This window comes from Hippopotamus amphibius, chromosome 16 (genome assembly GCF_030028045.1).
Source record: "Hippopotamus amphibius kiboko isolate mHipAmp2 chromosome 16, mHipAmp2.hap2, whole genome shotgun sequence".
NCBI classification, from domain to species: domain Eukaryota; kingdom Metazoa; phylum Chordata; class Mammalia; order Artiodactyla; family Hippopotamidae; genus Hippopotamus; species Hippopotamus amphibius.
Genome location: NC_080201.1, coordinates 46,693,242 through 46,760,968, shown reverse-complemented (window position 1 = coordinate 46,760,968; position 67,727 = coordinate 46,693,242). Strand labels below are relative to the sequence as shown.

The 67,727-nt window shown below is 53.3% G+C and overlaps 5 protein-coding genes and 1 pseudogene across 15 annotated transcripts; 2 read left to right on the top strand and 4 right to left on the bottom strand.

Moving 5' to 3' along the window:
- Positions 1 to 7,093: 7,093 nt before the first annotated feature.
- On the bottom strand, positions 7,094 to 18,751 carry FXYD5 (FXYD domain containing ion transport regulator 5). Of its 4 annotated transcripts, none has more exons than XM_057712570.1 (11): positions 18,662 to 18,738; positions 17,997 to 18,118; positions 17,846 to 17,906; positions 15,964 to 16,044; positions 15,187 to 15,240; positions 13,749 to 13,865; positions 11,044 to 11,112; positions 9,764 to 9,793; positions 9,611 to 9,685; positions 7,362 to 7,407; positions 7,094 to 7,268 (listed from the first exon to the last, which is right to left on the bottom strand). In XM_057712570.1, the coding sequence occupies exons 3-11, from the start codon at positions 17,904 to 17,906 to the stop codon at positions 7,226 to 7,228; spliced, it is 576 nt and encodes a 191-aa protein (XP_057568553.1). In that variant the 5' UTR covers positions 17,997 to 18,118; positions 18,662 to 18,738; the 3' UTR covers positions 7,094 to 7,225. The 4 variants fall into 4 exon arrangements, with proteins under 4 accessions (XP_057568553.1, XP_057568555.1, XP_057568554.1 ...); XM_057712572.1 differs by having other exon boundaries at positions 7,094 to 7,265; XM_057712571.1 differs by lacking the exon at positions 18,662 to 18,738 and adding an exon at positions 18,594 to 18,612.
- Positions 18,752 to 19,168: 417 nt separating this feature from the next.
- On the bottom strand, positions 19,169 to 27,651 carry FXYD7 (FXYD domain containing ion transport regulator 7). Of its 5 annotated transcripts, XM_057712584.1 has the most exons (8): positions 27,495 to 27,651; positions 23,501 to 23,567; positions 23,221 to 23,351; positions 21,539 to 21,613; positions 21,373 to 21,415; positions 21,172 to 21,212; positions 19,478 to 19,538; positions 19,169 to 19,385 (listed from the first exon to the last, which is right to left on the bottom strand). In XM_057712584.1, the coding sequence occupies exons 1-7, from the start codon at positions 27,523 to 27,525 to the stop codon at positions 19,516 to 19,518; spliced, it is 411 nt and encodes a 136-aa protein (XP_057568567.1). In that variant the 5' UTR covers positions 27,526 to 27,651; the 3' UTR covers positions 19,169 to 19,385; positions 19,478 to 19,515. The 5 variants fall into 5 exon arrangements, with proteins under 5 accessions (XP_057568567.1, XP_057568566.1, XP_057568568.1 ...); XM_057712583.1 differs by having other exon boundaries at positions 19,169 to 19,538; XM_057712585.1 differs by having other exon boundaries at positions 19,169 to 19,538; positions 21,382 to 21,415.
- Positions 27,652 to 27,815: 164 nt separating this feature from the next.
- On the bottom strand, positions 27,816 to 33,635 carry FXYD1 (FXYD domain containing ion transport regulator 1). 4 transcript variants are annotated; one of them, XM_057712603.1, is made up of 8 exons: positions 33,477 to 33,635; positions 30,915 to 30,979; positions 30,441 to 30,473; positions 29,782 to 29,856; positions 29,290 to 29,326; positions 28,324 to 28,373; positions 28,063 to 28,114; positions 27,816 to 27,953 (listed from the first exon to the last, which is right to left on the bottom strand). In XM_057712603.1, exons 2-7 carry the CDS (start codon positions 30,973 to 30,975, stop codon positions 28,092 to 28,094), a joined length of 279 nt encoding a protein of 92 aa, XP_057568586.1. In that variant the 5' UTR covers positions 30,976 to 30,979; positions 33,477 to 33,635; the 3' UTR covers positions 27,816 to 27,953; positions 28,063 to 28,091. The 4 variants fall into 4 exon arrangements, with proteins under 4 accessions (XP_057568586.1, XP_057568585.1, XP_057568584.1 ...); XM_057712602.1 differs by having other exon boundaries at positions 33,510 to 33,635; XM_057712601.1 differs by lacking the exon at positions 33,477 to 33,635 and adding an exon at positions 32,148 to 32,272.
- Positions 31,717 to 32,377, top strand: LOC130838069 (basic proline-rich protein-like; annotated as a pseudogene).
- A 2,300-nt stretch (positions 33,636 to 35,935) lies between the features above and the next one.
- Positions 35,936 to 44,547, top strand: LGI4 (leucine rich repeat LGI family member 4). The gene is made up of 9 exons (XM_057712611.1): positions 35,936 to 36,612; positions 37,053 to 37,124; positions 37,375 to 37,446; positions 39,244 to 39,315; positions 39,427 to 39,498; positions 39,735 to 39,904; positions 42,016 to 42,180; positions 42,263 to 42,768; positions 43,584 to 44,547. Exons 1-9 carry the CDS (start codon positions 36,437 to 36,439, stop codon positions 43,896 to 43,898), a joined length of 1,620 nt encoding a protein of 539 aa, XP_057568594.1. The 5' UTR covers positions 35,936 to 36,436; the 3' UTR covers positions 43,899 to 44,547.
- A 926-nt stretch (positions 44,548 to 45,473) lies between these two features.
- On the bottom strand, positions 45,474 to 50,979 carry FXYD3 (FXYD domain containing ion transport regulator 3). The gene is given in 8 exon segments (XM_057712592.1): positions 45,474 to 45,676; positions 45,828 to 45,865; positions 46,186 to 46,286; positions 46,289 to 46,377; positions 46,922 to 46,945; positions 47,053 to 47,085; positions 48,197 to 48,389; positions 50,853 to 50,979. Coding segments are annotated over 7 exon segments (345 nt in total). The 5' UTR covers positions 48,237 to 48,389; positions 50,853 to 50,979; the 3' UTR covers positions 45,474 to 45,656.
- Positions 50,980 to 67,727: the final 16,748 nt, after the last annotated feature.

Genomic DNA, 67,727 nt, shown 5'->3' with positions numbered 1-67,727 from the left:
CGTGCCAGAAGGGGTTTGGGCAGCGGATAACAGCCTTTGGGGAGCCCTGGAGCACTAGCGGAGAGGTTTCTGGGTGCCTTTTCCAAGTCTGAGATCCAGTCTTGCTGTCCCCTAGAGGTCTCAGCAGACCTCAGTCTTAAAAATTACCTTCTCTTCTTGTATTTGAGTAAAAATTGCTGGAGCTCCCATCCCTTGACTTGGGAGAAGCTCAGCATCCTCCTCACCATATCCACAAATTCCTCCAGGCTATCGTTTTCCCTGATGGTATTCAGGGTGCTGTAGACTCAGCTAAAAGACTACATTTCCCAGTTTCTTTTTGCAGATAGAAGTGACCAATCAGAAGTAAGCAGAAGTCTTTGGGAGGGGATCCTGAAAAGTTTCTTTAAAGGAGCTGACTCATCAGCGGTGAGTGGGCAGAGAAGTGAGAACCAGTGTGAGCCACAAAATGGCTGCTACTCTAATCTCCATCCAGCAACCCTCCCACTAGAACATCTCTCGTGGCCCACCCTGAACAGAAGCACACGGGGAAGGGGAGGACTCTGGGAAATGTAGGTTAACCTCGCCAAGTGGTTAGCCCCACCTTTTCTTTTCCTCTTGCTTTTTTTCCCCTGGAATGTGGCATGATGGCTGAGGCTCCTGCAGCTATTTTGTGACCTTGAGGATTAGAGCCACATTCTAAGGATGGCAGAGCAGTAAGTCAGTAGGAGCCTGATCCCTCATGACAACAAGGAACCCCTTCCCCAGCCTCGGACTACATGCTTCAGAGTTCTGTTACGCGCGAGAGAAATAAATCACCTTGTTTACATCACTGTTGTTTCTGGCTTATGTCTCTTGCAGTTGAATATGGTTTCTGCTTCCAGAATTCTTGTTATGTGAGATAATAAACTTCCTTTGCGACAAGCTGTATTACTGTTCACCAATATCCAGTTCCCTCCTTATAAGAAGGTTGTAGTTTCCTGCTCTCTTGAACTCAACTATAGCCACGTGATTTACTTTGGCCGATGAAATCTGAGCAGAAATGATCAGTGTCCCTTCCTGGCAGAGGCTACAAGAGCCAGTATGTGTTTCATCTTATCCTCTTTTCTTTCTGTCAGTGATAAGCAGGAATATTTCTACAGTAGCTTCTCCATCAGCTCAGGTCACATCAAAGCTCTTGGCTGACCCATGATGGACATGCATTGGGAGTGAGAAACAAATCTCTGTTGTTGTGAGCCACTGAGATTTTGAGATTGTTTATTACTGTCAAATTTAAGCAAAAATGGGCTGGCTTAATACAGAGAATTAGGGGCTGACAAGCTCTTTGACAAGGCTGGTGAAAAAAGAAAAGAAAAGAGAAAAGAGAAAGAGAAAAGAAAAGAAGAAAAAAGAAAAGGCTAGTAGAGTGGGCTCCAGGATAAGACTTTGCAAATGATTCCCAGAACATGACTTTAAGGAAAAACTCACTCCTCCTCCCATGCATTTCTCCTTCACCTTCACACTACTGCTATACTCACAACACTTCTGATCCCAGATGTGGGTTTTTCCCCCCACCAAGCAATTCTCTGTGACACCAGCTAGATGTCCTACAATTCAATTCAATTCAATTCAATTCAATTCAATTCAATTCAATTCAATTCAATTCAATTCTGATACTAACCAGAATTAGTGCAGACACCACAGGTTAAGGGCTGAGTCCCATGAGACTGCCCCCCACTTCAGATGCCAATCACTAGCAGGTCCCCAGGTTACCCACAACTTGTGTCCAACTTGGTTACCAACTGGAGGGTCCCATGACTTCCCCCAAAACTTGGATTTGATTGTTTCCCAGAACAGCTCACAGAACTCAGGGAAATACTTACCAGTTGAACATCTAATAAAGGATGGGATAAATGATACAGATGAACAGCCAGATGAAGAAGTTCATAAGCAAGATTTGGAAAGGGCCTGAGCACAGAAGCCTCTTTCCTCGTGGAGTTGGGATGCATCACCCTCCTGGTATGTAGATGTGTTCACCAACCTGGAAGTTCTCTGAACCCCATACTTTTGGGATTTTTATAGTGGTTTCTTCATCGTGTAGGCATGACCAACCATTAACTCAATTTCCAGCCCCTCTCTCCTTCCCAGAAGATAGGGAGTGGGGCTGAAAGTTCCAAGCTTTTAATCATGGCATGGTCTTTCTGGTGACCAGCTCCCATCCAGGGGCGCACCAGGCACTGCTTCATTACAACAAAAGACACTCCTATCACCCATGAAATTTCAAGGGATTTAGGAGCTCCACATGAGGAACTGGGATCAAAGACCAAATATTAGAATAAAAGATGCTCCTAATGTAATTTCCTATCACTTAGGAAATTACAAGGGTTTTAGGAGCTGTGTGCCAGGAACTGGGGGCAAAACCAAATATATGTATATAAACACACACACACTCTTATTTCATAGTGACTGAACTGACCTGCCTTGGGAGCTTCTCCCTCCACCCCAATCAGGAGGATCCACTGTATATGGCATCTTCAGAATCTTGTAGCTCTATCTCTGATCCAGGACCCAGAAGTCATCACAGCCCAGGACATAACTGCCCTTTCGTTTTCCATTTCATTGTGTTTTGTGTTGAGGTATAACTCACATGTAGTAAAGTATATAAATCTCAAGTGTACAGTTCAGCCAGTTCTGACCAACACATACATTCAATGAACCTGCATCACTGCCAGGGTAGAGAACATTTCAATCCCCCAAGAAAGTTCCCTCATGTCCCTTCTCCATCAACCTCCTGCTCTCATAGTAAAGGCAACATAACAGTGGTAGAGGCAACTGTTATTCTGACTTCTATCACCATCTGTTAGTTTTGCTTATTTCAGAACTTCATATAAGTGGAATTATACAGTGTGTGCTCTTTTGTATCTGACTCCTTTCACTCGGGATAATGCTTTTGAGATTCATTCATGTTGTCATGTGTACCAGTAATTCTTCTTATTGCTAAGTGGTATTCCATCACACAAGTATGCCACAGTTTGTAGCCACTCATCTATGCTGATGGACATTTAGATTGTTTCCAGTTCTTTGCTGTTACAGATATTGCTGCTATAAACACTTGTGTAGTACAAGTCTTTTCTGGACATCTGGTGTCCTTTCTCTTGGATAGATATTTAAGAATTGAATTGCTAGATCACATGTTAAATGTACATTCACCTTTTTAAAGAGCTGATAGTTTCCTAAAGCACCTGTACTGATTTACACTCTGATTTACAGCAACATAAGAAAATTCCACTTGCTCCACATCCTCTGCAGCACTTGGTATTGTTCGTCTTTCTAATTTTAGCCATTCTCTGTGTGGTCTTATCTTATTCTGGTTTTCATTTGCCTTTTGCTGCTAGCTGATGATGTTGAGCATCTTTTCACATGTTTATTTTTTTATGGCTATGTTTTAAAATTTATTTATTTATTTATTTATTAACTGTGTTGTGTCTTCGTTGCTGCACGCGGGCTTTCTCTAGTTGCGGTGAGCAGGGGCTACTCTTCATTGCAGTGCACTGGCTTCTCATTGAAGTGGCTTCTCTTGTTGTGGAACACAGGCTCTAGGCATGTGGGCTTCAGTAGTTGGGGCACATGGGCTCAATAGCTGTGGCTCATGGCTCTAGAGCGCGGGCTCAATAGTTGTAGCACACAGGTTTATGCTCCGTGGCATGTGGGATCTTCCTGGAGCAGGGATCGAACCCGTGTCCCCTGCATTGGTAGGCGGATTCTTAACCACTGCACCACCTAGGAAGCCCCTTCACGTGTTTATTGACCATTTAGGTATCCCTTTTGTGTGTGTGCATAACTGCTTCTTAATACCCACAAGGCTAGTGACTCATCACCTTCACAACCCTGCTCTCTAGCAGAAAACAGCCAATCAGGCAGAAAGATGGTCTCTCTGGCTTTCCAAAGTAAATACGAGGGCCTATAATTAGCAGAGCTGAATCTGCATCCAAAACTCAAGGGCATCTTCAAAACAGTATTAATTTTTTCATGTCTATCCCATAGGAAGATGGAATGAGGGGGGCATGGCTGCCCAGCACCAGTTCCCCAATTACACATGAAGTGGGTCAGCACTGCCCTAGTTCTGTCCTGGAGGCTGTCAGGCCTGCTCCTGAGCTGGTGATTCCTCAAGTTCAGGCTGTGCTCCAGTGGTGGCATGGGAAACGGTTTTAGGTCCTAAACAATATTAACTTACATTGAATTGCATCATGAGAGTAAATTGCTTTTTAAAGTAAAGTAAACTAAAAGTAAATATCTTTTAATCCATCAAATGATATGATGGAGGAAGACTGTTTATTAAAGAGATGGCTGGTTCTTGTGCTCAGTTCCCAGAAGGTAGTATCTAAGCCCCTGGAATGTCCTGCCTGTAAAGAGTGCCTTTCTTTACCTGGGGGCCTTGGGCCAGCTTACGTAGTTTCTAACAATGGGATTGATGGTAGGGAACTTTGGCCACAGGTATCAGCCTAACCTCCAGAGGGGCTGGAAAGTAAGGTGACCACGTGGTCAGTCAGGTCTTTGCGGCTGAGCTCCAGTAAAAACTTTGGGCACTAAAGCTTGTGGGAGCTGCCTGGGTTGGCAGTACTCTGTGTATACAGCACACATTGTTGCCAGAAGTTAGCACTGTCCAGTGAGAAAGAGAAAAAAAAATGTCGTATGTTAACACATATATATGGAACATAGAAAAACCGGTTTGCAAGGCAGAAATAGAGACACAGATGTAGAGAACAAACATATGGACACCAAGTGGGGAAAGTGGGAAGGGGTTGGGGGGAATGAATTGGGAGATTGGGGTTGCCATGTATACATTACTAATAAGAAAAAAAATATCAAATTGTACACTTTAAATATATGCAGTTTATTGTATGTCAATTCTATCTCAATAAAAATTCTTAAAGAAAAAAAAAAAAGAAGTTAGCACTGTCCACAGCTCTGCTGGGAGAGGACAACTGGGGGTTTCATGTCTGGAACTCTCCTGGACTCTTCCCTATGTGTCTCTTTCCTTGGCTAATTCTAATCTGGTTCCTTTCGCTGTAATAAACCATAGCTGTGAGGATGATGGCTTTCAGTGAGTTCTGTGAGTCCTTTTAGTGAATTCTCAAGCCCAAGGGTGTTCTTGGGCACACTCAATCTTGCAGTTGGCATCAGAAGTGAGGGCGGTCTTGGGCCTCCCAAACTCTGCAATGTTTTGGGCAGTAAGGTAACAATCACACCCCTGATTGCTAATGGTCTCCTCCAACAGAGCAGACTATGGTCTCCAGCTCAGAGCCCTCAGCCAGCAACTCGGTAACCAGCCAGAACGCACGATATCTTTCTCCTTGTTTGTATTCATTGGATTCATCTTTATGTCTATCTTCTATCTATATCAAGCAATGCTAGGTTTCCATATATGATTGTGCCTTTTAAAATAAAAGTAAGTTAAAAAGGGAGCAGATTTTCTTTTAAAGTGAACATTAGTACAGTCAGGATGAAAATGTGGCAAAAATTGTGAAGACAGTATGTGCTGATTGAAGTTTGGGAAATACTGTCCTAGAGACATCTTCCACGTATTTGTGTGGCTATCACCCAGCCAGGGGGCAAACGTGGCTGCCAGCATTTCCGGTTCTAAGAAGGAACCTTAATTCCTTCCCTATGACAACCTATACGCTCCCTCTCCCCAGTGCTTTTCAATATTTTTAAAAGTGACCTGCAGTATGAAATCCATTTTACATCATTATCATTATGTATATCATTAGGTGGAGCCACATGAAATTGTTATGTTTCCAGGTCAAAAAACTTTGCATAGTGACAATTTCATATGATTCAATTTAACAGATACAGCATATTACACGTGAATATGTACATATTTGTAATATATGATACATGTGAATGATATTCCCTCCTGATTGGTTAGGCATCTGTTCTGATTAGTAGATGGTGGGTGCCAATCAAAAAATATTTTTAGTATCTCCCCATATGTATATTTTATATACATACACATATATCATGTTTGATATATATCACACATATAGTATACATGTTATACATAATATATGTATATACATAATATATGTCACATATAGACACAATATATCACATGTAATATATGTGTTTGTTTTCACTGAATTTATCTTTACGGCGATCTTCTATTTATATGAAGCAGTACTGGATTTCCATATACGTTATGCCTTTGAAAATATAATTAAGTTAAAAAGGGAATTCTTCCCTTAAAAAATGAATAATAATACAGGTGGGATGAAACGTGGCAAAAATCGAGAAGAGAATATATATACAAAGTCACATTATTTTCTTTTCTATTTTGTTACTTCTTTTTCTCTCTCTCTCTTTTTTGAAATGCTACTCACAGCCCACTGAACTGATTCTGTAATCCCAGGAACAGGCTGTGACCTGAAGTTTGTGAAACATTGTTGTGCAACTGCCTTGAACAGGAGCTTGTCTCTTTGCTTTGGCATGATGACCCTTGACCCTGGGCAGAGGTCCCCGCATGTCAGAAGGTCTGCTCCCGCCTAATCTGGCTGAGTCCCTCCCTACGGGCTGCAGAACCCAAGGGCCTTCAGCAAGTGCCCACCAGAGCCTGTGCCCCTTCTTGACCATGCACTGGGCCCCAAGACCCTGGAATTCCCCACCCAAACTACTCTGAGCCCATTCCAGGGCCTGTATGGCTTTCTTTGTGGGCACCCCCCCAAAGCAAGAGGCGGCTGGGCGTGTGGACGGAGCTTGGATGGGCAGGGTAGGGTGTGACGTGCAGCACTAGTGCTGGAGGCACCCAGAGTGGGAGAAAAGCAGGTCACCATGGGCCTGGGCCCTGCATTTGTGTTTGCTCAGTTACCAGTGCTGCCTCTCAATGTCAGGGGTGAGCTGGCTCTGGACACCAGGCTCTGCACACGGACCAGGCTAGGGGGTCTCAGTCTGCCATGGGCGGGATCCAGCACTGACCGCCTCACTGGCCAGATTCCCCCGTGCCCCCCCTCCCACCCCCACCTCTGCAATCCTTCCCATCTAACCCCAGGCTGGCTTCATTCACCACATCCCCCAGCTTGGCTTTGGAATCTGTGACTCCCTCACCCCAGTCCCTGCCGTCATGAAGGATCAGAGATGGTGGGGCAAGACCACAGTGCTTTATTTCTTGCCTGAACAGAATGGATAAACGGGGAACCAGGCAGCCCTCAGGGCGGGCAAGGCTGGGAGAGTAGGGGCTCAGGTCATCAGTCCCGGCTCTGGCTCCATCCATGTCCTACCTCTCAGGAGAGGCTTTGTCGACGACGCTGTAGGTCCTGCTAGGGGAGGCAGGAGGCCGGGCATGGTGAGCCAGTGGGGACTCAGTCTCGGGGTGCGCATCTGGTCATCACCCCCAACTCTGATGGACTCACCTGTTGTGACTCCGGCATAATCGGGGCAACTGTCTACACTTGCCGCCTGTGAGTGAAGGAAATGGTTCAGACGTGAGCTGGAACAGTGCTGACTATTGTGGTGATCTGGGTGCTGGAGGACGAGGCCCATTCACCCCGTCCCTCGGGAGGCTCCAAGGCAACTCTGAGCAAGCCACGAGAAGCTGACAGGGGAAGAGCTGATGCAAGCGTCCCCGGCGGGGGAGCTCCCCCTGCACCCCCCCCACACAGAGGAGCCCTAGCTTCTGTGTCATTTATGAGTTCAGCAAACGTTTATTGTGCACCTACTCCATGCCAGGCAGTGATCGAGGCACAGGGAACACAGCTGGGAGCAAGAATGGATAAAATCCCTGCCCTAGTACAGCAGACTTCCTAGTGGGGGAGAACTGACAATGAAAAAAAGAACTAAGGCAAGTGTACGGACAGTGATGAGTCAGTGATGCTCTCTATGAAGAAAAATAAAATCAGGAAGGAGGCCGGGAGGCCCAGGAGCTGGGGGCATCCTCATGGCGATGACTAGAGGGACCTCACTGAGGGGGTGATATTTGAGCAAAGACCTGAAGGAGGTGAGGGGGGAGCCATGTGGACATCTGGAGGAAGGGTGCTCCAGGCATAGGGAACTGTCAGTGCAAAGGTCCTGAGGTAGGAGTAGGCAGGTGGGATTAGGAAGGCCAGGGGGCTGGGCCAAACCTAATGAGGGGCACCTTAGAAAACAAAGGGGAGTTCAGAAAACAGCCCTCTCCCATCTCCTGGCTGCCACCCTTGCCCACCCTTCCCTGTCCTTCCAGACTCACCTCCTACTCCTCTCCCGCTCACACTGCCCCAGCCACCCTGGCCTCTTTCCGTGGTTATTGCAACATATTCAGCTCATTCCTGCCTCCCAGGCTTTGCACTTGCTGCTGCCTCTACCTGCTTTTTTTTTTAAATCATCTTTCTTATCATAGAATCCATTCTGATTTTACCTCTTTAGAGGGAGTGCCTCTCCCCGTCCTTCTCAATCTCCTAGGAAGTCTCTTTTTCAGTATCCACTCTGCTCACTAATGCACTGACCTGTTTACTGTCATCCCCTCACAGGTTGTGAGTTCCCCAAGGGTGGGGAACAGGGCCCCCAGCAACACAGCACAGGCTGGGCACAGAGTAGGTACGCCCAAATGTCACAGGAACAACTTATGGCCACAGAGACAACATTCAAGCTCTACCCTCACATAGACCCGGGTTCAGTCCTTCTCTGACTTTTGTGTGCTGTGTGACCTTGGACAAACTTCTCAACTCTCTGAGCATCTCTTTTAAACTTTTCGGTGTTCTGCCTGATAGGCAAAAAAGCTCATTTTCCTGATGACGAAGTTGGACAAGAAAAGTCATAAAACTTGGCATGGGTTATACAGCTTAACTGAAAGTGTGCAAGCTGGCGGCCCCCGTGTTTTATTTAATTTGAAGCATTTTTTAAACTTTTTTAAAAATTAGTTTCTCTGCTTGTTATCCTCCCTTTGCCCCCCTTCCGCACTTGACCCTGGGCCCTGGGAGGCTGACCTGAGAGACCACAGCCCCCTGGGCCCTAGTGGGAGAGAGGAGGGCAGGAGGAGAGGGACGTTGAGGTATCTGACCCCCTCAACCCCTGCCCTGCTCCCTCCTGGTGGGCTTACCAGGAGGCAGTGGCTGGAAACTTCTCCCTGGACCCACAGCTCTGGCTTGGGGCCCCCTCCTCCACTTCCATCTCTCACCAGACCCTGGTGCAGCCATTACTGCCCCTCACCCCTGAGGACCAGGGCCATCACAGCTCCCCGCTGCTGCTAGTCCTGGAGAGCCGCACCATTGCATTCCCCGCCACCACCGTGTGAACAAGCCCAGGTGAGCCTACTGGAGGAGAAGACCACCAGGCGAAGAACTGAGGTGCCCATAGAAACAGAGCTCCCTGCTGACCCACGACTGACCTCAGACACATGAATAAATCCAGCTGCAACCAGAAGAACCACCCAGCTGAGCCCAGTCTACGTTTCCAAATTGCAGAGTTGAGAGCTCAGAAAATGGTTATCATGTTAAGTCACTGAATTCTGGGGCGGCTTATATTGATATGCCTCCTTTAAAACAACCTTGCTCAGGGGCCTTCAAGAACCTACCGCCCCAACAACCTTGCTCAGGGGCCTTCAAGAACCTACCGCCCCGTCAGAGTGCAAGCCAAGGCCTCCTCCCTCCCAGGCCTGATGCCCCTCCCGCCCAACCCCCGTTCTCACTGGTGAGGATGACGATGCCTGTGATGAAAAGCACTGCTGCCACCAACAGCCCCCGCTTCCGGAGGGTGTCCTCGTCTGCAGACAGAGAAACGGAGGAGAGCGGTGAGAGGGGCCTGCACCCTCCTCCCCCGCAGCCGCCCATGGGTAACTTACCATAGGAGAAGGGGTCGTCCTCGCTTGAACCTGGAGGGGACAGAAGGGAGCAAAGGTTCGTGGAGTGAATCAGTGAGTGAGAGTCAGAGTCAGAGAGGAGACACCTGGGTCTCAGATTTGGTGCACTTAGAGCAAAACCTGAAGTTCTCACTCGGCACACAATCTGGTTCCCATCACCTCTAACCTCTTCTCCTCACTTGCCACCCTTACTCACTGTGCTCCACACAACCCCTCCCCACCAAAGGTGACCATGCAGACCTTTTCTCACCCCAGGGCCTTTGCACTGGCTGCTCCCCGTCCCTGAAGCTCCCTTCCCCAGACATCCACATGGCTCCCCTTCAGCTCCTTCTCAGTGAGGTCTCCCTGGCCCTTTACAGAAAATACTCTCCACTCACTCTATCACCCTAAATGTGCTTTTTTTCTTCTTTTTTCTTCGTTTTTCTTGATAGCAACTTAAAACCACCTGATATATAGTTATTATGGTTCTTATTTATTGTCTCTCTCTCCCCATGAAAACATCTGCTTCATGAGGGAAGAGATTTTCGTCTGTCTCATTCACTGCCATACCCCTGGCACCTACAGCAGTGCCCGGCACACAATAAGTGCTCAATGAATATTGTTTGAATGAATGAATGAACTCTCTATGTGACCCATGGGCGTATCATTTCCATCTGTTCCCTGGGGTTGGCTGGACAGGAAGTGGAAGATAAGACGAGGAGGGGAAGAATCAAGGGGCCCCTACAAACAGAGCTCCCTGCTGACCCCAAACCGATCTCCAATGCACAAGTAAGTCCACCTGAGACCAGAGACGCACTCAGCCAAGCTCAGACTAAACTTCCAAATTGCGAACTTGAGAGCTACATAGATGATTGTCTTTTTTTTTTTTTTTTTTGGCTGCTCAAGGTCTTAGTTACGGCATGCGGGCTCTTTCAGTTGCGACATGCGGGATCTAGTTCCCCTACCAGGGAACTGGGGGCCCTGCATTGGGAGCATGGAGTCTTAACCACTGGAGCACTAGGGAAGTCCCAAAATGATTGTCATTTTAAGCCATTGGGTTTTGGGATCTTTGGCACGCAGCACTCACTTATGCATTCATTCATCTATTCAGACCTTTACCGTGTGCCTACCCTGTACCCACCCACAAGAACATCAGCCCTGAAGTCAGGTATTCACCTGACACCTGTTTACTGAGCACTACTCTGTGCTGGGCAGTACTGAGGCACTAAAAACACACAGTGAGTAGGAAATAGCCTGTTTAGTCTGGGAAGGGAGTTACTGACCAGTCTGTGTGAGGCCGTGGTCCCTCCTGATGTCTCTGCCTGGGGGTCGCGTCTCGGAGGGTGTGGAGCCTTGAGAGGGATCAGCAGAAAGAGTGGCCAGAAGATGGTGGAGGGCAGGAGCGAGCCGTGGAGGGAAACAAGAGACACCACTGAACATCTGGGTCTGGGAGAAGCCCCTCTCCCACACCTACATTCAGTGCGCAGGCCAGGTATCCCCCCTCACCCACCCAGGGAGGCAGCCAGGAGTGGCAGCTATGGAAATACTGAAATAAGCCTGCAACTCCTGATTAAGACCAACAGCCCCGAGGAACCCCTGGCCTGTCTCCTAGGACCTCCTGGACCACCCCGTGATCAGGAATAAAGGGTAACATCTCTCAGAGCCAGACAGAGCCCTCCAGGACCCTGACCCAGTCACAGAGCCTGGAGATACTTGCTGGAAAACATGTGGAAAATCGCCTCTGCTCCCAGACCAAAAACACCAGAGGGTTCCTCTCTTTAAAAAAAAAAAATCAATACCCCCCAAGGAAAGACCTGCCCCTCTGGCACTGAGGGGTGTCCTAAATAAGGTGGTCACCCCTGACTGATGCCCAATGTGAAGCCAGCAGGCAGAGAAGCTGCCTCATGAACTGGCTCCCCCGGCCAGTCTCAGCGCCTTGTGTTCTAAATATGAACCGACAGCCAAAGATTACCAGATGTTCAGGAAAGCTTTTTCCAAGAAAAGGGATAAGCAAGATCAAGGGCAAAGGTGGAGGGACCACAGGAAATGTAAAAGGACAGCCTCAGCGGTATATGGTATGCCCTGCCGTGAGGGAGCCTGGGCTCAAATTCTGGTTCTGCCACTTTGTGCTGTGCAGCCTAAGGCCAACCACGTAACCTCTCTGGGCCTCAGTTCCCTTCTCCATAAAGTGGGGTACCAACAGCTCCTACCACATAGGGCAGTTGTCAGCACGGAATGAGTAGCATGAAAGCTTAGCAGGAGCAAACCCTCAGTGCGTTGTTGCTATCCTGTACTGGGCCCTCACTCCTCCCTTCTGGGAACAGCCCCCTTTCTTTGGGGGGAAATGCCCCTGCTTCCCCAGACCCTCTCGGTCTCCTATCGTAACCTAGCCACAAGGGAGAGCACGTGACCCAGTCTCGCCCTTCCCTGGGACCTTTCAAATTCCAAGTAGGGATTCTGAGCAGACCCTAGGTGAAACTAGACGCAGAAGTTTGGAGCCGGCAGATGATTGGAGCCATCTCCTTGCCAGGTGGAAGACAAGCTGCAGCACAAGAGAAACAAAGACGCAGGAGGGGGACGGGCTCTGCGGGCGCTGGGCGACCCGAGGCTCAACAGTGCCTCTTACCACTTTGGCTCCTTGACCCCCTCACCCCAGTTTAATTTCCATCACGTATAACCAGGAATATGGAATAACACACAGAGTAACCCAGGTCAGCAAGGACTCGGAGTAAGTGAATCCGGAGATGTGAAGATGTTTTCTCAACAGGAAAATGTGGAAACAGATGCTACACCCCACCCCCACGGTTGTACAAAATAAAAAAAAACTTCCTTCCCCAAGTATTTCCATCTGTTGTAAAATTGTTTTAATAGACAGATTATCAGAATGAGATGCTTTACTACCATCACTGGGAAGTTGTAACAATGATAAAAAATCTACAAGGCAGATGGTGTGACCTTCGAGGTAGTGCTCTTGTGCAGTGCCCAGGGTGAGCAACGGTGCATGCACCTCAGCCTGGGAGTGGCCTAAGCTATAGTACTTTCCAGTGGGGCCTGCCTCTCAAATACGCATCATCACACAGGCATTAGAGACCACCTGTTACCTTTGTTTCTGCTCATTCCCCTTTCCCACACCTCTGGTAACAGTAACTCACACATCCTGCAGAGAGCCTCCCCTTCCCTGACTCAGGCTATGCAATTGAGACTTGGCTAACCCAGTTCTTCAGCCCCAAGATGGGACGCAAGACTCAGATCTGACCAATCGGAGTTGTTCTTTTCCCAGGCTCCCATTGGTCAGACATGGGCACGTGACCCCAGCTGGGCCAATGAGAGTCAACTCTAGGCCTTTGAGCTTGAGATGCGCTCTAGCTGCTGAGTTTGCAACCTAAACTTGGAACTACAGGACCACTTTTGCCACTAAGAGGGGGAAAGCCGCTTGAGAATGAAGTTAACAGTGCTGAGAGAGGAAGTCAGTCGTGATGACAGTGCTTGAGCTCTTTGACCCAGGTGTGCCTGAAATTGGTGCCTCTGTACTTTACAGAGCGTATATCACTAATACATCTTTTTTTTTTTTTCCAGTTGGGTTTTATGAATTTTGCTACCGAAAAGCTCCTGCTCTAACATTAAGAAGACCTACACCAAGGAAACACCCACAGGCACATTTCCCACCCCAGCCCTTTGAAGGGACCTGAATAAAGAGGGTCTGAATCTATCAAGTTTGGAAAACGCTGCAAACGAGATGCTCCCTCTTGGGACGCCTGCTGCAAATAAGCTTTATTACGACTTCGAGAAGTCCCACCAGATAGAAACGTGTTTAACTTTAGAGTTTCCCAAATACCTCTGACCGCAAACCAAAAAAAAAAAAATTTTTTTTTTGAAAAGTGTATTAATTCCCCAAACGGGTGCTCTGTGAAACATACTCAGGGAAATGCTGACCTAGATGGAGAATTAAACACAACTCGTCTGTTGCTGTTCCAGTCCTAGGCTCTACCTTGCGTCCTGCTCTTGTCCGTCCCCGGACCTGTTGTTAGAATCACCTCCACTTCCCTCGGTTGCTGTTGCGGGGTCTGGATCTCCACCTGGTCCGGCGGCGGCGGCGGCGTAGCTTCTACTCAAGTCAGAAGAGAAAGGAGGGGGAGGGAGAAAGGTGCGAATCAGGGACCTGCAGAAAACAGCAAGGGGCCCTCTGCCCTCAGGCCGGCAAAAATCAAAGACTTGCAGGTACCAGTGTGTTGGGGAGATGAGGGAGGGGGACTCTATCACATGCCGCTGGTGGCAGGGCAAATCGGTGTTCCTTTGCCCCACAGTGTCACGAGTAAACTTTAGAGCCAGGTTCCTGGACCCGCATCCCAGCCGTGTCACTGACTTTCAGCGACACCTTGGGCGAGTGACTCTGAGCTTCCTTGTAAAGGGAGGATAAAGCTCATTTCTGCCTCAGAGGGTTTGTGTGAGGACTGAATGAGTGAATGAGGGTGAACTATTTAGAACCGGGACCGCACTTGATTTGCACTACAAGTGCTCAAGGAGGAGGGGACAAGGTTGCTCATCGTGGCACCGCAGCAGCAGGAAGAACTGGAAGCCACTAAGATGCTCATCGAGATGGAGAGGGCTTCATCAGCCGTGTCCAAGCACCCTGCAGAATGCCACGCAGTGAAAAAGACCAACATGGGCGCTTCTATAGGACTGTGGGAAGACCTTCCAAACCCATTATTGCATGCGGGGAGAAAAGCAAGTTGGTAAACACCAGTCATATAATATCCTTAAGCTGCCACAAAGACATCTCCCAATTAGTATATTTCCTCCAGGTAATACACATGTGATGCAGTATCATTGGGGGACTACCCCCAACACAACACTAATGGTCGGGACCTCTCAGAGTGGGAAGAGAACATGCGAATGGGGAGTGGGTGAAGGGATTTCATTTTGCCTGCCATATTTTTATTATTTCCAAGGAGAATGCGTTTATGTACCACTGTATCGCTAAACATTAATGGACAAAATTGGTGAACACTTTTTGAATTATGCTATACTCCAAGAAAAAGTTAGGAAATGATTTGAAAATTCAAAAAAGGAAAAAGATAAAGAGATGAAAGGAAGAAACGGAATGGGTTGGCACACGGGGAGTTTCTGAGGTGTCTGCAAAGCTGTATTCCTTGACCTGGGTGGTGGTTACTTGGGTTCAACTTAGAGTAATTTAAGTTGTACACTTATGGTTTTTATACTTTTCTATAGTTTTTACAATTTCAAACAATTTCTTTACAAGAAGTGAGTGGAGTTAGCTGGCTGCCCCATGACAAAGTAGGATTCAGGGGATTCAGTGTTGGGGGACTGACATGGGTAACCAAGGACCCAGAGTGTCAGAGGAAGAGGGGCAACATTGTCTGTCTCAGGCCCACCTCTCCACCCTCCACCCCTGCCCAGCTCATTACCAGCCTGCACGGTTGAAATCTGAGGAGTGGGCTGGAGTTCTGGGTAGGCTGTGTCTGGAGTCCGGAAACAGGAAGAGAAAAGAGAGAAGGTACATGAATGAAGGTACAGGGAGATTTCCACAGCAACTCAAATTTGATGTCATGGAAACAAATTAATCCACCCATTTGCTAACTGCCCAAATGGGATGCCAGTATCTCCCCTGCCTCAGGCCCTCCCCTCCCACAGATGCCTTTTCACCTACTCAGCATCCACCACCTCTGGTAAGAGCCCCCAGAACTTCCTTTGAGGAACCATCCTTCCCTGACTCTCCCTGGCACCAGCCCCACTGGAAGTTAAACATGAGACCCAGGTCTGGCCAATCAGTTTTCTATGCCTGTGGCCTCAGTGATCAGCTCACAGGTGGGCATGTGACCTGAGCCTGGTCAATGACACTCAGTTCTGGGACATTTGCTGGATTGGGGAAGGGGAAATTCTCTTTCTTCTGGATTCTTAGCAGGTAGGATAGAAGCCCCAGGTCTCTATGGGCCATCTTGACTCCATAAGAGGAGCATCTGCCTGAGAATGAAGCCACCACAGAGAAAACAGAATCAGGAGATGGAGACAGGTTCCTGATAGCATCATTTGAGCCTAGATGGAGCCATGCCTGAAGGTTTATCCCTTGACTTTTCAGTTACACAAATCCAAAATAAAATCCTGTTTGGTCCAAGTTTGAGATTTTTGTTGCTGTTGTTATTTGCAGTGACAGGATCTTGATAGACCTGTCCCTCTCTCCTCACCTGGGGCTGGCGTCAGGATATGAACGTTCTCAGTGACTGGGTCCGCTAGAGAAATGGATGTGGCCTCCTCCGATGTCTGTCCTGGGAAATCAAGGATGAGAAGTCAGGGAGGAGCCTCTGGTCCCCCTTCTCTCACCAACACCCCCACCCTGTCCTCCCTTCTGAAACCTTGGGGGATGACTCAGGAAGTCCTGTCTGCTGGTGGAGCAGCAGACAGATGTTTGATTGATCAGCTTTAGTGGAAGTGTTTTAAGAAATGCTAACACCCCAGCACCCTACCTCCAGCTGCCTCTCCCTGCCCATCCTTGTGGGATGAAAGAGGCAGTTTCACCTAGTGAGTCCAGGCGCTAGAGTCAGCCAGGGCCCTGATCTCAAAATCTGTTCCTGATAACTTCCTTGCTGTGTGACCTGCAACAAGTGAAATCCCTCTCTGAGCCTTGGTTGCCTCATCTGCAAAGTAAGGATAATACTTGAATCTACTTCTCAGGACTGTAGAAGGGGGTGAAATGAGATGGAGGCGGGAAGGGTCTCCCCCACTGCTTAACATGCAGTCAGTGCTGGATACAGCCACTGCCCCCACCCTGGCCCAGCCTCCATCCTCTCCCTCCTGGACCATCACACAGCCTCCTCCCTGGTCTCCCTGCTCTCATCCCACCCACTACAGTCTGCTCCCCACACACAGCCAGAGGGAGCCTGTGAACCTGAGTCAGATGAAGCTGCTGGCTCAGTGCCTCCTCTGGCTCCATCTCACTCCTAGTAAGAGCCAAAGTCTTCACCTCGCGCATAAGTCTCCCCTCTCCACCTGGCCCCCTGTCACCTCTCTGACCTCTCCTCTTCCTACCCTGCCCTTTGTTCACCCCAACCCAGCCCTGGCCTGCCTGCTGTCACTCACGCTCTCCAGACAGCACTTACCCCTCACATACCTGCTTGGCTTGTCCCCTCCTCTCCTTCAAGTGTCCCCAAATGTCACATTCCGGTGAGGTCTTCCCTCATCACCCTGTTTAAACAATCCTCATTTCTCTCCTTTATTTTTCACCGTAGCACTTTTCACCTGCTACCACACTATATAATTAACTGATGGGTCATTTATTGTCTGTCTTTCCAACTAGAATGTGAGCTCCTGTCTTGTACATTGCTGTTTCCCCAGTGCCTAGAATAAGATCTGCTCAGTGAACGCTTGTTGAATGACTGAATACATAAAAACCATTTTATCAAAGAGAAATGGGGCAGCTCCAGTGCAGAGTTTGCTCTGGGTTCTGGGGTTATAGCCCAGTCCCTCCACTCACTAGCCTCTGGCACAGGGCACTTTCCTTCACTGAGCCTCAGTCTCCTCATCTGTAAAATGGGCATGACAATAGCGTAGCGCTGAAGCCAAAACAAGCACCTGTCATGTAGAAAGCACCTGCAAAGGCCCACCACAGGTACTGCCTTCAGGAAACACTTCTCAGGCAAGGATGAGACATCTCCAACTCCTGCACTGGCCCCAGCTCACCCCCTTTCCCTAATTGTGTATCACCCGGGGATGCAAAGGAGCTGCTGTGCTGTGAGTCCAGGTGTCCTGGCTGCCAAGTAGAAAACTGACACCCTTCTCCCCGCCAAATCAAACTCAGCGAGTTCTTCTTGGAGGTGAAATGGAAGATGCTCAGCAGGACAGGCCCTGGCCAGACTCGTTGGAAGCAGCCACCCAGGTCCGAGGTAACTAAACAGGGTGTAACCTTGGCCCCCTTATCAGGGGGCCCCCCACTTCCTGGTGCCAGCTCAGTAGAGGACTGAGGACACAGGACAGAACATCCAAATTCACCAGCCGCCCCCCCAGCAACACACGCACTCTAAGTAGGGCTGGGGGCTCTGCAGCGGGGTGGAGACAGGGGCTGGGCCTTACCTCTGGTGGGGAGAATCAGGCCAGCGATGATGAGGAGACACAGACGACCAGAGGACGACATCTATAGAGCAAGCAGAGCTGGGGTCAGCCACGATGTCAGTGAGGTAGGCCCAGGGCAACCCCTGGGGACGCTACAGCTCCCCCTCCTTACCCTGAGCAGGCACCTCCGGCTTCAAAGACCCCTGCCAGGGCTGATGGCTGGCGGCGGGAGAGGAGGACCAGGGGGAGGGTCTCAGAAGTGGGGTGCCCCCAGCAGTCACTCCCTCTTTCCCTCTGCAGGTCCCCAAAGAAAACAAGAAGCATCGGACTACACCAGGCTTCCAGCAGCAGCCACTGCACAGGGGCAGCCCTGAGGCGGAGAAGCCCTGGCTGGGCTAGCCAGGGCTGACCCTGCAGGGCAAGGGGAGGGATCTGGGGCCCCGGAGTAGGTCTGAGGGCCTCGTGCCTCCCTCTGGGGCCGTCCTCAGCAGAGACGTCCGCGAGCAGGGGGAAAGAGGAAGAGTGAGTAATGCGCTCTTGATCTCAGAGGAAAAAGTGAGCTGGTGTCAGGGGCCTCGCAGCAGGGACAATAGCGCAGGATGCCGGGCAGATCTGGGAGGGTGAGAGGGATGGAGGCGAGCTGGGGAGACCGAGGCGGGAAGGCGGAGAGAAGAAGTGCCGCGCACGTTGGTACAGGAGAAGGGAGGGAGAGCGAGCATGAATGGAGGGCGGCGAGGCGCCGGTTAGATCGTCCTCGGTCTCCACCCACCTGAGCTCGGCCCGTGGGCCCAGGGGAGCGGATGGAGGAGGGTCGGAGGGGAGACTGGAGAGACTCACGTCAGAGCTGGGGGTCCCGAGCCGGCAGCCTCGTGCGGAGAGGGCAGCAGCGGTGGCTGCGTGCAGGCGGAGGGTGTGGCCAGGGGAGCGCTGGCGGGCGGGGACCGAGACGGGCTCAGTCATTTCCTCTTGGGTTTCCTGGCTTCAGAGCCCGGGGTGGGAGCAGGAGGGGGAGACGTAGAGGGCGGTGGGGGGGCTGGGGTGAGAGGCAGGGCGGAGGCCTCCACCCACCCGGCCTGGGGCTCCTTTGGGGAGGGAGGGGGAGCAGGGGGAGGGGTCTACTCTGGGGTCTCGGGGATGAGAAGGGAAGGAGCAGTTGAGGGGGGGCGGGTTGAGGGAGGGAAGGGAAGCTTGAGGGGCTCTGAGAGAGGAGGTCACTGGGGCACTGGGGAAGGGATAGTAGAGGAAAGGGGAAAGTCTGGGGATGGGGGAGAGAGCTCCCCAGGTTCAGTGTTGCCCCCTCCCCCGTTTTGTCCCCACAGATGAGAACACACAGACAGAACGGGGGAAAAACCAAATGCACATTTATTAAGCTCAAGACATAGACGCCGAGGGTGCAGGGGAAGACGGAGGTGTGGGGGAGCCGCACACAGGGATTGTGGGGGCTGCAGGTGGACTCCCGGACCCCAGGAGCTGGAGGCCTGAGTTCCTGGATCTGGGGTGCAGACGCGCTCTTTGGGGGGGTCGTAATTGCCAAGGCCTGGGGAGGTGCAGCGGCTCCAGCCTTGGAGTGGGTGGGGCAGCTCGTTCAGGGGGGCGCTCCCGGGGCAAGGCTGGGGTCCCCTCCGCCTCCACCCGGTCCTCAGGCTCCCGCACTCAGGCAGGGACAGCAGTGGAGGTGCCCAGGGCTGGTTCTACACGCCGCCACCTCCAGGGGCTGGGATGAGGGGAGAGAGATGGGGGTGGGGGGGTGGGGAGAGAGAGAGCGCGTGCCAGGAAGCTTCAGTCAGCGACAAGAAGGGTGGAGGCAGCCCCCTCCCCATTGCCACTGGACCCTTCATCCCCAGCATGGAAGACGGAGCTCCAGATTGTCACCCCTGCGCTAGCCCTGGGAAGTTGTCCTGCCTCCCTGCACCCTAACATCTGGTCCATACAGCGACGGACACCTTTGGGGCTTTTGTTCTGTCCCACAGGACACTTACGAGAGGAACACACCTGTGATGAGGCCTGGCCCAGTCTGGGCTTTGCTGGGGCATCCCCTGCCAGAAAAGGAGTCTCCATCCCCCTCCTATGCCCCCAACCTCTTCTTACACCCCAGCACCTTTCCAACACACCATCTCTGGAACATTTGAATACAGGAGGAATTCCCCTGTCTCCCACCCACTTGGGACCAGCATTCAACAGGAATGGGTCAGAATCTTGTACAGACCCTTAAACTGTGGCTAGGTGCTCAGGCCAACCCCTCCCCCCATCATCTATAAAGTGACCCATTAATGTTCTTAAATCTCAATAAATAAGCATGAAATTAAACACATGAAATTCCACATCAAATCCTCCAAATACTGAGTACCCCAAGGCCCATTTTTTTAGTTCTAAACACTTTATAAGAGGCAGAGAGATTCCCATCTCTGATTTTTTAAAAGTCCCTGGAAAGGACACTGTTCTACTAAAAACAGGACGAGATATTTTTACATAATTAAAATTAACACCCCGAAGGAGTCACAGTCTTCCATCTACATGCCTATCCCCCCTCCTACATCCTACATCTCTCTCCATCTTCTTTTACACCATCTATCCACCTGCACTCACTCTCCACCTCCTACACCCTCCACCCCCCCTCCTCCCCTCTCCACCCCCACCCAGGACCTCCACCCCCCCCACATTCCACCCTCCTCCTCCACTCTCCACCCCCTTTGACAGCTCCTTCCCCCTCATCCTCTATCCCCTCCTATGCTCCCCTCCCACACTCACCTCCTCTTACACCCCCTTCCTCTTCACTCTTTATCCTATACTTTCCATCTTTCCATCCTCATACTACTTGTATTCTCTCCCATATTCTCTCTTTTCCAAAGTCAGTTTTTAAAACCGGTATTCTATATGTCTCTCCTTTTGTTTTTGATACAATTATTCACAAGCCTGCCTGCCTTCCTTCCTTCCTTCCTTCCTTCCTTTTTCTCAGTCATTTCATCCTAGATCTTCCCAACTGAACAGTCAAGTCTGGAAAACATTCTATCCTCCTGCCTTCTCTGGTGCTCGGCTCTGCCTTCATTCTGACTGCTAATCATCCTTTTGCCACGTGGACCCCTCCCTTCACAGACTGTGGCTTTCTCCTCTAGGGAATTAGTTCATCCTTGCTTTTATGAGATTGGGTACTGGTTTCTGGGCAGCTTCAAGGACTCGTTAGGACATTTCACATCCCACTAACTCCATGTTTTAACATGTTTGATCTGCAGGGTCTTAGCTCCATCGTTGGTGGCCCCATTCTTAGGGACATCCTGTGCAACAACCCCTGTGACTCCCCTCCCTGCTCCCACCCATCCTCCCAGAACCACACCCTTTCACATCCTCACCTGAGGAGGGAAGCTCCGACTTACAGGATTTGCATGTTGGGCTGTGGAAGCAAAGGTGAGAGAAAAAAGCGTAAAGAGGCTCGGTTGCCGCAGGCTTTCTGGGAAACACCTGGCAGGCCCTGGGAGCCCTTTCATTTTGGCAGCGCCCATGGGCCCCAGGCTGCTCCCACCCCTCTCCCTCTTTCCCCACTGCTGCCGGACCTCTCAGACCTGGAGCCCGCCTTCCTGCACTTCACCTTCTTGCCTGTTAGGAGAGAGAACAGAACAAGGAGACAGGACATAAGGGTGTGGCTAAAAGTCAGCAGGGGAATTTTTGGTACCCAGGGGCCCCAAGGGGCTTTGGAGCCCAGGAAAGGGTCACACTTACTGATGATGATGAGGATGCCCAGCAGGAACAATATGGTAGCCAGAGTCATGCCCACAGTCTGCACAGTGTCATAGTCTGGGGAAGATATTGGAGGACATCAAAGTGGGGGCGGCACCTCAGCCCGGCCTGGAGCCTTGGCCTGGGTTCAAGGCTGCAGGCGCCTTCAGTGGGTTAATGTAAGGATTGAGTGCATGGTCTTGGGCATGGGGCGCTCCCCTTAACTTCTCCCCTCTACCCTTCTCTGGATTCTTTGGCCATAGATATATAAATATGACCTTCCTCTACGGCATATCTATTTTTTTTCAGCAAACAACCTTCTCTGTGGTCTGTCACCCATCCCTCCACTCAACCCTCCAGCCACAGAGATCCTGTTAACTCCTGAGTCTGATCAGGGTCTTCCTGAGCTCAGAGCACACACCTCCATCCTCTCCAACTCCCACTGCATTGCAAGGAAAAGCCAAAGTCCTCCCCACACCCCATGAGGCCCTGTACTATCTAGTTCCTATCCCTTCTCAGACCTCATCCCACGCCACTCTCCTCCTCAATCCCCTATTCCAAACATTCCAGTCTCCCTGCCGTTCCTGGAGCCTATCGGGCATGGTCCTACCTCAGGGCCTTTGCACTTGCTGGGCGTCTGCCTGAAAGCTCCTCCCCCAAATATCCCTCCCTTACCAACTTCTGGGCTTTATTCAAATGTCAGTGACCTCTTCTCTGGCTGTCTTATTTAGAATTTCCCATCCTCTCCTCAACATTTCCTAATCTCATTCTTTCATTTTCCTTCATAAGAATTATTCTTGTCTAATATGCCATAGTAAATATTTATCAAAATATTAATTTATAAAGCACCCACTCTGTACCAGCAGTGGTCCAGGCCTCTGCCCTCAGGGAGTTGCCTTTCATATTGTGATAAACAAAATAAAACCAAAAAACTCAGTCATGTGACCATGGCTAGGTGTGGGTGTGTCTCTTGCTGGGGAGTCAGAAGGGCCTCTCCTAGCAGACAGTCATTATTTGATCTGAGGCTGAAGAAGAAAAAGGAGCCTTACCTATCTGTGTGGAGAGTTACAGCAAGCATATTCTGGCAGAGGGAACAGTAATGCAAAGGCCCTGAGGCAGGAAAGAACTTGGCATATGGAGGAGCAGTATGAATGGGCAAAGGGAGAGAGCAGGAGGGTATTTAGAGAGGGAACCAGGGTCAGGTCTGCTAGACCTGGAGTAATTCTTTGAGCTTCAATGCTGTGAGGAAGATTTAACGATATCATCTGAGTAACTCTTTCCCACAATCTGTACAGGTGGGAACTATTACTATTCTTTATTTACAGAAAGGCCCAGAGAGGCAAAGTTGCTTGCTCAAGGCCACAGAGCTAGTGAGTGGACAAGCCAGGAATCCAATCCAGACAGCCTTGTGTCAGAGTTGTTTGCTCCTCTGATGACCCCAGTGAGCCAGCCCAGAGTGCTAGTGAGGCCTGAAGAGGGTCCACAGAGGGTACCCCCTCCCCAAGTCTGATGCAACCCTCCAGGAGCCCGGCTGATGTGAATTATATCCACATGGTCACATGGCCAGTGGCCCAGCACGTAGTATATAGCCATAGCTGAAGCCACTTCAGCAGTGACCCATAGGGATCTACAGCCACCCTGCCATCCAGCCCCAGGGGATCCTCATCACAGAATCTGCCACTCACCATAGTAAAATGGGTCAGGTTCCTGAGGAACTGTGGGAAGAAGGCAGAGAAAGAGAGAGAGGAAAAATATTTCAACACTGGGCTTCTTAACATTTTTGAGGATCCTGATGGGGCCACTGGTCCAACGATTTCTGTGTAGAAATAAGATAATGAGACCTCTTGCTCTGGATGATGCAGCCTCATGGCCAGACACAAAACTTAAAGAGAGGAGCGTTGGCTAGATTCCAGCCCCCACTCACTGCATTGGCCGATACCTTCCCTTGTACAGTGCACAGCCTACCTAACGGTACACGGCAGTCCTGGTGCTAGCCCTCTGTGGAGGTCTATTGCAAGCAGGGACTCATTTCCTGAAAAACACATATATACTCCCATTTGCATATAATACTGGGAATGAACAGACTCTAATCCTACTGGTGGACTGCTGAATGTATCAGCTTCCCCTGAACACTCCCTAAAGCTTCTCGGCCATCTGAGAGCTCCAAAAGGCAGGCACTGTGGCTACTGCTCTCATCCACTTGCTCCTGCCACCAAATCCAGCACAGCGGAGCTGTCCAAAACTTTATATTATATTATACTTATTATATTATATCATACTACATTATATATATGTCATATTTCACTTATTTCTCAGACACCATCAATTTAAAAATTCAAATTTGACTTTTTTCAAACTTTTCCAGTGTGTGTGTATATGCATACATACGTATGTAACTGTATCCCGTAAAACATACTCATCCATTGGAAGACTCACTCTGATTTCATAAATGTTAACGTGCATAAAATGTGTGTGTGTATGTGTGTGTGTGGTGGGGTTACTCTTCCCCATCTCCCACCATATTCCCTTCAGGAGAGCTCAGAACATCCTTCCCATTCAAGAAACCCATCCTGATGCTTTTAATTCCTCTGACAGCTTTCAGTACACTTTGCCTTGTTTAGAGCAAAATTCTGCCAAGCATGCACCACTAGGGGAGTGGGGAGAGGATGGGTACCAGGAGTGCCAGGGCAATGCCAGATGTTGTCATTAAAAGGGCAATGCCAGATGTTGTCATTAATGTTCTTCCCCTATCCAGGCTGAGGAAGGATGGCTACCTTGAGGTTGGGAAGGGAGACATATGACTAATTCTGGCCAATGACTGTGAATCCAGTCTGCAGCATTTAAGTGTCCATGCAAGAGTTCTATTTTGCCTTTGGCCTGGTGACATGAATGTTCAAGATCATGGCTGTTCCACGTGGCTATTTCGTTAGTGAGCAGAGACCCCCCCAGTCAAGCTGTAGTGGACATACACTCTAAGTGAGAAATCTACCTTCATTGTCAGAAGCCACTGAGATTTTTGGTACTATTTGTTACCACAGCATACCCTAGTTTAAACCGACTGATGCAGGTGGCACCCAGGTAAGACCCTGAATAGCTCTGATTCACAGTAAATTCGCCCTTCTCAGTTCCCTGTCCAGTCTTCAAAGAGGACATCTTAAACAGGAGCTGATGTGACTCTACACTTTCCAACCCTTGTTAATCTCCCAAGAGAAAACAGGCCTTGGGTTCAGGCCAGGTGACAATATCTAAATAGACTGTCATGATATTATTTGGTTTTCTCCTTTATTTATTTATCTAAGCAGCATTTTATAGCACTGATTCCATGCCAGGCTCTCTTCTAAGTGCTTTACAGATATTAACACACAATCTTCACAGCAGCTCTTGGATATAGGTACTGTCTTCATTCTCATTCCACAAAAGAGGAAGACTGAGGCCCAGAAAAGTGAAGCCCCTTGTTTAAGATCGTTTTAATACTTGCCTTCAAGTGTTAAAAGACCCAAAAAAAAAAAAATCCTGATTTTCCACTTGTGGTGGTGGTATAAAATAAAGCTAACAAAGGTTTTGAAAAGTTAATCCTTTGAAGGAAAAATGTTAAATAAATATAAGTGTGAGAAACGTTTGCACAGGGCAAAAATCATGAAGGTGGTGCGCGTAAGCATCAAGATGGGGAAAAGTTATTTTAGAGTCACCTGTGCTCTGTCTTAGCTCCCCCACCAGATGGAGAGTAAATTTATGTGATTCATCTCTGCTGTTAACCCTGGCATTTATAAAGTTTTTCCCGGAAGTTTGCTAGAGTGAATGAATGAATGGATGAATGAATGAATGAGCCCCTGCTAGGTTACAGGGAAGCTGCATCAGAGGTGGAACAGTTGAATTATCCTGCCTTGGTCTCCTGTGTTTCCACACCTCCTGCCTCCCCAAACTATCAAAGAAGCCCACTGGGTGAGCGCCTGCCCCAGAATCCTCTTTGGTTCCTCCTGGGTGCTCCCTGCTCCATGCAGAAGTTCCTCTCTGGTCCCTGCTGCCCCAGCAATCTGGGTCCTCAGGGCGAGGCTGAGCTAAGGGTGGAGCCAGGAGGCAGGAGAAGGCATGTGCTCCACTCCTGGCCAGTTGCCAGGGAGACATCAGGAAGGAGGTGGTTACTATGGCAACTGGGGCATCTTGAGAGGTGAAGAGAGGTGATGGGTCTGGTTACCCCAGGCTGGATAGGGTCCTGTGTGGGACTTGGCGATTGGGTTTCTAACTCTGGGGCCAACCTTGACTCCCTCTGCTCCCTTTGTACCTCCTATGGTGGCCCCTGCAGGACTGGCTTCTGGCCAAGCCGAGGGTCCTTCTTAGGGATAGGGACCCAGGCCCAGTTGTGCTCCTCCATCTCCTTTCTGTTTGCCTCAACACAACCTCCTGCTCTCTGATGAGCTGGGGGTGGGGGATAGGGCACGGGGAGGGGAGGGGAGGCATCCCCCGCCCCAACAATCCATTAAATAATTTCATTAAGTGGTTTGCAACACGCAACATGCGTTTCCTCCCCCAGGGTTTCCCAAGACCTGCGGTCCCCTCTCCTGCTGTGACTGGGAAAAGGGGGGGGTGGGGGCATCTGTCCTCCCACCTCTGCCCGTCTGCTGCCATCGATCCTGCTAACCACCATCTCTGCGAAAAGAAGCACTGGGCTCCCGCCAGGGCTGCCTCAGCCCTGCCCCCTCTCCCCAGGGTGGCTTCCAGCATCTGCAGCCGCCCCCCCCACCCCCCGCCCTGCTTCAAATTCTGCAGATACGGCTTAGTGCAGCAACCGCCCCCCTGCCAGGAAAGGGGGCAGGGAAGGAGAGATCAGCGTGGAATTGGGGTTCCCTTCACTGCCAGAGGCTCCTCAGCACCGCTGGCCTCTCCCCTGGCCCTGCTCTCAGCGCTGGTAACCCTCCCCCTGCCCACCTCTCCCCCACCATGAAAGCATTCTTCCCTTTGCTCCTCTGCAGAAGAAGGCTCAAGAAAGGGGGCTGTTGCGGGGGGGGGGGAGGGGGTATTTCAGGGGGTGCATAATTGGGCTAATGGTGTGAAATGTAACTCTCTGTGCGGCTGGATGGAGGTGGGGAGAGGCATCTGTGTGCACACCCAAGTGCACCCTTCGGACCAGACAACACCCCTGAACGTGGGCTGGAAAGGAGGGTCCTGCCACCCATCCCTGTCCACAGGGGCTTACTGCAGTGGTGTGGGCCCCACCCTGTGCCACCCCTTCTTCTCTCTTTCATTTCCCTCTCACGCTGTGGGTCCATGTCTCTCTCTCTCTCCCTCTCTGTGTCTTTATGCCTCTCTCTCCATAGTTGCCTCAGTCCCTCTCTCTCTCAGTCTCTGTCTCTTTCAGGCTCGCTCAGTCAGTCTCTTTCCATATTCCTTTCTGTCTCCCTCTTTTGCTCTCTCTGTCTCTCTCCATCTCTCTCTCACTTCTTCCAGCTCCTGTCTTTCCCTCTTTCTCCCGGCTTCCCGCTGAGCCTGCCTGTCACGGATTTCAGGAAACACCCACCATAGGAGCCAGCACGAGAAAAAAAAAAAAAGGATATGGACCCCCACCCCTTACCCTCCGCAGGGACCCTGACATTTGCGAGAACCTCTGTGGTTGCAGATGCACCCGCTCCCACCCTGCAAGCCCATCTCTTCGAGTCCACTACCACCGCTGTGCTGGACCAGCCACCCGGTTGCTATAGCTACCGATCCGAGCATCCTTTCTCCCGGGACTGCCGCTCTCCAACCACGGGTCCCCGCACAGGAGCGACCCCACCGGGAGAGGATGTCCAAGGGGCCCGGAGGGGTGCCAAGGGGTGCACTGCAGGGGCCTCCGCCCATGGGAGGAAGGCACATCCCCTTCCCCACTCCCCTCCCCTTCCAGTACTGGAATCTCCCCAGATCCTCTCTCCTAAGCTCTAAGATCCTGGAGCCCCTCTGCGCCCTCTCCCCAGGCGACGCTCACCCTTTGTAGGGACCTGGGTCGGGGTCGCCATGCTGGGCCGGAGCAGGGGGCGGCTGGATGCCGAGGCGGTGAAGGCGCGGCTGCAGCAGCTGGAAGCGGGACGGACTGTTGTCGGGGGGAGATGGGGGGAGCCCTGGTGTTGGGGGCGCCGTAGCCAATGGAGGCCCGGAGAGCCCGCCCCCGTCCCGGCCACCCCCGCCCCCGCCCCCGCCCACTGCCGACGTCCCCGCCCCTTCCCCAAGGGTGGGGGCGCCCTCTGCCGGGGCCAAGGGGGCGCCCAGGCTTTCCACGCGAAGGGACTGACAGAGCCACACAGCGCTGTCAAGAGATAAAAGCACGTTTTATTGGAAATCTGAGCGGCAGAGAGGAGTCTGTGGGGGCAGGGCAGGGGAAGAGGGCACTCCAGGTGGCGGTGGGCGCACGGAAGGTGGGTGGGAGGCGTCAGGTGCCAGGGGAATCCTGTGGGGGTGAAAAGGGTAAGAGGCAGGAGAGACCTCCAGGCCCCCTACCCCAGCCCTTCCCCCCTTCTCCTCCCCCCCGCCCCCCAGCCTAGTCAGAGCTGCAGGACCTGGCTGGGTTCCATCGCACCAGGTGTCTCTACCGCCTGCGGGTGGACAGACCTGAGGGGGAGTACATAGAGTTCGGATGTCAGGAGGGGCATCCCAGCTCCTCTGGAAGGTGGGGGCACAGGAGGGCAACTCCCCTACCTTGGGTTTCAGATCACCCCGCCCCCTCCCCCCCACCACCACCACGCGCCCAATGAGGACCAGGAAAGGAGTTCTTGGAACCAGCTCGCATCCCCAAACACCCGAAGTCTCCCCAAACTCACGGCGGATTGAGCTGCGGAAAGTTCCCTCCTCTTCATCAGGTTCCCCAGTCCTGGGAAAGGAGATGCAGAAGGAATTGAGGATGGAAAAGGAGAGAGGCAGCTACACCCGGGAAACCCCAGTGCAGCCCCCATTTCACAGACTAGTGTACTGAGACCCAGAGATGCTCAAGGAGCAGGCTCGGGGCCCGCAGAAAATCCAGTGCACCCAGGAGCAGCTTAAGTGTTTGGCAGGAGGCGCTCCAAGCCGGTAACAGCGAGTACCTCCCCGAATGCTGGGGAAGGAGCTAGAATTTGGAAGAGGAAGTATAGCCAAAGAGACTTGAGGACAGATTGCCTGGAGACGGCCTAGGTTAGAAACCCAGAGCCCTCATCTTCCAGTTGAGTGATCTGGGGCGTATGACCACCTTCCTGTGCCTCGGTTTCCTCATCTGTAAAATGAGGTTAATAACAGCACCTACCTCATAGAGATGGTGTGAGGGGTAAATAACACAATGAAACAGCATCCTGCACGTGAGACACACCCCATATATACTACCTTTATTTATCTACAAGTATTTTAATACGGACAAGGTATTCATACATTGCCTGGGCTTTAAATTTTCATTTAAGGATGAACCAAAGAGCTAGGAACAGGACTCCGAGTTATACTGGGCCGCCAAGTGAGGTGATCTCATTTCGCCGCGGCTCTTTCTTTCACAGCACTTACCACGCTTTGTGATTTTATATTTGTTGGTCTGTTGGAACCCATCGCCACCGCCTCCGCTGGGCTGGAAGCTCAGCCAGGCAGGGAGGGCAGTTCATTCGTGGCTTGGTCCCAGGGCCTGGCTTGGGGCTGGGCACGTAGTAGGTGCTTAGTACATATTTGCAGAAGGGTCTCTGGCTGTGGATTGAGTGGACTTCCGGCCTCACCCCCAACGCTCCTTTAGAGCGGGAGTAGATGAGTGAGGGCCCAGAGAGGCTTCTTACCTCTGCTGCTGGTTGAATTTGCACCGGCATCTTCTGCCTGTGGGTGGGGGCGTGGGGAGGAGTGCGCTGAGATTCGGCTCTAGGCGGCACAGGGAGCCACAGCTCACGCTTGCCAGGGCTGGAGCGGCGTGGGATAAGGGTGGGGCAGGAACGGGGCGGGGCCGAGGGCGGGGATCGAAACCGGGGCGGGCCTGAGGGCGGAGCAGAAGTGGCGGGGCGGGGCCTAGAGCAGGATGGGGAGGAGCAGAAACAGGGGCGGGGCCGAGGGCGGGGATAGGAACGGGGTGGGGCCGGGGTAGAGGCGATAGAAATGGGGGCGGGCCCGAGGGCGGGGATAGGGGAGGTGCAGAAACAGGTGCAGGGCCGAGGGCCGAAACAAGGGCGGGGCCAAGGGTTTGGATAGGGGTGGGGTTGGAGGCGGAGCGGGGGACTGGGCGGGGCTGGGGCAGACACCCGCAGATTCGCGGCTGGAGGCAGGGTAGGGGTACTCACTCAAGACGATGAGTATGCCCAGAATGAAGAGGATCCCGGCGATGATGAGGCCTCCGATTCGCAGGGATTTGTAGTCTGTGGGCAGCAGGAAGGAGGGTGAATGCAGGAAGGGAACGAGGAAGGACAGGAGAGGGGCGGAATGGGGAGGAAGGGGCAAGGAGGAAGGATGGGGAAGAGGAAAGAAAGGAGATCAGTGAGAGGAGAAGGGAGAGATGTGGGAGAAGGGGAATCAGGGAGAAGAGAAGATATAAAGAAAAGGGAGGGGAGGAGGTGGGCAAAGCAAGGAGGAGGGAGGAAACAAGGGAGTAGGGAAGGATGATGGAGAGGATGAGGGTGACAGGGAGAGGAGAAAGGCAGGTGGCAGCAGAGGACGAGCCATAAGATACTAAGAGGTAAAAGGAGAAAGAATCAGAGATACAGAGAGGGATGAAATAGAGACCCACGGAGAGACAGAGACAAAGGGAGATCAAGACAGGAGTCAGAGAGCCAGATCAAGAGAAAGAGAAAGAGAATGACAGAGATATAAGCACTGAGAGTCTAGAGATAGATGGAGACAGAAACCGAGAGAGGCGGGACGAGGGGAGGAATGAGGAGAGGACAGACTAACCCAGCCCAGCACCCCATTAACTCCCAAAGAAAGGTGCCCCTCCCTCCCTCACCATAGGTGAACGGGTCGTGTTCCTGTGGCGATTCTGGAAAGAGAGAAAGAAGTCAAGGTCGGATGCTTCCTGGGATCCTGGACAGGGAGGGGCATAACAAGACCCTTTGGGGGTTTTACATTCCTGGGCCGAGAGTCTGGGGACTGTTGGACCCTGAGCAGGCTGCCAGCCCTCTCTGGGTCTTAGCTGTCCCTCTGCACTGTCCTGGGTGGGGCAGGGGGCACCTAACTGCCTCAGCTCTCTGTCTCATTACAGTCGTCTTTGATTCCATCATTCACGGGGAGCCAGCCTCCCTCCTGCCCTCCACCTTTGCCTGACCTGGGGCATCCTGTCCCCGCCCTCAGATACCAGCCTGTGACTGGACCCCACATGAGACCTCAGTTTCCTGGTGCCTCAAATGACTCAGTTCAGATTGGAGTCTCCAACTTGGTTCTCTTGCAGGGTTTTCCCCTACCCTTGCCACCCCGGACTCACCTGCGTTGATCATGGCGAGGAGACCCACACAAAGAACCAAGATGTGGCTGAGAGATGCCATTGTCCTGGGGGACACCAAGGGTCAGGAAATGTGTACCCTTGTTCCCCCACCATTGGGGCCTGAACCCAAGGGGTTAAGTCAGACACAGTCCAGGGACTTAATTCCAAAAGCATCCATCATCCAGCTTGGTCACCCAGAGAAACAGGGGCACCCCCCTGCTTCACCGGGACACAGCGTCACCAAAACAACCCACACGATGGAGGTCACACAGCAGCAAGGACAGGGGTGACACACACACACACAGTCCACAGGGATCTCCCACAGGCGGGGGCCTCCCCCACAGCAGGCCCCAGATTCCCCACACCTACCTTGGCGGGGGAAAGCAGGATGTCTCACCTCACCCAGGTGGAGAGACAGACACACTGCCGGGGACAAGACAGCCAGGACACATCCAAGGGCCCACCTGCCTGCACACCACGGCCTTGCTGTGTCCGTAATATCCCAGCTCTCCTACCCTCGGCCGCTGGCCCGCTCTCTGCCTGACCCTGGGTATAAATATCTCCCACTTCACCCTGGAGGAATTTGCCTCGCATAGGCCACCATGGCAACAGCCTTCCTCCCCCCACTCGGGGGTCATGCAACCCTGCCTGGGTGAGGCCTGGCTGCCACATCGCCACGGGCTACCCCCGTGGGAAAGGCCACCCCTTTTCCTCTCCTGGAAGCGATGAGCACAGGCAAAACGTCCCCTTTGCCTGCCTCTGGGTGACATCTTTCGCGAGCAGACAACACCAGGCGAGTGACATGAGGCCCAGGCCAGTGGGGCTGAGAGATAGAAGACAGATGCCAGGGCAGGGACGCACGCACGCATGCGCACACGCACGCACACGCAGTGGGGCAGGAATGGAGACGACGCCCACTCCCCAAACTTCTGGTTGGAGCAGGACATGGGGTGGAGACACAGGCACACGTTACCCCTCATCGGGGCCCCCAGTGCCCCCAAACAATGACGCAACCCGACCTGCACCCTACACGCCCAGCCCGGGGGCACTCGCCACCGCAGGAGCAGGGAGGCGCTGCACCCACACTCCCACCCCCCGGGGGAACCCCAACGTCCCAACCACACTTCCTTCCTCTTGGGTCTGGCCTGCCTGGGAAGCCACTCCTGCTCCCAAAATAGGCGGCCCAGCCAGGCCAGGGGTGAGGCCTGGAGGGGAGGGGCGGGGGACGCTCACCCCGGTCAGGCTGTCCCCTGCTGAAAGAAGGCCCCCAAACGTCCGGCTGTGCCCCGGGGGCCGAGCACTTTGGACCCCCGGCCCAGAGCTGGCCGCGCCGCCCTCAGCCGTCTCCCCTCCCAGCCCCACCCCACCCCTCCCCTCCCCAACCAGCAGCTGTAACTGGAGCCGGGCTGGAGGGGGGCCAGGGGGCGGCCCCCAGCCCAGACCGCCCTGGCCCTCTAGGTTAACTCTCTCAGCTCAGAGGGAGGAACAGGAGGCGGCCAGCCGTGGGGAAAAAGCCGGGGAGAGGAGGGGCTGGCAGGGAGGACTGGCGTACAGGCGCACACACACACTCACACACACACACACAGAGCCTGGGGCGCCCCACGGAGAGCTTCTGAGCTGGGATGGGAGGATGGGTGTCATTGATTTTCCCATTTTCCGCGTTGCTCCCGGGACGTTGGGCCCAGCCTGGGCGTAAGGTCACCTGGCCTGAGGGCTTAGGAGTCCACTGACCCCTGACCCCAGTGTCCTGTGGGGCCCTTGTCAGCGCCACAGGGCTGTTTGGGGGGCATCTCAGTGTGTGTAGGTTGTCTGCTACTGACGGTAAGGTCCCCCAGGGGTGCACACGACACACACACACACACACACACACACAGTGAAACCCAAAGACCTGGATAAACAGGCACAAAACAAGACAAATACATACACGTACACACATACAAACTCAGAATAACACACCCGTAGAGAAACCCAAAGACACACACCCCAGCACTTCTTATACCGTCACAAAACACCAAGACAAACACATTTGTGTACACACACATATTCATTGAGGTGGATGCCCGTACAGAGGCACAGAGACACAGCCACACAACTGTGCACTCTTACAAATGGTCACAAAGATACACACTCTTGCGAGGACAATACTGACAAGTGTCTGTACAGAAACACACCAACACACGCACACTACACAGAAATACAATCAAAGGCACCTCCACGGCCAGCACTGCTACACAATCCCAGGCATGTGAAGGTACACAAGCTGTGTACCCTTGTACACAGACACGCACACACACTTCTGTGGGCTCATGGAGAAGCAGAAACACTATCAAGGACACAGGCATACAGCCAACCATGCTGTGGTTTCATAACCATAAAAACAGACAGACACACAAACACACGTACACACGCTTGTGTTCACATCCTCGTGCACGGGCAAACAGGCACACAGCTGGACATGCGGTCACAGACGTACAGGCCTACACGCTGTGTTCACACGCTCGGAGACACCACCAAATGTGCACTGATGTGTTTAGCCCAGAATCTCCCCGTTCCTGAGCTTACGTGGCCCTCAGAACCCTCTGGAGGACAACACACCTGGCGTCCTCATGGGTGGGCCGGGTTCACAGGCACCGGTGACAGGGAGACTGGGGATCAGCTCTGGGCTCTGCCACTCCCGGTTGTGAGAGCTTGAGCAGCCCAAGAGACCTCTCTGTGCTTCGGTTTCCCAGCCTATGAAATGGAGAAATCACTAAGGTCATACATATCACCTTGGGCCAGGCTCAGAGGTCTCTGAACCCGACCTTGTCTTATTATTAACTCCATTTGAGAGATCTACAAACCAAGGTTTAGCAAAGTGGAGCTAATTCTCCCAAGGTCCCTCTGGTGGTTAAGGACAGAAACTGCCCCTACCTGAAAGAGACCTGGGCCCAGATACCACGCCCTGCAGGACACAGATCAGGAGAAGGTGGACGTGCTCACACCCAGGCACAGGTGGCCTTGACACACACACACATACAAACACACACGTGCGCACATATATACATGGCCTCAGAGGACCCTGGTGGCTTCAGAAGGCTCCCTCATTCCTGTCTGTCTGAGCCTCTGTCCCTGGTGGCCCTGTACCCCAGGATCAGCCGTTCCTGGTTGGTGATAACCCTGATGCTTATGCAGCCCTGGGGAAGGGTGACAGAGGACCAAGGGGGGCGAGCAGGGAGGGGGGCACCTGGCCAGCTCTAGCCAGTGCTTGGCTTCCTCCCCTCACAGGGCCAGCTGCTCCAGAGTGGAGAGGCCCGGCCACTTTCTAGCGGGGTGACAGGCCAATGACTTAACCTCTCCGTGGCTTAGTTTCTCCTTCTGTAAAATGGAGACGATAATAGCATTCAGCTCAGAGGGAGGTCAGGATGTTATCTGAAATGATCCGTGGAAAACCTTGAGAACACAGCCTGGCACACATTAAGTGATCAAAAAAAAAAAAAAGTTCGCTGTCACCATCATCGTCCTTGTCATTCTTCTCATGGTAAACAGGAGGGAGAGCCCTGCTGGGCTGAGCACTCTGTGAGTAAGGATTTAGGCCTGTCTGTCTCCCCTCAGTGTCCCTGGCCCTAAGCTCTTTATCTTTTCAAAGACACTGTAAAGAAGTTTATCGTCCCTGCTTTACAGCTGAGACCTGAAGGGCCGTGCTCAAATCACAGAGCTGTTCAGGTGCAGGAGAAGCACTTGAGTTCAGAATCCACCCCAAGCGGTGAGGTGTCCACCCTGCTCCGGTTCCCCAAGCAGGGGTGGGGGGCCTTGCCTCTATCCTCTCACTGAGTTCTCTGTATATCTGAGAAGTGGGTGCCACAATTGCCCCATGCGACCGATGGGCAAACTGAGGATCAGGGACCCAGATCTGAGTGACCCCACCTGAGCTGATGCTGTTAAGCCCTATGTCCTCCAAGTGTTCTGGGTGTGTGCAGCAGTGCCAAGAGAGGCTGTGTGTTCTCCTCGTGCCTTAGTTTTCCCCTCTGTAAAGTGGGGATTAGTAATACTACCCACCTCAAGGGGTCGTTGGGAAGACTGAGTAAATTCACGTCAAGACTGATGTACAGTAAGTGCACAGTGAGTATTATTACTGCTGCTTCAGATTGGGTAACATCATGTAGTCATTTTTCTTATTTAATGAACAGAATCTATTCAAACGGCTAAAAGCTTAGTCCAAATCAAAACAGCAAATATCCACAAGTTCTGATCTCCAAAGGAGACATGCAAAATCACATGGGGAGGCTATGGAGCCAGCTGCCTGGGCTCAAGCCCTGGCTCTGCCCCAGCCAGAAAACCTAGATCTCAAATGACTTGACCCCACTCCTCAATATCTCCATCTGTAAAATAGCCGTATGATAGCATCAACCTCAGAGGGCTGTAGTGAGGTCAGCGTGAGCTAATAATTGATGAACTTGTAGGACAGGGTGGGGTACGGAGTCAATGCTGAGGAAAGGGGTGGCATCATTATCATCCTGTTTTCCTTGGGTTGGCTCCCTACCCCTAGCGGGTGGTGGGCACTCAAGGGGTTAATTTTGGGCGTGGGGGTCGGGGCGGAAGAGTGGTTGTGGGTTTGGGGCAGGGAGGCTGCCCTGCTGAGTGTCGCCACCAGAGGGAGCAGCTGGACCTGAGCTGGTCCCTTCAAGCCTTGGTGCCAGTGCCCACCACACCCTCCTGGAGCCAGGGGAGGGGGCTGGCTGGGAGTGTCCAGGACAGCTCCAGCCCTTAGTGGTCTCTCCTTCCACCCCCTCCTGCCTGCAGAGCCATCCGGTCCCCACCCTGGTGTCATCCTCCTCACACTCCGTGAGTGGGGTGGAGTGGGGAATCTGGGGAGGGGGCTGGCTGGGAGGAGCCAGGGCAGATCTAGCCCTCAGTGGCCCCTCCCCTCCCATGGGGCTCTCTGGCCCCTTCCCCAGGGCTGCTCTTCCTATGGCCTCTGACCCCCTCCTCCTCCTCACCCTGCTTTGCCTCGCGCACCCGGTGCCCAGAGTCCGTCTCCCAAACCTCTTGGGAGAAGGGATGTGGGAGGAGGGGAAGAAACTTCCAGGGAGCTAGAAAGGGGGGGTAGGGAGAAAGAAATAAAGACACCAGACAGAGGGAGACACACACACACACACACACACACACTCAGACACACAGAAAGAGAGGCCAACAGACAGACACAGACAGAAAGAAAGAGAAAAAGAGAAACAGAGACAGACGATTCAGATAGAAATAGAGAGACAGTTAGTGGGAAGCAGACGAACTCACAGAGTCAGGAGTACAAAAAGGGAGAGAGACAGAAAGGACAGGGAAAGAGAAATAAACAGAAAATTAGACACCAAAGAGATACAGGAAGAAAGACAGACTGAAGAGAGACCTTGAGAAAGCGCAGAGAGAAGCCGGGGCAGTGCGTGCCAGCTGGCGGCATGGAGGGTCACCTGGCATGGGAGATGTAGTGGCTGAGACCTGGGCCGAGCTGAGTGGGCGGAGAGAAGCCGGTGCCTTGACAGGGGTCAGGGGGCATGGGAGGGGCAGGAATTCTGCTGCTGCTGCTGCTGCTGGCTGGGGTGGGGGTGGGGGAGGCCTGGAGACCCCCAAAGGGAAAGTGTCCTCTGAGTTGCTTGTGCTCCAAAGACAGTGCCCTGTGCGAGGGCTCCCCGGACCTGCCCGAGAGCTTCTCCCCGACCCTGCTGTCACTGTGAGTGTCAGGCCCTATGGGGGCCTGAGGCTGGGGATGGGAGACCTGGGACCCCAAGGGCTGGGGGGCAGGGTGCTGGCTCCCCAAGGAAACAGGGGCCTGTCAGGATCTTGGGCGGGGGGACAGCAGAGGATGCCGGGATGCCTGAAAGGGGTTGCTGGGATTTGCAAGGGAGCGGGAGGGAGATTCCAAAGGGTAGGGGCAGCATCGGGGGCCTGGGAGGAGGGAGAGCCGTGGGGTGGGCTGAGTGCTGCCAGGATCCTTGCCAAGTAAGGAGGGCAAGTGCCTGTCTCCCCTGGGATGTAGGGGAAATACACACACCCGGGGTCAGGTGGCATGCCAGGGCCCCCCCACCCCCGCCCCAGACAGGAGATGGCTCTGGGTTGGGGCTGGCACACTGGAGGGGTTTTCTCCTCACCTACTGTTGCCCACGTCCCCAGCTCACTGGTTAGGACCGGAGTCACCCAGCTGAAGGCGGGCAGCTTCCTGAGGGTACCGTCGCTGCACCTGCTGTGAGTGGGGCCCGGTGGAGCAACGACCACACGAGGGAGGGGGTGTCCGAGCACACGTGCATGGAGGGGTGTGCACACACATGTGCATGTGCGTGTCCATGAGAGCATGTGTGTCACGCACATCCTCACACTGCGTGCATGTGCTTGTGTGACCGTGCCCACCTGGGCTGGGGTTGGGGGTGGGGCAAGGTTAAGACGTCAGGCAGGGAGCAGCGGCTCTGGAACAATTTCTTTCTTACTTCCTTGCCAGCCTCTTCACATCCAACTCCTTCTCCGTGATTGAGGACGATGCGTTTGCGGGCCTGTCCCACCTGCAGTACCTGTGAGTGAGGCCAGGAGGTGCGGGCAGGAATGGGGGCCTGGGAGAGGAAGGAGGAGCCCCTCTGTGGCTCCTAGAGTAGAGGAGGTAGGGGCTTGTTGCCCTGGGGAGGAAGTGTCTGGAGAAGGGACCGTCCTGGAGAGGGCAAGAGGCCTGGCCTCTTGCGTGTGGTTGGGATTCCTGCTCAGCTGTGTAATCCCAGACTGCTCAACTGCCCTCTCTGTTTCAAGGTTCACAAGAAGCCTGGATAACCCATGACTGTTTCTGGTCCTACCTGACTTTGGGGAGCCCAGGAAGGGTACAGAGAGGCCAGAGATAAGGAAATGTTTCAAATTCAGAGGAAACAACTCTGAGTTAAATGGTGACAGTGATGATGGTGGTACTGATGGTGACGGTGGTGATGGTGATACTGATGGTCACAGTGGTATTGATGGTGACAGTGGTATCGACAGTGACAGTCATGGCGGTGGTATTGATGGTGACAGTGGTGACGGTGGTACCGGTGGTGATGGTCGTGATGGTGGTACCGGTGGTGACGGTGGGGATGGTGGTGACAGTGGTGACAGTGGTATCGACGGTGACAGTCATGATGGTGGTACTGGTGGTGATGGTGGTGACAGTGGTACTGATGGTGACAGTGGTGATGGTGGTACTGATGGTGACAGTGGTGATGGTGGTACTGATGGGGACAGTGGTGACGGTGGTATTGATGGTGAAAGTGGTGACGGTGGTACTGATGGTGACAGTGGTGATGGTGGTATTGATGGTGACAGTGGTGACAGTGGTACTGATGGTGACGGTCTTGATGGTGGTACCGGTGGTGACGGTGGTGATGGTGGTGATGACAGAACAACTATGCCAGCATTGGTGTTGGCATTGGTGGTGATGGTTATGGGGGTGGTGGTGATGATCCTGTCACAGCTGCTCACAGGGAAGTGGTGGCGTTATTGAGGATGATAGAGTGGGAATGATTTTGATAAAAATGGTGGACCCAACAGTGATGGTACGGATGATGACGTCTGAAGGGTTGCTGTCAGTGAGCATTATCAGAATTCTGGGCTTTAGTAATTATGGTTTGTGGTATCGGTGTCAGTGATGGCGTGGGGTAGGATGTTGGTGTTGGTGTAACAGCAATGTGGTTGGTATTGGGTTTGGTGGTGATGGTGGAGATGTTCACATGTATGGAAACTGTGGCAGTAGCGGTGTGATGGGTGACAATGGGCGTGCGGGGAGTGCCAGTGCTGATGCTTGTGATAATGGTGGCAGTGGCTTTGGTATTGATTACGAAGGCTGTGTTCCTGGTGACGCGTATCAGTGTTGCTGGTGTGGGTTTGGTTATGATGGTGTTGGTGTTGGTACTGATGATGGGAATAGGTTTTGATGGTGCTGGTGACGGTGGTGACGTGGTATCTTGTTGGTGACAATGGCAGTTATGGGTACTGGGGTGATGACAGTGGTAGAGGCATTGGACGTAACGGGTGATGGTGGAGGTATGGGTGGTGATATTGGTGCTAGTGCTGGTGTCAGTGATCATGGTGGCAGTGGTGGTGATGGTGGCGGCAGAGTTCACGGTGAGGCCGGCAATGACCACAGCGTCAGGTTCTGGGGTCCTGAAATCACAGGCTGGGACCTTGGTGAGGAGAGGCTCCTGGGAGGTTTTCCCTGGGATTATGCAAGGTGTTGGGAGAGAATTTGGCACATTCCAGTGGCCTATGGCTTCCCTGGGGTGCGTTCCCCAAGCACTGTGGGGCCACAGCAGGGAACCGAGGGCCTCCCCCTGACTCCATCTTCCCTCCGCAGCTTTATCGAGGACAATGAGGTTGGCTCCATCTCGAAGAACGCTCTCAGAGGACTCCGCTCCCTCACACATCTGTACGTGCCTCCCCCGCCCCGCCCGCCCTGACAGGCACCCCGCAGCCGTCACCCGGGCGCACAGCGTATCCTGGGAGCTGCTGATGGTGTCTCCCTCTCTCCCTCCACCAGAAGCCTGGCCAATAACCAGCTCGAGACCCTCCCCAGATTCCTGTTCCGAGGCCTGGAGACCCTGACTCATGTGTGAGGCTCAAGGGGGCTGGGAGGGTGGGCGGATGTGGGACTGTCTGGGGTGAGGGGAAGGGGACGTCTGTGCCCACTCTTGGTGGGCACAAAGGAGTGTGACTGCGAGGGTTCTTACAGATTTCCCACACCACTGGCGGGGCCCCATCCTGAGCCCTTGCCTGGGAAGGGGTGGGGAGCGTGGCCCCCAGGGGGTGGAAGCCAGGTCGCAGCCCCTCCCCGGCCTCTTGCCCCAGGGACCTCCGCGGGAACCCGTTCCAGTGTGACTGCCGCGTCCTCTGGCTGCTGCAGTGGATACCCACCGTGAACGCCAGCGTGGGGACGGGCGCCTGTGCCGGCCCCGCCGCCCTGGCCCACATGCAGCTCGGCCACCTCGACCCCAAGACGTTCAAGTGCAGAGCCATAGGTGGGGGCTTTCCCGGAGGGGCGGGAGGGACAGCAGGGGTCCCCAGAAGAAGGCGGGAGATCGGGGAACGGCTGCCAGGGCTGAGGGGCTCGCCTCCCTCCCTGCTCTGCCATTTCCTGGCTGTGAGTCTTCTGAGCCTCCCTGAGCCTCAGTCTTCTTATCTGTAAATAGGGGTAATAAACAGTGACACAGGACTGCTGTGAGAATTCAGTGATGTACTCGGCACAGGGCCTGGGAGGGGAGGCCCCCATAAATATTCATTCTCGTTGTTGTCATTATTAATATAACATCGGTCATTTAAAGAACACTTCCTATGATCATTTTGCTTTTCCGCAAGTGTATTTTGGTACCTTTATGGGTACTGGGCAAAGCAGAGAGCACAGCAGTGAGGAAGCCAGCCCTGGGTCTTGCCCTCACAGAGCCCACAGCCAGAGGCAGGCAGAGAGGGGTGGCTCCCAGCGGTCTAGGCTGGGATGGGGGAAGCACAGAGAGGTCAGGGCCGGGACAGGGGGAACCCACGGAACTGCGGGAGCCCAGAGCCAGAGCAGGAGCCAGGCACGGCTGGAGGGTCAGGAAGGAGAGGGCATCTGAGTGCAAACCTGAAGACCATCATTGACACCATCATCATCAAAGTGTAAGACATGCTTTTGGTCTTCGGGATTCATAGAACAAAAGAATTTCACTTAGTCACTCTTCATTCAGTTATTCCACAGCCACTGAGGTCCACTTGGTGCCCAGCCCTGTGAGAGGTCACCGTGGTGACCAAGATAACCCCGGGCCTTGGCCTTGGCCTTGTTCTTGGCCTCACAGGGTCTCAAGTCCTGGGGGCAGGAGACAGACATTACATAAAACATTGCACCAGTAAACGTATGGTACACATTGTGATAAACACAGGGGGTGATGAGAGAGTTTAGGGGGTGGTCCTACCTTACCTGGGGCATAGGAGAAGGCTTCTCTGAAGAGTTAGCGTGAGATGTGGATGTAGCTAAGTGGAGTACAGAGGAAGGGGCCAGCACGTGCAATGACTCCGAGGCAGCACAGAGCCTGTCCTGACTGAGGATCAAAGGGAGGCAGGTCTGGCTTGGGGAGGTGAGGAAGGGAAGGACACAGATGCGGTGGAAGGTGCAGGGGCCTCATTCTGCAGGGCTTTGAAAGGCACAGAAAACAGAAAGGAGGGTTTTCCAGAGGACTGAGGGTTTTCAGCAGGGAGTGACATGATTTGATGGCCATTTTTAAAAGATCCCCTTTGGATGGGTATCCTTAGTGGTTTGGTTCGTTGCTTTGGCTCTGGTCCCTAGAAGTAGGGCCTGGCATGTAGAGTGAAGTATTGTAATCTGGAGTCCACCACCCGGCTCCACCGCCACCGCACTGGGCAATCTGGGTGTACCATTTAGTTGCTGTAACAAAGGGGCTCTATTTACCATGAATTAAAGAAAACTGAAGGGTCTGAGGTGAGCAGTCCAGGCGGGTGGACCGTTATCCTGCTTTCCACGGTGGAAGCAGAGTTGTGGCCCCATCCATCTGCCAGTTCACAGGGAGAAGGGGAAAGGGACCAAGTTCAGGTTGAGCTGTCTTCCTACAAGCAAGGCGAACGCTACAACCATCACTCTGCTCTTGTTCCACTGGGCACTTGGTCTGGTCGTGGCCACAGTGGACCTCAGAGGGCGGGGGGCACTATGGGGGCAGTGCTGGGCTAACGCGGCCTCTGGCTGGGCAGCTTTGTGCCCAGCTGGCTACCCTATCTCACGAAGATGGGAAGGATGGATTTGGCTGGACAGCTGGCTGCCTGTGCCTCTTAGCCTCAGTTTCCTCATCTGTAAAGTGGATATAATAACAGAACATACCACATAGGGATCTAGTGAGGTTGAATGAATAGATATGTTTCTAAACAATTATTTGATGATGCCACGCAGCTTAGAAAATAAAGTATCACCGTGTGTGAGTTACTACGTCCATAGCTAAAAAGATTCCACTGTATGTCCCTATGAGGTCAACACCATGGTGGTCCTCACTTCAGAGATGTGCAAACCGAAGTTCACTGTTGAGGACCCTTGGGGTCCCGCTGGCCTGCCTGACTCTCTCCCCTCCCCTCCCCGCACCCCCCTCCCCAGAGCTGTCCTGGTTCCAGATGGTCGGAGAGTCAGCGCTGGGCGTAGAGGCTTTCTCCTACCAGGGGGAGCCCCACATCGTCCTGGCCCAGCCCTTTGCTGGCCGCTGCCTGATCCTGGCCTGGGACTACAGCCTGCAGCGCTTCCGGCAGGAGGAGGAGCTGTCTGGTAAGCCCCCTCTCATCCTCCCACCTGCCAGGTAGCCTGCCCAGCTGGCCTGACATGCCCCCTGCTCCCCGACTCCCCACAGCGCCCTCGGTGGTGTCCTGCAAGCCGCTGGTGCTGGGCCCGCGCCTCTTCGTGCTGGCCGCCCGCCTGTGGGGAGGCTCCCAGCTGTGGGCCCGGCCCGGCCCCGACCTGCGCCTGGCCCCGCTGCAGGCCCTGGCCCCGCGGCAGCTGCTGCGGCCCAATGATGCCGAGCTCCTGTGGCTGGACGGGCAGCCCTGCTTCGTGGTGGCCGACGCCTCCAAGGCGGGCAGCACCACACTGCTGTGCCGGGACGGGCCCGGCTTCTACCCGCGCCAGAGCCTGCACGCCTGGCACCGGGACACGGACGCCGAGGCCCTCGAGCTGGACGGCCGGCCCCACCTGCTGCTGGCCTCCGCCTCGCAGCGGCCCGTGCTCTTCCACTGGTTTGGGGGCCGCTTCGAGAGGCGCACGGACATTCCCGAGGCCGAGGACGTCTACGCCACCCGCCACTTCCAGGCCGGCGGGGACGTGTTCCTGTGCCTGACCCGCTACATCGGGGACTCTATGGTGAGGCTGGGCCCAGTCCTGTGGGGCAGGCGCAGGCCAGGCCTCACCCGCAGCAGCACACTCCCACTCAGGGCTGGCCTTTCAGCACGGACCCCACCTTGCACACTGGCCTCTGAACTCTGACCCACCTCATGGGCTGACTCTCCTTATGTGCCAATCTTTGCGCTCTGATGCCACCCCAAGACTGACTCCAAGACTGTGACCCCTCAAGGCTGGCTGACCCTAGACCACTCCCCATCCCCCAACACTGACACTGGCCCCGAGATTCTGATTCTACTCCCAAACCCTGACATAGTCTGGCACCTACATTCAACCACAACCACCACACCCTGAACCCCCGGGACTGACGGCCCACCCCCTCCAGTACTCTCTCTCTGGAGTGAGGTACAGCCAGAGGGAGGGCTCTGAGCCTAAAAGGCACTGATCTGAGTCAGGTGTTCACAGGGTGTCTGCATGGGGAGCAGACTGTGGGCACAGGGATGGGAGCAGGAAGACCAGGGAGGAGGCTGTGTGATGGTCCAGGAAGTAGGTGACTGTGGCTGAGCCGGAGTGCGACCACAGTAAATGGGAGAAATAAATACCATCGTAGGTGAAACTGACAGATTCCAGGGCTGACTGATTCTATGTGGGGTGTGAGGGAGAGAGAAGGGCCCAGAATGACTCCAAGTCTGTGGCCTGAGCAGCTGGCTGGTGACATTTATGAAAATAAGAAACCTGTGGGAGTTTAGGGACCTACAGGCCTCTGTTCCCAAGCTGCTCCACGTCCTCCGAGGCCTAGAGGACCACTGACCGGCAGGCCTGGCCACTCTCCGCAGGTCATGCGCTGGGACGGCTCCATGTTTCGCCTGCTGCAACAGCTTCCCTCTCGCGGTGCCCACGTCTTCCAGCCACTGCTCATCGCCAGGGACCAGCTGGCTATCCTGGGCAGCGACTTCGCCTTCAGCCAGGTCTTCCGCCTTGAGCCTGACAGGGGGCTCCTGGAGCCGCTGCAGGAGCTGGGCCCCCCGGCCTTGGTGGCCCCCCGTGCCTTTGCCCACATCACCATGGCCGGCAGACGCTTCCTCTTCGCTGCTTGCTTCAAGGGCCCCACACAGATCTACCAGCATCACGAGTTAGACCTCAGTGCCTGAGCCTGGAAGGGACCCTGGACGTGGCTGGCAGGAGGCTGGCATGAGAAGTCCTGGGTCTCTGGACGCCTCCCTTGCCTGGCTTTCTGGCCCTATTCAGAGGTGACGGCTGGTCCGAGATACTGACCACAGACCAAGTTCGAGGCAAGAGCTGCTCCTCCAGTCTTAAGCAACATCTTGGCTCGGGGCAGAAGACCCCTCCCCCTCCAAGGATGACTTGGGGGGGCTCAGGCTGGGGTACCGCACACGGAGCCAGTACAGAAACCATGGGGAGGGGGCTAATGTGCAGAGCTCCACGCGGTCTGGAAGCGCCCCCCTCAACCCACTCCTACCCCTCCTGTTCCCTATAAAAGTACTGAGAAGGAGATAGCTTTCCTTTTCCTTCTGAACTCAATCCAGCCAATGGCTTTTAGAGCCCGCCTCCATGACGTCATCAGTCGCTGGGCCGCTTTCCCTGCCGGCCTTGCTAACTTCCTTTGCGGCTTGTGCGCACGCCTGCTGCCGAGGCGGAAGCCCAGCGTGTCTTCCCTGTTGCGCGTGCGCAAGGAATAGGTGGGACATGGAGAGTTGTTGCGGGGAGGCAGGGATGCCCGGCCTCGGTCGGTGAAAGGGGCGAGGTCAGAAAGTGTATGAGCTCAATAAACGCACTGTGCACCCGCCCCACCCGCTGTTGTGGGGTCATTGGGAGAGGGTGCCTCCTGTGGCATGTGAGTGAGGTGGAGGAGGAGGAGGAGTCCCAGGAACAGTATTATGGAGGGGGGCGGTGTCCCAGGGTACGTTTTGGCTGCCCTTGTTGAGCTTTCAGCAGATTTCTAAGGAGTGTGGGCTCATGATTATGGGGGGGTGTTGTCTCGTGGGATGTTCAAGGGATATAAGGGGACCAGTCATGGGTTTGTTGTTGGTCTCATGTATTGTAGAAGATATTTTGGGGTGTTTTGAGCATTTTAGGCATTTTTATGAGCATTGAGGATTTTAGGCAGTTTTTTGGCTCTTGGTGACATTTTAGAAGCCTTATAGGGTATTGGAGACTGTCTCAAGGGAGTTTAAGCCTTGTTGGAGGTTCTCACGCCACACCCTGTGGCCATTATATATTATTAGGGGTATTGTGGGGAATTATTTAAAGGTCTCACAGGGACGTTTGGGTGTTAGGAAGGGTCTTTTATATAATGAATTAGGGTCTGAGGTAAGTGGGAGGATCATAGAGTCTCACTGTTGTAATCATAAGCTATCTGGGTACTCTTGTGATAGGATGATCCCACATCCTAGTTTTCCTGGGATGGTCCCAGCATCCACCTGAGTGTCCCAGCATCCCATCTGCCTAGAGCTCCCTTTCACTCTCAAAAATGTCCCCTGTGTGGCTGCTAGAGCATTTTAGATTGCACATATGGCTCCCATGGCCGGGGAGGCAGAGGTCAGGCCCCATGCCATCCACTAGGTCACGAGGAAGCAGGCCTGTGGGCTTCTCCCAGAAGTGATCCATCTGCCAGTTTCCATGCCAGCCCCCATGCACACCCACCTTCTCCTTGCCCCCCAAAATCCCAACACACACACACAGACAGAGTCTTGAGGCTGCTCAGGCATGTGGCAAGATCATTTTAGTGTGAAAATTGAACAGAGACCCCTCCAGGGAGAGGTGAGATGGAGCCCTGGCCAGGCAGTCTGAGGAGAGGAGGGATAATTCCAACCTGGAGTTCAGGCTCCTGTGCAGAGCCAGGACTTCAGGAAAGAGCAGTTCTTGGTGCTCTTTTGGCTGATCCATCCTCAACAATTATGGGCAGAGCCTGGGAGAGGTGACAGGGTCAGCTTGTGAGAGTGGATCAAGTTATTTCTCTCCAGGGTGCATGCGTGCACGCACACATACACACACACGCACACACACACACACCCCTCATACGCCGTATCCCACTCAGCCCCATTCTGTCCCCATCTTACCTGGAGTGATGAGAGGTGGGGCATCCCCTGGACGGTGGCTAGAGAAAGAAAAGTGGTGAGATCTCTGTTCACCCCTGTTTCTCCTCTCCCTCAAGGCTAGAGGAGTCTCAGCTTGCCCTGACATAACTTCCTAGCTATTTTCCCACAGGGTTGTACCATCCCAGGGACCAAAGCATTTCAGGATTGGGGGCCCTCTGAGGGTTCATGGCTCTGAAGAATAAACCTGGAATGTCTCAGGAGCAGGAATTCTCCAGGGCAGGGCCCAGAGGCCTGGTTTTTTCCTGCAAGATTTAGCTCTTTGCCCCCAAAAGGTGTCTGTCCAGCATGAGGCAGGCACGCTGCCTGCAACCCATCTTACCGGGACTTCTGGCGGAACTTGCATTTGCATTTCCCACCTGTTAGGGGAGAGGGGAACGTCAGGGGAGGACACGCACCTCCCTGCCCTGCCCGCTCCCCCGCCAGCTCCTCCACTCACTCATGAGGATGATGATACCGAGGGCACACAGAACCGCTGCGCAGATGAGTCCGCCGACCTGGAGGCTGTGCCAGTCTAGGAGAAACCCAGAGGGGGCCCTGGATGCCAGCCCGTGCCCTCCCCACCCAAGCCCCCAGCCTCTGGACGATATGCATTAGGCACCTCTGATGTGGGATACATCAGGGGAGAGAACAGACAGCCCCCCAGCCCCCGTGCTCACTTTCCAGTTTGCACACAGCAAGCGACAGAGATTTAACATGGGGTCGGGCAGAGAGACGCGGTCTGAAGACAAATAAGCAGGGCCAGGGGATGCAAAGTCAGAGCACAGCTCTTTTAGGGAGAGTGGCCAAGGAAGGGCCCTCCAAAGGGGCATATTTGAGCAGAGGCCTGAGGAAGGGTGGGAGTGAGTGTGGGGTTATGTGGAAGAAGATGTGGAGGGTTCCAAGGACCAGGCTGGCATGTCTTATTCCCTGAATCCACTGTGTTTACTGTTTAATGCCCCAATCCTTGCCCCTGGGCCACCCCCATCAGACCCTCACCCAATGCTGTGTGGGACCCGTGGCACAAAATAGCTCTGAGGGGTGGGTGGGGGTGCAAAGGGAGGGGCATAGGCTCTCACCATAGTAGAAAGGACTGTTTTTATCTGCAAGGAGAGAAAAAAAAGAACATGAATCCAGGACAAGAGTGGGGACATAGGGGTCCTGGGGAGACTTTGGGGGCAGGACTGGTGGAGGAGTCAGTCTGACTCACCTTCTGGGTCGTTGGCATCCAAGGCAGGCAGGCCTGGTGGGCAGAAGTGGGGAAGGAGAGAGATGGGGGTGCTGGCCTCGGCAAAGCTGGGGGCAGGGCCATGGAGCCCCAGGCCTCAGCATAGGGTCCCCTCATGGACAGTTCTCCACCTCCCTAGGGCACAGGGCTCCAACCCCAAACTAGCTCCTCTGCACGTCCCACCTTGGAAATGAGGGTTTCCACCACTCAGCCCCACAGCTGAAATAGGTTTTCATCTAGGTGGCTTTTGGACACCCAGCCAGCCTTTGGCCTCATGTGTCCAGATACCTGACTAATCCACACCCCTGCAGAAACGAGGGATGGTCTTGTCAGGATGACATATGGCTTCAGCTCCCAGACGTCCTCAGCCCTCATCTCCTGGTTCTGCCACATCCACATCCCACCCATCCCTCACGATTTCCCTCAAAGCGACTTACTAATTATAAACTCCACAGACTTTATTTAAAAATGCAACTTTACATCACTACCCTAAATGAAATACCAGTCTTGTCCAATGTAATGGATAAAAACAAATACAATGAAAGCAAAGGACTAGGTTTGAATTCTGGCTAGAAGCAGGGGGCTGCCATAGCTCTGGGCCTAAGCTCTGTTCTTTTTTGTTAAAGGGAGATTCATATTTTTAAATTATATTTAAAGCACGAACACATAGTGCTAACTCTGTCCCGGGCACTATTCTAAGTGCTCTGCAAATAGTAACTTGTTTAATCCTCACAGTGACTCTATAAGTAGGAGCTACTACTATCCCAGATGGGGAAACTGAGGCACAAGGGGTTTTGATAACTTGCCACATAACCACAAAGCTCTTACCTCTCGTCATAAAGTGTTAAGGAGTGTTAAAGACAGTAGCCCAGGGCTAAGCCTTCTCCTTGATGTCATCAAAGAGACGTTGAGATGATGACGAGTGTGTGAGCCTCTACTGTAAGAGGTCCTCCTGTATGTGTGTCCCTTGAAATCCCCAGTGTGACACTCCCTACCCTCCAGGAGATGCTGTCCTGAGACTCGCCATCCCATAGGGGAGGCAGAAATCACGAGCGAGCCACACGCAAGTGTGGTCACCACCCAGCCGAGGGGATCGGGGAGAGGCAGTCCGGTAACGGGCTCTCACCTGCCAGGAGGACGAGCAGGCTCAGGACCACCTCTTGCATGTCAGAGCGCTGGCCTGGAGGGGTCTGCAGGGAAGGTCCGGCTTTAGCAGGCCCACGGAGTTGCCGCTGGTTCCCAATCCCCTGCTACTCTGCTCCTTATCCAGGGTACACAGCTCACCCAGGGCAGAAAGGTTGGCCTTGAAACTCACCAGGCTGAGAGATAAGAAGGAACCAGAAAGTGCGGTGGGGGTTGGGGGGGAACTCAGACCTAGAGAGGGAGCAGTAACAAGAAACTCACTGGACATGGACTTGAGGCTTTAAGTGAATCACCCTGGCAACCAAACGAGAAAGGTTCTGCCCGCTGTTATGCCCATCTTACAGATGGGGAAACTGAGGCTCCAGAGGCGAAAGTGGGTGCGCGAGGTCACCTTACCAGGAAGTGGGATTTAAACCAGACCTGGCTCTTCGGAGCCTGTTCCTAACTCGGGACTCTCTCAGGGACTTGGGTGTTTTGGGAAATTGGGTGCTGGGAGCCAGGTGGCAGGAGGCCCGGTTCCTGGGAGTGTCTCCCATAGACAGCTCGGAGCCTGCCTGGGCTGGGCCAGGGCTGGCGACTGAGCTGGCTCCTCTGGTTGCTCAGGGCAGGATGTGGGGAGGAGAGAACTCAGAGCAGGGGGGAGGGGGAGGGGGAAGGCAGGCCTGGGAGAAGAATCGCCCGGCTGCAGCCCCAGCCTCATTTTCTGTCCCACCCTTCCCACGCCCACCATCCCGATTCTGCCGCACCCCTGCGCATCCCACCCCAGTCCCTGATTCTGCTCCTACCCCATCCCAGTCCCAGCCCCGCCCCTGCCCCTGCCCCTACCAAGCTCCTCTGGCAGCAAACGCTTCCTCTGTCCCCAGGTCGGCCTGCCCAGCACAAAGAACACTCCACCATCCCCTTCCTGGTCCAGTATCAGTCCCCCTCTGCGTTCCCTGTCCCCTCCTCTGCCCCTGCCCCACTGCCACAGCATACATTGTCCCAACCTTGATAGCAAGAGCTAACACTTAGATCCACCCTGTGCTGGGCAACGCCAAATGACCTTGCTGGGTTTTCACTCATGTAATCCCCCAAGAATCCCGGAAGCCATCTCTTATAGGTCCCATTTCACAGATGGCAAAACACATACCCTCCCTAAGCCTGGTTAAAACACCACTGACATCCCCTGCTCTGTCTCCTGTCCATGGCTGGAGAGCCCGTCCCATCTCTCTCTCTCTCTGGCCTCCAGGTAACCCCCTCCCTGAGTTTCTTTCTGTTTCTAGCATGCTCTCACAGTGTCCTTTATCTCCCTGTGCCCACCCCAGATCCTGGGAAACTTCTTAGCTTCTCAGTTCATCCCATATACCAGACTCACCATTTTAATTTGAGCATTCATTTCTTACAGGCAGAGGGCCTGTAGCCTTGGGGAACATTACTAAGGCGTTTAGGGTCCCTCCAAATTTGGGGCAGAGAGGGGAGAGTTGCAGTGGGTACGTGGGCAGGACAGCCTAGTGGTTCCCGGCAAAGGTCTGTAGAAGGACCACCTGTTGTCTAAAGCTAACACGTGAGGCTTTGTCATCCCACAATAACGCTAATACTAGTAATAAGAGCTGGTGCTGAGCGAGTGTTTAACCCACACCGGGCACTGTTCTCAGCTCTCTGCACTTATTCACGCATATAATCTTCGCAGCTTGATGAAGTTGGCACTATGATTAGCCCACGTTTCTGTTGCAACCCTGTAACTCCTGCAAATTCAGCTTAATGCTCTGTTCTGTCACCTGGGACTCAGGGTCTCAGCGCTTAAGCCTCTTTCCATGGGAGCCTCTAAGTCCCCCTGGCCGGTGAGGGCTCCCTACACCCCATCCCCAGAAATCTCCCAGCATCCCCACACAGGGGGCACTGATGGGTGGTCTCAGCCACACCCCAACCCCTGCACATTTCCGCCAGACTGTCCCACAGTGCGGGTCGCTGGGAGCTGATGTCTGGGCATCAGCCCTCCCCTGCCCTGTTCAGGCTGCTGTTGGAAGAGGCCCCTGGGCTGCTCCAGAACTGACTGCAGTTGGTTGGAAGCCTTGGAGAGGAAGACAGCCTGCAGCTGGAGGCTGCGCCCAGCCCCTCTGCTCTTTCCTGGCCCCAGAGATCCCAGTGCTGGTGTGAGGACTGTTTCCACCGTCCACCCCTACTATCCCTCTCTTTTCCCATGATGGTGGCCAGGCCCTTCAGGCATGAACAAAATGACTCCCTCATGTCCCTGAAGTCTCCTCCCCACCTCCCCATTTTACAGCTTCCCCAGGAGGCCAGCAGCCCCTTTCCCTAGAAGTCTCCAGGACCCACGTATTCCCAATATGTGGATACCCTGAGTCCACCCAGCCACCCACCCATCCATCCACTCCGATCCCCACAATCCAGATCCTTCTGTTCTATTTAGAGACCCTGATCTACCCAGACCCACCAGTCTAACAGACACCCCAATCCCATCTGATGGCCTTACCCTCACCCCAGCCGGCTCACGCAGCCCCCTGTGCGGAGAATGATGGGGAGGACTGCTCCCCCAGAAAAGAACCTTGAAGGGGGAAGGCTCTGAGGGTCTTTAACAGAGAGCAGTGGAGGGAGGGGCGGAGCTAAGTAGGGGTTGGAGGGAGGGGGCCCCAGCCCCTCACCTGCTTGCTGCCCAGGCTGTGCAGAGGTTCAGCTTCCGGGAGAGAGTGGGGCTGCTTAGCCTGAGTCCTGCCTTTATCCGCAGCCACCACGCCCTAAGCAAACCTGGGCAGGTAGAGAACTAGTCTGACTCCCTAAAGCTCAGGGGCTCTCTCACCTCACGCCTGCTCTTAAAGAGACAGTCCCCCCCACCCCACCCCAAGCACCAGTGGCAGGGGTCTCCAGGGTCACAGGAGCCTTAGGTGAGGCAGAAAGAGAATAGGATGAAGGCTGGAACTCTGCCCCTCACTTTCAGGGAGGGGGCTTTCTCCAGTCTCCTGCCCCTCAGAATAGGACCTGGGAGGGGACGAGGTTCGGGTCTTTAACAGTAGAGCCTCCCCCTGGCAGGGCAGTGGGGGAAGGCCATGCCTTGGTTGTAATAACCTAACCTCTTTTACTTAGATTGTGTGCTGCCCTTGGAGGAGGGATTGGTGGCCATTGCGGGAGATCTAACGTCCTCCTCCGGGCCACTTGTTGCTGGCCACACAGTTCAAGGGTCAGCAGGAAATGCTGATAGGACCAAGGTTGTGAGGTGGGGGCGGGATGCGCAGGGCGCGCGGGTGGCGGTGGGGCTGTTGGGCCGTAGACCATGACCTCTCCCCTATCGTGCCCATAATAGCTTAGGGAGACTGGGAGCTGGTTCCCAGTACCAGGCAGACCTTCCCAGCCTGGGCTCGTCCCAGAGGTGCTGGGAGCCAGATGTCTCTACCACGGGCGTTGGGGCGGGGCTGTCTCTCACCGTGCAGAACTTCCTCCCCGCCCCCCCCGCCCCCCCCCCCCCCCCGGCCCTCCGCCTCACGGCATTCCTTCCGGCCGGGGTCTGTGCAGGCCCCCACTTGTTCCCCGTTGGGGTGCCCCCTCCCCCCGATTCCGCCTTGTAAGACAGAGGGACTTTTGTCTGGGGGCTGGATGGAGAACAAGGCGCCTTTGAGTGGCTGGCGGAGGATTGGGGTCACGGGGAGGGGCAAGGCCAGGAGAGGGGTGGCTCTGCGCTGGCCACCAGCTGGACTCCAGGCGACCCCCAACACCATGGCGGGGGTGGGGAGCAGGGCGCAGGAGCCAGGCCAAGGACAGGGTACCATGGGGAGTGTGGAGTGCAGGACAGGGAAAGGGGGTTTTGAGGTCAAGGCTCTGCTGGGGGTAGGGAGAAAGGACCCCCCCCCCCATTTCTCAGCAGGGAGGGGTGAGGGTGGGGCAAGGAACACCCACCCAGATACATGCTTTCTTTATGTGGGTCCCTCAGGCAATGTCTCAATCCCAGGCCCTAGACTAAGACAGGGTCTCCACACAACTCCCATCAAGGAGGGGCCCGTCCCTACAAAGAGTGGGGCTCAGTCAAAGTAGGAGGTTCAGAAGGAGACAGAAAGGGAAGGCCTCCAGAGAAAGGGAGGCCTGGTGGGGGAGGATCCCAGTCCAGCTAAGGGGGTCTTTGTGTCTGGGCAGATAGCATCTCACGCCCAGACATTTCAAGATTGTGATGTCCCTTTTAAGACCCTTCTGGTGGTCTTGGGGGGTGTGGTGGTGTCTCCCTCTGCTGGGAAGTCCAGGAACTGCATGCATCCGAGAGTGCGAAGAGGTGAGTGCTGGGTGGCTAGGAGGGATGCTCCATCCTTCACCTGTTGTGGAGTCTGCACACTCAGATGTCAAAGGGGGCAGGCAAGAATCATGAATGACTGAAGCAGGACAGGTGTGAGACTATAAGGTATGGTGGCAGCTGGGCAAACAGAATTATTGTCCTGTCTAAAGGGTAGCCACCAAAAACATTGGATCAAGCTCATGTGGACAAATACAGAAGTATCTCCTAGACATCTTGCTACATGGAAAAAAGCAAGATGTAGAGAAGTATGCTACCATTTGTAAGGGGAAAAATAATTTATATTCATAGACTTATGTATGAATGAAATATCTTTGGAGATTGGCACCCATGTTTGCTCCTGAAGAGGAAGACTGAGAGGCTGGGGAACGACTGGGAAGGGAGGCTCACTTAAGTTCATACACTCTCTGGTACCTTCTGAATTTTAAAGCCTGCAAGTGTACTATTTTGAAAAAAAGTTTAATTCAAAGAATTTAAGGATAGCCTCTACACAGTTCTGGCCAATTGCTTCTATAGATGTCAGAAACCTGAATCTTCATGCAGAATTCCCAATATTAAAAGCTGGCTCAGGGAATTCCCTGGCAGTCCAATGGTTAGGACTTGGCACTTTTACTGCTGTGGCCAGGGTTCAATTCCTGGTTGGGGAACTAAGATCCCATAAGCTGCATGGTGCAGCCCAAAAAAAAAAAAATTGGCTCAGGTTTAAAAAAAAAAATTAGGCAGGTCAAACTAAACGAATCTAAGGGGTGGTTTCAGCCTGGGGGGACCACCAATCACAGCCTCCTGCAAACTTCATTCCCTGAAGCTTTAATCATGTGGTCTTGCATTTGGATAGACAGATGTTTATAAGGCTATACCCAACCCAGGCTAGACCGGAATGTGCCCCATTCAAGTGGGTGTTGGGCTGGGGCTGGGGCTTGGGGCCAGGAGAGGCAGGACTTGAGACCCCCGTGTGGATGAGGACAGGTGTGAACACTGAGACCCTGGGGAAGGTCTGCAGGGAGTGGAGTGCATGCAGCCACTTGCATCCTGTTGGGGGTTGAATCTCTGTGGGGATGAGTCTTCCAGGCTGATTCGACTTCAGTCATATCTAATGTGTGTCCACTTATTTATATATGTGTTGTGTGTGTATGTTTATATACAAATATATGTGTTACATATTATCATCTTACAGAGACAATAAAGCCATTTGGAATATTTCCCCTTCATTCTGCTTTTGAAATCAACTGTTGAAGCAGGGATTAGCTGTGATTTCTCAGTATCCTGGGAATTCTTGCGAAATGAGAAAAACCAAACCTACAGATAGTTTCTGAACATCACAAAGTTTTCAGGAACGCCAAATTCAAGCACAAAATCAAGGCTATGGGGTGTTTTGTAGTCACCGATTCAAAGTTTTATTAATTGAGGTTTTGCCATTTGCTTTTGCTAGTCAGGGCTCGGTCATATTGTTGCTCTTCTCTTGAGGCTGTGAATATTTCTTCAGGTTCCTGGCAAGTTCATAGGCCATGAATGGGCCAGCCTGGCGTGTGGGAGCCGGAGGCACCTCAGCCCGTGAGAAGGGTTCTGGTGGGGCTGGGGCCTCGCCTTCCTGGGTTTGGGGGCTGGGAAGGTGTGGTCACAGCAATGCTCCAAGCTCCTACTTCCTGGGCAAGGCGGGGACAGAGACACCCATGGACAGATGAATGTGGCCTCCTGGGGCTCTGTGGGGCTGCTCCCCGTGGCCTCAGAACTCAGCACCTGTGGGAGAAAAGTGGGAGCTTGCAGGTCCTGTCCTGCCACTTCGGGGAGTGTCGCTGTCTGCCTGGCTTCCAAGAGCCACGTGAGGTGCCAGACAGGGTGACTTAAGGTTAACAGGCCCTTGAGGTCTGCCCTCTGTGCTGCTCTGATGTTATCAGCCACCAAGAGAAGCCAGAAAGGTTGGTTTTTATGATGAAATCTCCTAATTTTTTAAATGTTGATAACTGACTTTTAATTTCCCTAACACTTTGTGGACCAAATGAAGTGTGTCCAGGGACTTCCCTGCCGACGCACTGGTTAAGAATCCGCCTGCCAATGCCGGGGACCGGGGTTCAATCCCTGGTCTGAGAATATCCCACATGCTGTGGAGCAACGAAGCCTGCGCGCCAGAACTACTGAGGCTGCACTCTAGAACCCGCGAGCCACAACCACTGTGCCCACGTGCCACAACCACTGAAGCCGACGCATCTAGAGCACATGCAACAAGAGAAGCCAGTGCAATGAGAAGTCCACACACCGCAGTGAAATTGTAAAGTGTAGCTCCCGCTCTCAGCAACTAGAGAAAGCCTGTGCACAGCAACAAAAACCCAATGAAGACAAGAAAATAAAAAATTAAATTAAAAAAATTAAAAAGAAAACCCTACTTAAAAAAAAATGAAATGTGTCCAAGGTTGGATCCGTCCCTATGGCCACCGTGTGAGTCCCCATCTTAGGGACTAGGTTAGCTGCGGGAGGTTCAGGTACCACCATCCCCTGCTACCCCTCCCTTCTCCCCCCAGGCATGTTTCTGTCTCAGGGCCTTTGCATCAGCTGTTCCCTCTGTCTGGGATTCTTCTCCCACATGTCAGTACACGAGGGCTCATTCCTTTACCTTCTGCAAGTGCTGGCTGAAGACGTAGCCTTCCCTGACCACCCTATTTAAAATCACTTCCACCCTCTCCGTTTCTCTTCCTTTCTGACTTATCTATCTTCAAAGCATATCCCAGGAAACGTCTCTTTGCTTTTTTTGATTATGTGTCTCCCCTGCTGACACATCAGCTCCTCCCCCAAATAATCATCTGAATTGTATATAGAACAATGCCTGTTGCATAGGGGTTCTCCTGAAGTATTTTTTAAATAATAAGAGAAAGGATCTCCTATCCCTCCCCTCGCCATCACAGAGGCCTTGCTGGAGTGAGGCAGGGGTGGCGAGGGCAGAGCTGCTCACGGGGGCAGGTGGAGAAGGGGGAGCACATTTGCTCACAGACCTGGACCAGTTTCCTTATCACTGGGGGCAGGGGCTTGGGCTGAGTGCGAGCTGGAATTACAGGGAAGCAGGAGAGCGGACTGGGGGGTTGAGAGGGGAGCCCTGCAGCCTCCTCCCAGCCTGTCTCCGTCCCTGAGACAAAGAGCTCAAACTGGCGGCCCCCAGGCCAACCCAACTATTGTACATGTTTGCTTGAGTTCAAAGAGTGTTGCAAAAATTCGCAGTTGTCAACATTTAAACATCGGGATATTTCAACATAACAAGCTGCAAGTTCAGCTTCTCTGGAAGATCTGGCCTAACTGGGCCACATTCCCCCTTGGCATGAGTTGTTGGAGGGGCAGGTCTGTCTCCCAGGAGTGACCCAGGCCCCACTTTCCCCTGATAGGAGGCTTCGTGGAAGGAAGGGAAGCAGAGGGAGACCCACAGTTGCTCTGGCCCCAGGCCTGCTCCTGTCACCTCCCATCGGAGACCCGCCCTCTGCCTATGTGGCCGCCATTACAGCACAGACCCTGGACACACTCATCCTGGGGGACCAATCCCCGGCGGATGTATCAGGGCCCGGTTCATGCGGGAAAGATCCCCAGGACTGTCATCCTGAGTCTGCCCGAGATTAGGGGAAAAGGCACGATTACAGAAAAGCCTGGTCATATCTTGCGACTTCCTCCCAAAAAGTCTTTGATTGGCAACTAGCATCAGAAAAGACCAAGCCTTGTGAAATGCCTACACACCGAAGGGGCAGGAGAAGACTTCTGAGATGCAAACACTCAGAAAAAATTATAAATGTAGATAGAGACATAGAGAAGTAAAGCAAATGAGGCAAACTATTAAGAACTGGTGAATCTCCGTGAAGGGTATTTGGGTTCATTGTTCTGTGTATGTAACTTTTCATGGTTAAATCAAAGTGAAAGTTGGGGGAAATCAATAAAATTTTTTAAATTAACGTTTACACCAAAACAATAAAACACAAGATCAAAAAACAACAGCAAAAGAATGGAGGAAAAAGTAAATTCAGAACTGGGTAACCTAAATGTTAAACAGAATTTAACTGAACTTTGGATATCGTGTGTTTATGTATATAATACACAATAAATAGATAAATGTTATTTATAAATAAGTAAATGTGCATTTTTTCCCTTTTAGATAAAAGCCTGTGTTCTTCCCCTCCGCCCCCCCAATGTCTTCCCTTTCCTTCTCTCAGATCAGTCCCCTTTGGTACCCCTCTCTGCCCCTCCCTAGCTGTGGGTGCCTTACGCCCTCCTGGCTATGCAGCTCTGAGCTGGTGGGGGGCCCTGAGGCTCTGAGGCTGATGCAGGGCTGGCAGCCTCCTGCTTAGCTCCATAGGCAGGAAGATGAGTCTGCATTTCTAAGAGCCTGGTTGGCACCTGCGGCCATGGGGAGGCACTGACCAGGCAGCCCGCCGGCAGCCAGGGCCCCTGACATCTCAGCCTTCCCATCCCTCTTCCCCCTGCACCTCAGGCAGTGCTGAGAGCCAACTGCACACCCCTGTACATCATCTGCTATTGCTAACTGCCTCTCTATTGTCACCTAGCAATCCTGCAGCGTGCGTGCTTGCGGGACTTACCACTTGCTAGGCAGGCATTGTTCCCCCAGTGGAGGAAACTGGCACAGAGGGGCTCAGTCACCTCCCCACAAGACACACAGTTATTTAAGGTCAAAGTTGGGATTCCAAGGCAGGTTGTCTGGCTCCACGCTCCATGAGTGTGTGTAGGACCAAGGGCCCCACATAACTTTGAGGGTCCCAAGAATAGACAGCAGGTTAAAAGAGGGAATTAGACCCCAGAGAATACTGCCAAAACCAACCACGTCTTCCCCTCCACTGCCCCCACCCTGGCCCAGCCTCCATCCTCTCCCTCCTGGACCATCACACAGCCTCCTCCCTGGTTTCTCTGCTCCCATCCCGCCCCTTATGGTCTGCTCCGCACACACAGCCAGAGAGAGCCTGTGAACCCCTGAGTCAGATCAGGGTCCTCCTGGCTCAGAGCCCTCCTCTGGCTGCATCTCACTCCTGGGAAAAGCCAAGGTCCTCACCATGACCCACAACCTGTAAGTCACTCCCAACCTGGTCCCCCATCACCTCTCCTCCTCACCAACCCCTCACTCACTCATTCACTCACTCATTCACTCACTCACCCAGCTCCAGACACACTGGCCTCCCTGCTGTCCCTCCAACCCACTGGGTACCTTTCCAGCCCCAGGACCTTTGCACATGCCATTCCCTCTACCAAACTCAGTCTTCTCACAGATGGCACATGGGTCCCTCCCCCATCTCCTTTCTTCAGGGCTTTGCTCAAATACCACCTTTTTGAGGAGGCTTTCCTTGGCTACTTGATTTAAAACTGTATCTTCAATCTGGAAACCACCCCGCCCCACCCTGCTCTCTATTTTTTTCCGTAGCACTAGCGTATACCACCTCCCCCACATACTGTATAATTCCATGCTTATGGGTTATATTTATTCTCCCTCCCACCTCCTGTAATGTCAGCTCTGGGAGGGAGGGACCTTTCTGGCTGTTCAGTGGAACACAGCCCTCTGTGTCCCCAGCACAAAAACTGGCACATGGTAGGTGCTCAGGAAATACGTATTGTGTGGATGAATGAAAACCATTCTTGAGAGTAACTATGCCCCAGGCCCCATAACAGAAGCTTCATATACCCCCTTTCCTTAAGTAGTTCACACTTTGGGGGCACACAAACCCGCAAGTGGAAAGGGAAGGAATTCAGGGCCAGAAAGCCTAGGTTCAAATCCTAGCTCCACCTCTTTGTCACTGTGTGACCTTGGGCTAGCAAGTCTTCCTCCCTGGGCCTCAGTTTCCCCATCTATACAATGGGGATAAGAATAGTACTCACCCTGTAGGTCTGCCCTTTGGATTCAATAGGGTTGTTGTGTGGGATGCTGACTGCATGACTAATTCTGAAAGCTGGTTCCCTTCCTGGAAGGGGGTGGGGTGGGAGGGGTACAGCTGTGTGTTTTCCAACAGCCAACAATGGAACTCTTGTAGGCAGGGGCCCTCAGGCGTAGAAAACACATCCACCCCTGTGGGTTTCAGACAAAAGTCTCAGGTCCCAGAAGGGAGGTTTTCCAGGGCATTTACATTCTTTGAAGATTGTCGCAACAAGAAATACTGGTTTGGAAATATGAGCCCACTGGGGTAGGCTCCCATTTTACCCTTCTCCCTACAATGAGCAGCTGTGAGGGCTGGAGGGATCTCTCCTACATACAGCTCCTGAGGCTAGGACCAGATAGGCTTAAGACAATCCCAGGGCCACAGTGATTGGCTCAGTGGGGTCCAATCAGAGTGAAGCATAGGAATTTTGTTTAATAGTTGAGGGAAGAAAAGATTTGGGTTTTGCTTTGGACAGTGGAGAAAGCACATTTGAGGCTTGGAAGTTGTGGTCATTTTGCCACCACAAGAAAAGCCAGCCTGAGGGAAAATCCTAACACTATGGATGAACACAAAACAAGAAAAATGCTGATAAATGGGGTTTGCACCCTGATCAAGCCATGCCTGCTCTCCCTCTGGAATTTTCAGTCATACACTCTAAAATTTTGACTTGAGTTAGTTTTAATAAGGTTTCCTGTTATTTGTAAATAAGAATAACCAAACCAGTATACAGAAAAATTCTGTGGACCCAGAATTACTACATTTTCACTTGTCTATGTCACATGATTTTTACTTAGTTTAAGCCAAAGGATTTCTTTTAGCTTCAATCAGTTCAAGCATGTCTCGGGGTCAATAAGTGCTTACCTTGGCCAGATCAATGCTCTATTTCTGTAAACACACCTGGGTCCCATTCACTTGGATAGGCATCTTTGAAATGGACCTGTTCTCCTTCCCAACTTCCACCTTGAAAAGGGGCAGTGAGCTGGAGGAGCCACAGGATTTGGCAAAGACAGAAGCACAAATGCCTGGGAACTCAGCAGTCCTCCCGCTGAAGGTGGTGATGTGCGAGTGCCCAGAGGCCTGGCAGGTGCCTGGGGAGACTGGGTGGCACCCAAAGATGCCCCCTCAGGGTCCCACACTCCTACCTAGACCCGCAGGAGGAGGGGGACCAGTGCACAGTGTGGGTGGAAGACTCGCAGCAGCAGAACTGCTCACAGTGCTCCCCGGCCAGGTGGTACCTGCCCCCCATGGAGGAACCACACTGGACAGGGGGTGGGGGGAGCACACTGTCAGTGCCACTGAGCACAAAGCCTGTGTCACACTGGCCGTCCTCCTGTTGGGCAGCTGTCGGACAGGGTGGGCTCAGCGCAGAAGCTGGGACACAAGGAGCTGCAGAGCTGGTAGTGGCTGTGGGGAGGGCAGACCAGCTCTGGAGGAAGACAGATGAGGGTTAATAACTAGCCAAGCATTACTGTTCTGCAAAGTATCCAACCAGAAGAGGGCCAACGGAGCAGAGGGAGGGTTGAGGGAACCAAGAGCAGGTCATAAGGACAAGAGGAAGGTAGGGGCATCATTAGGAGGTAATGTAATGGTGACGATGATGCTGGTGATGGTGATGGTACTGAAGATGGTGATGATGATGGAGGTGACCATGGTGATGGAGAGGAGGATGGTGGTGGTGATGATGATGATGGAGGTGACCATGGTGATGGTGATGTGGGAGATGACGATAGTGATGAGGATGGGCTGAGATAAATTTCCTGAGCACTTACTATACACCAGCCTTTGCTCTATGCTTCCTCAGGGTGTTATCTTTTACACTTATTAATATTTTCTTGCTGAATTCACTGAAGAAAACCGAGTTAGCTAGAAGCCATGCAAGGTCATTATCATCTCATCAATGAAAAAAAACTACCTATAATTGAGCAGATATTAGGAGCTTGCTTTTCATATGGCACCTCGTTTACACCTCACAACAATCCCAGGAGACAGGGACCTTCATCACCCCTTTTCACAGGTAAGGAAACTGAGGCCAAGAGAGGTTACGTGACTTGCCCAAGGTCATACGACTACTGAGAGTCAGAGCTGGGATTTGAAGGCTATCGGGTTCCACTGAGCCCGGACTCTCCCTTGGCAAGACTCATCTGCAGAGAGCAGTGCCAACCCCATAGGAAGGACACACTCCCACATTCACCTGGCCTCCAGACATTATTATTTTTTTTTTTTGATTGGGGTATAATTGCTTTACAATGTTGTGTTAGTTTCTGCTGTACAACGAAGTGAATCAGCTATACGTATACCAAAATCCCCTCTTTTTTTGGATTTCCTTCCCATTTAAGTCACCGCAGAGCATCGAGTAGAGTTCCCTGTGCTAGAGGGTGGTCTCCCCTCATTATTACGAGGGTACGTTAAAAATTATCCACACTCTGGCTATAGAATTTATGGAAGTTTTAATATAACTGGAGTGCGGAAATTTTTGACTCACCCTCGTACATCCTCATCAGCCATTTGCCTGCCTGGCTCCACCAGCACTTGGGTTTCTGAGCCCTGAAGAAGCAGCAAGAAACTGCCCGGAGGGTGTAGACCCACGTCAGGATCCTGATGCGTAAAGAGAGGTGAAGGGCAGCAGACAGGAGTCAGAAGAGCGGGCGAGTCCACGTGAGGGCTCAGGTGCTCAGCCAAGGGCTCGCACTGCATCCTAAGGGCAGCAGGAATCAAAGCAGCACACACCTTGCTGACTTTCTGAGTGCCCTTGCCCAAGTCATGGGACCTCCTGTGCTTCAGTTTCCTCATCCGTAAAACAGAGGTTAAAAACAGCCCTTCCCTCGCCAGGTTGTTATGGGGGCTGAATGAGCTTCTGCCTATGGTAGCGTCACTTACGGCCACTGAGCGCCCGCGTGCTTCCTCATCTTAGCACCGCCCTCCCTTGCTGGTGGGCGGGACCACAACGAGTTCTCGCCAAAGTGCTATGACTTCCAAGGTGAGGACTGAAGAGCAGGGGGTGCACATTACCAGGGTGGCATCGTAGGATGGAAGTGAACTCGAATGGTGCCCTGGACAATACCGTGGAATTTATAGGAGAGAGACTAACCCTCGGTCACGTTTGAGAATGGAGATGTCAGGTTGGTTGGTTACTGCAGTGTAACCTAGACCATCCTGGCTGATTCGCTGTCAGTCAATGTCAGCCGTCGTTTTTAATGAAGCATTTTAAAGAGGGAGGTTCCTCAAGGGAACAGTTATCCAGCTGAGTGTGCAGTGACTTTACTTGGGTGACATTGACCTAGGAGGACTTCCTGGGGGTGGTCTTGGGCCAGCTGGTGAGATCAGGCTGAGAAGGACCCTCCCCTGGCAGCCCCCACTTACCACAGGCCACCAGCTGCCTCCAGGGCTGCACGGGGAGGCCTCGTCCCTGGCATTCCTGGGCGTAGCTCCCCAGCACAGCACACAAAGCCTCCTGTGATCCCCCTGTGACACAGAAGTCATGGACACAGTTCTCCACGTGGACCCGAGGCCCCATGTCCTCACGGCAGGCCCAGTAGGGCCCGTGGTGGGTGCCCAGCCATCTACAAAAGGCCTGGAACAGGCTGCCTTGTCAGGTCTGTGTCTCATGGGCACAGAGGGGGGCAGGCCAGTGGTTGAGCTGTGGGCATCAGAGAGCCACATGCTCTTGGAGCCATGGATGCCATCCCAAGTTCTGTGTGAAAGTCCCCAGCCAGGCCACAGAGGGTGCCAGCATAGGTCCCAGGCTCTGCCACCCAGAGGACACAGGATTCATAAAAGGCCACAGAGAGGCCAGGGGCCACCTGACTGTGATGGTCGAGGATGTGAAGAAGGCCCAGAGTGTGCCCCCAGCCAGGGGCAGGGGCAGGCCAGCCTGGGACCCGTTCACCTGGAACTCAAGTGCCCAGGTTGTGTCAGGTGGTCCTGCCCAGACACCAGCCCCTCTGGGGCCCCCTGCTTCTGCCCCCATGATCCAGTCTCCATGAGGCATCCGCTGAATCCTTTAAAGTCACAAATCAGATCCTGTCCCTCCCTTGCTCCAAATCCCCCCATGGCTCCTACTACACTCAGATAAAATCTACACTCCTCCCTGTGGCCTGTGCCGCTCTACAAAACCAGCCTCTGTCACCCCTCTGTCCTCACCTCCTCTCACTCACCCCCTTGCTCACTACACACCAGGCGACATTCCAACCTCTGGACTTTTATGCTGGCTGTTCCCTCTGCCTGGTTACCCTTCCCTCCTGTGTCTACCTGACTCCCTCCCTCATCTCCTTCAGGTCTCTGCCCCAAAGCTTCCCTGCCCTCCGTCTTAAAGTGTAACACCCCACTGCACATTTCTTGCCTCCTTTCCTGCTTAATTTTTCTATAGAACAAACTGTATTACCTTCTGACACACCAGAAGTTTACTTATGTACTGATTTATTATCTTTCTTCCAGGGATTTTTGTCTATTTTTCAACAAAATAAACTAAGTCCCTGCCCTTGGAGAATTCTCATTCTGTCAAGAGGAAGACAGACAGGAAACAAAGAAGTGATTAATAGAAAAAATGATTTAAGATACTGACAAATTACTTTCAAGGAAAGAAAATGGGGGATTATAATAGAGAGAGACTGGGAGGGGCGGCTCCTTTCATGGGGTGGTCAGGGCGGGCTTCTCAGAGGAGGTGACATTTGAGAGACGGAGAGTACATCAGCTATGTGAGCCTTTCAAGGAAGAGTGTCTCAGGCAGAGGGGAGAGCCAGTGCAAAGGTCGTGAGGCGGGAGCCTGCCTGGGTGTTGGAGGAACAGCAGAGACGTTGGTATGGCTGGAGCAGAGTGAGTAATGGGGCAAGTGGGAGGAGATGAGGGCAGAGAGGTCACAGAGGCCAGTTTTGTGGGGTCACATGGGTCACAGTTTTACTCTGAGTAAGACAGGGCCGTGGGGAGAGCTTTGACATACAACCTTTGTGACCTGACTCAAGATTTTTAAAGACTGTATCTTTACTCTGCAGGCACCCCACTAGAAAGCGGGTTTGCCTTTGCAGTTATATGTTTTATTTATTTATCAAACACTTTATGTCCTTACTAAATGCCTTGTCCTAGGCAATTTACACCTTTTCATCCTCACATACAGGTAGGCACCCGTGACACAGTAAAAAATATAAGCGTTGTCCCTGCCCCCAGTTTCTGGCACACGGCTCCTAAAACCCTTGTATTTCCTGAGTGATAGGGGTGCAAGGAGCATCCCATGTTCTGATATTTGGTCCTTGACCCTTGTTGCTGGTACACAGAGCTCCTAAATCCCTTGGAATTTCCTGGGTGATAGGAGCGTCTTTTGTTCTAACTAGGCGATGCTTGGTGGGCTCCTGGATGGGGGCCAGCCCCTCGAAAAATCAAGCCAAGATTAGAAGCTTGTTGTTACGATTAGAAGTTTGGAACTCTCAGTCCCACCTCCCTTCCTCTGGGGAGAGGAGAGGGGCTAGGGATTGAGTCGATGATTGATCACATCTATCTGATGACACCTCTGGAAAAATCCTGCAACTATGGAGTTTGGGGGGCTTCAGGCTGGTGAACACATCCACATGCTGGAAGGATGACACACCCCAATTCCACCGGGACAGAAGCTCCCAGGTCCGGGACCCTTCCACAGACCTCACCCTACATACCTCTCCACCTCTCCATCTGGCTGTTCATCTGTATCCTTAGTAAGAGCTTTTATAATAACCCAGTAAATGTAAGTGTTTCCCTGAGTTCTGAGTCACTATAGCAAATTATTGAACCAGAGGAGAGGGTTGTGGCAACCCCTGATTTGTAGCCAAATCAGACAGAAGTGTGGCTCACATGGGGACCCACGACTTGGGCTGGGCGTCTGAAGCGGGGACGGTCTCGGAGGATTGAGCCTGTAGCCTGTGTTCTGATACTGACCCAGGTGGAGACTGTCGGAGCTGAATTTTTTGTCCACCAGGGTTCCTGGCCTCCTTAATCAATAGAAATTGATTAGAGGCCAGACAAGAAATTCAGGCAAGGCTTTATTGGGGTCCCTGCTGCAGCAGGCGGGGAGCGAGAATAAACCACAGGTTCCCTTGCCAGCTGGCTCCCCGAGGGGGGCAAGATTGTTCCTTATATGGGGTGAGGGTAGGGCTGTGTGCAGGGGCAGGGCTGGAGGGGTGGCTTAGGTGTTTTGCCCACCCCTTAGGTGGTGTCGTGTGCAGAGGGCATGCACAGTACCCCACTTTGCTCCAGGCTCTTCAAAAGTGGCAGTTGGATTTTTTGGTCTCTTGGTATCTTTTGTCCTGAATTTGCCCCAACTGCACACGCACGCAGTTATTTTCAGTCCCATATGGTTTCCTTGTATTCTGTTGCTCGAGGAGAGGTGTGTCCAGGTACAAGCCCTGAAGCAAAGGGTCCCAGGCCCCCGCCTGTCTCAGATTGAATTGTAGACACCTGGTTTGTGTCCACAGAGAATTGCTTAGTGTGGAAAACCCACACATCTGGTCACAGAAGGGTTCACAGTATCATTATCCCCTATTTTACAGATGAGGAAACCAAACCACAGAATGTAAAGCCACTCGACCAAGGTCAATAGCTAGCAAATGGCACAATGGGATTCAAACCCAGGCCTCCAGGCCCAGCACCACATGCGTCACCACTTCACCCATTGCCTGCTATAGCATCGACTAGCACCTGGAGGGCCCGGTGTCCCCCAAAGTGTGGGCCCAGAACAAGAGTGTAAATGGATGCCACATCTCATGTGTCTTCAGGCTGCCAAACTGCAAGAATGGAATCTGTTCTATTCTCCTGCCTTGACACCAGGACCTACCTAATGGCTGGAGGCCAGGTGTGGTTCCTCAGTGTTCCTGGACAGGAGATGGCGCCCAAGGACAGGCCACCCCGGGCCCACCTCCTGTCTTTCAACCCTGCTTTGGCGGGGGGGGGGGGCCTGCTGCAGGAAGTCGTGCATATTCATACAACCCAGGCTGCCCCGCTTCAGCCCAGCTTGGTCCCACCCTCCCCTGCAGGGGGGCTCCTCCTTGCTCCATTCTCTGCAGCAAGGTCTAGAAGGGGGTTGGGAGGGATAGCCGACTCCAGGGGGCACTTCCCCAAAGGCCTTGGACTCTGCCACCCGTGGGGAGGTGGCACAGTCAGAGGTGGCCAGAGCCAGACCTCTGAAATGCAAGGCGGGGGCAGGGACCCTCTGCCCAGTTCTAAGGGCATCCGAACACCAGTATCTCTGTCTCCAAAGGCAACGCCCTTGGGCTACCATTTTGTCAGCCTGTTGTTATTCATGTTGTTAGGAGTTGGCTGAGGCCTACCTGGACCACCCCAAACTGTCCCACCAGCAGTGACAGCCGCCATTCTGCCATGTCCACATCCACCTGCTGGGCCCACGTGGGACCCCAGGGCTCCTGACACCCGACCTCCACCCAGACGGCGAAGAGGGGTGTGGTGTGGAAGCATGTTCAGGTCACTGCCTCCTGGCCGGGAGCTCACCACTGGTGGTGGGTCCCATTGAATGTGCACAGGTAAGGGTCTCCGTAGAGCCACCATGTCCCATAGCATACGGGGGGGCAGCCCCAACACCCTTGCGCTGGTGGCACAGTTTACTGGGTGGCACTCGAGCAGGTGTCTGGGCAGGTGGCCGTGGGCAGCACCTCAGCGCCCAGAGGGAGGCAGCGGCCCTGCAGGTGGCAGCCACAGCGAGCGTGCGGCACACAGATGCCCGCTTCCAGGGCCAAGCCCTTGCGGCAGAAGCAGCTGCTGTGCACTGGCAGGTGCGGGGCGCAGAGGAGTTAAGGCTGGCACAGGTGGCTGGGCAGGGTGGCCCACAGACGTTGTAGTAGCTGTTGGCTGGATACGCCACACCTGGGGGAGGGGTGCCACCCTGAAACCCTGGTGGTTGCCGGGCAGGGAGGGGGCAGGGATGGACCCCGCGATGCTTCTGAAATCTCCATTGTTCCTGGTCAATGCTTTCCCTCCATGTGGTTTATTCATATCACATCCACAGGCCACTTAAACATCATGGCACGTGATGAACAATGAGGGTGACTCAGGATCAAGTACAGAGAGGTGGGAGGGGGGTTAGACAAGGCCCAAGAGGAGCCCTGATTCTGGTTTGAGGTTTGGGTCACCCTCCTGGAGAGCAGGGCTTGGGGTCTCCCTGGGGGCGAGGCATTCCAAGCAGCTGAGGAAGGGGATGTCGTGCTGCCCAAGGGGTGAGGTCCTCGTCAGAAGGGAAGGGGCACCTACCGCATCCCAGGCTGGCTCGCCACTCAGGCAGGCGGGCCCCACGCGGGGTGCAGAGCTCGGCGCAGGCCTCCAGCGAGGCACGCAGCACGCGGTTGCCAGGGCCGTACTGGCAGAGGTCAAGGACGCAGGCTTGCATGTAGGACACGCGGTCCTCGTACTAGTGGCAGGTAGTGAAGGGCCCAGAGCGGTTCGCCAGAACTCTGCAGAGCTGCTCTGCGCGGGGCCTGTCCTGGCAGGGCTTGGAGGCCCCCATGTCCCACCAACAGCTGGGGGGGGGTCACAGGGACTCAGCGCAACCACCTCCAAGCCTCATGTCCTGCCCTCTGCCTGACCTGTTCTGCCAGCCCTCCTCCTCCAGCCCACGCCAGCCTCTCCCTTCAGGCCCCGACAGCTCCTGGCACCGTTTTATAAGGTTTAAAAAAAAACTCATCCCATAGTAAAATGATTGTCATATTGTCGCTCAGCCCAGTGCAGCCATCAGAGCATGGGTTCTGGAATCAGCTTTGTTGGCTTCAAATCCCAGCTCTGCCACGAATCTCGAAGTCTGTGCCGTCCAATACGTTGTCATCACCACCTGTGGCTACGGAGCACTTGAGATACAGCTAGCGTGACTGGAACGAGAGGTTTAATTTAATTTCAATTAAATCACATTTAAATTTAAGCGGCACATGAGGTTAGTGGCTGCTGCATGGGACTTCTCAGGACTACAGTTTTGGTGAGAGGGAGGATTTGCTGCCTCCTTTTGGCAAGGTGGTCGAGTGGAGTATTTAAGACCGAGGACTCTGGAGCCAGGCTGCCTGGGTTCTAATCCCTGTTGCATCGTTTGCTACTATGAGAACTTGGGCAAATGCTTATCTTCTGTGCCTCGGTTTCCCCATCTGTAAATGGGTATAGTAGTTCCGGGTAATAGGGAGCACTGCGTGTTTGCTATTAGTGGCCTCTGTTTCAGCCTGTCTGTCCTTGAGGCACCTCCTGTTCATCTGTTGTTTGTCCCCAGCCCCACTTTTCCCCCAGCCCAGGCCCCCCTGGTCCAGTAAGGCCACTCACCCAGGCCAGCTGTCCCGGGTCTGCCAGGCGTTGCCAAGACCAGCATCGCTGGGGCTGGACACCCCGCTGGGGAGCACCTTGTCATC

Excerpts from the sequence above, each read along its gene's own strand:
- LGI4 (XM_057712611.1), top strand. The coding sequence starts at position 36,437 with ATGGGAGGGGCAGGAATTCTGCTGCTGCTGCTGCTGCTGGCTGGGGTG. Across the intron at positions 36,613-37,052 it reads TCCCCGACCCTGCTGTCACT|CTCACTGGTTAGGACCGGAG; the intron begins GTGAGTGTCAGG and ends CCACGTCCCCAG. Across the intron at positions 37,125-37,374 it reads GTACCGTCGCTGCACCTGCT|CCTCTTCACATCCAACTCCT; the intron begins GTGAGTGGGGCC and ends CTTCCTTGCCAG.
- FXYD5 (XM_057712570.1), bottom strand. The coding sequence starts at position 17,906 with ATGTCGTCCTCTGGTCGTCTGTGTCTCCTCATCATCGCTGGCCTGATT. Across the intron at positions 16,045-17,845 it reads CCTGATTCTCCCCACCAGAG|GACAGACATCGGAGGAGGCC; the intron begins GTAAGGCCCAGC and ends TTGATTTCCCAG. Across the intron at positions 7,269-7,361 it reads TTATGCCGGAGTCACAACAG|CAGGACCTACAGCGTCGTCG; the intron begins GTGAGTCCATCA and ends TGCCTCCCCTAG.
- FXYD7 (XM_057712583.1), bottom strand. The coding sequence starts at position 27,525 with ATGGCGACCCCGACCCAGGTCCCTACAAAGG. Across the intron at positions 23,568-27,494 it reads GACCCAGGTCCCTACAAAGG|GAAATGAGTCCCTGCTTGCA; the intron begins GTGAGCGTCGCC and ends TGTGTTTTTCAG. Across the intron at positions 21,614-23,220 it reads ACCTGACCCATTTTACTATG|ACTATGACACTGTGCAGACT; the intron begins GTGAGTGGCAGA and ends TATCTTCCCCAG.
- FXYD1 (XM_057712603.1), bottom strand. The coding sequence starts at position 30,975 with ATGGCATCTCTCAGCCACATCTTGGTTCTTTGTGTGGGTCTCCTCGCC. Across the intron at positions 28,374-29,289 it reads AAATTCAACCAGCAGCAGAG|GACTGGGGAACCTGATGAAG; the intron begins GTAAGAAGCCTC and ends CTCCTTTCCCAG. Across the intron at positions 28,115-28,323 it reads TTTCCGCAGCTCAATCCGCC|GTCTGTCCACCCGCAGGCGG; the intron begins GTGAGTTTGGGG and ends ACTCCCCCTCAG.